The following is a 72,089-nucleotide window of genomic DNA, read 5'->3' as shown; positions in this document are numbered from 1 at the left end:
GACACTTGGGTGTCTCAGTCAATTAAGTGTCTGCTTTTGGCTCTGGTCATGATCTCAAGGTCTTGGGATTGAGCCTGACTCTGGGCTCCTCACTCAGCGGGAAGCCCATTTCTCCCTCTGCCTGCCACTCCCCCTGCTTGTGTGCACTCTTTCTCTCTAACAAATAAATAAATCTTAAAAAAAAAAAAAAAAAAGATAAGGTCTTTGTCTCAAAGTCTGGTAGTCAGAGATAAATGTATTTTCTTCCAGATTCTGTTTTTATTTTTGTTAATTCATACTTATAAAATATAGAAGTATATTTTAATCTTTACTTCCTGAATGTAAAGGTGACAAAATCATTACATATAACATTTGAGACTATAAAATACTAAAAAAACACCAATCATAATTACCACTTTAAAGGCAACTATCATTAAAATTCCAGTATTCTGGGCGCCTGGGTGGCTCAGTGGGTTAAGCCGCTGCCTTCCGCTCAGGTCATGATCTCAGGGTCCTGGGATCGAGGCCCGCATCGGGCTCTCTGCTCAGCAGGGAGCTTGCTTCCTCCTCTCTCTCTCTCTATGCCTGCCTCTCTGCCTACTTGTGATCTCTCTCTGTCAAATAAATAAAATCTTTAAAAAAAAAAAAAAAGATTCCGGTATTCTCTACATCCACACCTAGAACTAGGTCTACATTTATATCCACAACTATTTATAAATAGTGATGTCATATTTTGTATTTAAATTTGTATTCTGCCTCTATCATTTAACATTGTTTTATCAATTAATACAATCATTTTCCCCCATAACAATATTCCGTCTCATTCTATAAATGGAACATAATCTACCTTACCATTTCTTGTAGAAAAATCATGTTTGGAAGTTTTGTCTGGGAAAGATTGAACATAATGTCTATTAACATGAGTCTCATTTCTATAGTACTCCATGAAAGTAAAAAGACCTTTAAGTAGGGGCACCTGGATGGCTCAGTGGGTTAAGCCTCTGCCTTCTGCTCAGGTCATGATCTCAGGGTCCTAGGATCGAGCCCTGCATCAGGCTATCTGCTCATCAAGGAGCCTGCTTCCCCCCTCTCTCTGCCTACCTCTCTCCCTACTTGTGATATCTCTGTCAAATAAAGAAAATCTTTAAAAAAAAAAAAGACCTTTAAGTAAAAAATAGCTATAAAAGCACTGAAGAGAAAACCCATAGCACTATGTAATCCCATTAACTCTGGACTTAATCCACTCACATTTTTATTAATAACTTAGATCACTGTGTCTGTGTGGTATGCTGATCAACTGTACAGATGGCATAAAACTGTGAGAAACAATAAACATGTTGAAGGATGAAATCATAATCCAAAAAGATCAGACAGGTTGAAATGATGGGCTAAATGGAAGAAGAGTGTATTTTTGAAAAGATGGATATAAATTTTCATGTTTGAGTTAGAAACAAAAAAAATCAGTGGTATATGATACAAAATCTGATTATCAGAAAGTGCATACAAAATAAAAACAAAAGAAACAATGTAGCTGACAAAAAAGAGCTAATATAATTTTGAGATATTTTAATAAAAATGACAAAAATCAGGAAACTGATAGTTTTTCTCAAAATTGGACAGGTCAAACATGGAGTTTGTTCAGTTCTATGCTCTATAGCTTAAGGAGGATATTCAAACGGTTGCCATTTAATAGAGAGTACTCATGTGGCAAAAAGTTTCAAAATATTGCATATAAAAGAAAGTAAAAAATATTAAAGGCTCTTTAGCCAGGAGATAATCGTGAATTCTAGGAATTAATTCAATAACTGTATTAAAATATGTAGAAGAATTTAAGAAAAAATAATTTGTCCCAGTAGACTTAGTGTCCCTTAGGTTCTGGTATCAATTCCAACGTGTAGAGGAGTCTCCCACACCAGTAAGCAGTTCTAGAGACATCAGTTGGTTGTTCTACAATTCACCTCAATTTTGACATCATATACCTGGTGAGAGCATCAGATTCCACAGGTTAAGAGCTCAGTTCTATGAGACCACCCACCATTTCAGATGCCAATCACAAGCCCAGATCACCTGTGCTTTTGACCCAACCAGCTACAAACTAAAGGTTCCAAAAAACCTCTCCAATTCAGGATCTGAATCACAACTACAGGTTGTTAACTACACTTCTGACAGACTGGCTATAATTGAGAGGTTCCTACCACCTTGACCTTGGGTTCCATTAATTTACCAGAACAGCTCATAGAACTCACTAGATTACTCATTTATTACAAAAAGTATTAATGGATATGACTCAGCATCCAGATGAAGAGATACATAAGGTGAGGTTCTGAACAAAGGACCTTCTGTCTTTATGGAGCTTGGGGACTGGCATGGTAGTATTGGAAGTGTTCTGGTTCCTCAACCTAGAAGCTCTCCAAACCTCCTCCTTTTGGATTTTATGGAGTCTCCATTACATAGGCATAATTGCTTAACTTACTGGCTCTTGGTAATTGAGTCATCCTCAAGCCCCTCTCCTCTCTCACAGAATCAGGGCCCGGGATTCAAAGTTCCAACATTCTGTTCCCAGCTGGTTCTACAGGCAACCAGCCCTCATTCTCAGGTGCTTTCCAAAAGTCACCTCACTATTGTAAACCCAGTTGTGGTGGAAAGGGCTTGTTATGAATAACAAAACACCCATTTCACCTCATGGTTCTAAAGTGTTTCCCATGAGCAGAGGACAAGAAACCAAATATTATAGCAAAAAATGCCTCATTGCTCTTATGCTGAGGAAAGTCCAAGGGTTTTGGGAACTGTGAGCCAGGAACTGTAGATGAAGACCAAGTATATATGAGAAATCTTATACATCACAGTATCACAATATCACTTATAGTTATAAAAAGATTAATTTTGTCCCAATACAAGGAATTTGGCTCAATAGTTGACAACATATAACAACAATAATAATATAAAACATTTGAAAGTATTTAAAAACAGAATCTACCTCATGAGTTTAGGAATTTTCAGTCTTTGTTCATGGAAAAATGAGGTAAGTATATAATCATCTATGTTCTTCTACACAATCTCATCTATGCACATTACTTAAATCGCTACCATTGATGATTTTACATACTGACTTCAAGTCTCATATATATCTTAAATTCTAGACACACAATTGTACCACCTTCTTTGTATCAGTGGTTCTCAACTGGGGCGATTTGTCCCTCCCTCAGAAAACACTTGGAAGAGTCTGGAGATATTTTTGGTTGACACAACTGAGATGGGTACTATTTGCATCCAGTGGGTAGAGGCCAGAGATATTGCTAGGCATTCTATTATGTACAAGGCATCCCTGCCACAACAAAGAATTATGCAGCCCAAAGTGTCTACAGTACAGTCTATAGCACTGAAGTTAACAATTACGGCTCCACATTTACACCCAATAGGTAACAAACAGCTTGACCAATTCCAAATTCATTATCTCCACTTCACTATTCTGCTTTCCCCTTAAAATCCAAAGTCTCCTCTCAATAACTTAGTTGCTATTCCCTATTATGATTAATCATATAATTAGCTACCCAATCATATGAGCTAGAAATCTTGGACTCATCTTTAACTTCTCACTTCCTTTTGCCTATTAGTCTACTTCTAAAATGCCTTTCTAGGGGCACCTGGGTGGCTCATTTGGTTAAGCATCTGCCTTTGGCTCAGGTCATGATCCCAGGGCCCTGGGATGGAGACCTACATTGGGCTTCTTGCTCCACGAGAAGCTGGCTTCTCCCTCTCCCACTCCCCCTGCTTGTATTCTCTCTCACTGTGTCTCTCTCTGTCAAAAAAAAAAAAAAAAATCTTAAAAAAAAATGCCCTTCTAAATCTCTTTCCCATCCTTCCACCGCTACTGCCTTAGTTCAGTCTCAGCCACATTTTCTTCCCACAAGATTTTATTTATTTATTTATTTATTTTTCCAGCTCATCTTTCACATTGTTACCAGGATTACCACTCTATAACATAAAAACAATTTAGTCTTATTATCCCATGCAAAAACCACACGTAAGCCTCCAGTGTCCAGTGAATAAAAGTTCCAACTTTGAATTGATGTGAAAGATGGTAAACGATCTGTCCCCGAAATCTCTCAACAGTTTCATTCCATTCACTACCACCTCCCCTTGGATGCTGGATTGTAATACTTTCAATGTCCTTTTAAATATTGAGATTCCACATCTTTAATGCTTTTGACATATAAATGAAAGAGATAGCAGTGTTTTTGTTAAATATAGTCCATTATATTGCCATCTTTACATGAACATCTATTAACTTGTTTCTGGTGAGGCTTTAATCTGAGGCAAAATTCCTCGAGAGAATGTAACAAGTACAGGAAATGTAAAATGATCTCTTCTCAATCATAGTAATTATGGCTGTTTTATATTTATTATATTATATTTATATTTTGGTAGCCAAAAGAAAGACATTAGCAGCTATTTATGGTTTGCTTTGTGATTTTTTTAAATATTTGGATTTTACAAATAAATACTTGCAGAGATTGGAAATCCAAAATGCCAGTACGTTACATTCTCCCCCTGGATGAATGAGAGGATCATTAGGTATGTTGCATTTTCTTTTTATGCAGTATTAAAACTTCAGGGAAGGTTAAAAATGTAACAGTTTTCTGAGGTGGCACTAAAAGGAAAACAAATATTTGACTGCATGCAAATTCATGCAGCCAGAGTGAAATGACTGGACATTCGGATGGGTAAATGTTAAATATGAAGCTAAGGCAGAGACCTCATGAAATATATGTGAGTACACACTGCACTGAAATACATTACAAGTACACAAATCTCCCAATCTCTTTATTAACAAGGTAGAAAAAGATGCATGTTTTGGGGCATACCCAAACCCTTTATCTTTGCGTTTGGAATTTGGACTCATTCATACTGTCTACACATGCACTCAAACAGTCTCCTCCTCCGTTGAAGCTGATCCCTTCCTGAGGAGACCATGCTGCTGACAGCCAAGAGCAAAGTTAGGTGTTCCAGGGAAGCAAGTCTGGGGTGACAGCCAAGTCTCCACAAAGCAGAGAGCTCTCTACATAATAAAGAGTTGACTGTGATGGCAAAAGTCTTCTTGCAGGTGCAGATGCATGTATTTTGGAATACAAGCAAACTCTTTCAGCTGCTTCCTCTAACCCACCACCACCGCCTTATTTTACAGTGTTCTCATCTTACTGGAGTTTTTACTTCAGGAATCTCATTACTGCAAGATGTTCCAGGTGTGGGATGGAGCAAGAAAGCAGAGAAGACAGGGGAGGGTGTAGTATAGAAATAAAAACAAAACAAAATAAAACAAAAATAGGGCAGGGAGTTAAAGACCCTTCTATTTTCTGGGCCTTATTCTTGCTCTTAGCAATATAACTTGATATATTCTATTCAAATTTAATACCTGAAAATGAGCCTTCATGCATACATTGCTGACATTTTCAGTTGTAAGTAAATAGACTACTTTATCAAATTAAAACTCCAGACATCAATTAAGATAGTTAACTGTGTCATCACTGCAGTTTTTTGAAAGAAAGCATATTCCCTGGAGTTTTATTGGCTGAAATTCTTTTATTTCTATTAGTCTCCTGCATTGCACGTTTATATTTGTAATAAATTAGTTTTGATATAGTTTGTTATCAGATCATAAAAAACCATTGCACAACAGCAATTATGGAATACTTCACTCCTTACCTGCAATACAGGAAATCTCCTCTACAGCAATACTTTTTATAATAAAATGCAAATTAGTAATTGATTTGTTTAAGTAGAGCTTTAGACAAAATTAACGAGAGTAATTTCTCAAGCTCTGAAGTTTACTTATCAGCAGTAAATGAAAGCTAAAAATATAGCAGAGTAATTTGTAAAGCATCATTTTCTGATGTCTATTCTAATAATTATATAAACCTAGATTTTTCATATTCTTCTCTATGCTATGTAGATTAAAACAGAAAAACAGTATCCTTTTCTTACTGATAAAATTTCTCATGTGTCTCAAACTCAATACATTACATCCTTGGCCACTGTCATTTGTCCAGTCTTGCAATGCTTACAAAGGCTAAGGTGACTCTCCACTTTTATTTTTCAGAAACATTTCAACATGGCATGGTGGAGCCCTCTGGAAATATATCAGCAAAGCTAAAAAAGATGTATTCTAAAAAAATGTAATGGTAGATATGAAAAATATCTCTGAAATTGACTTATGAAATCATAAGCCTATGTCGGGATAATTCATCGCAATGAATTGTACTCAATCTTTTTTTTTTTTTAAGATTTTATTTATTTATTCCTCAGAGAGAGAGAGAGAGAGCACAAACAGTGGGAGTGGCAGGCAGAGGGAGAGGGAGAAGCAGGCTCTCCGCTGAGCAAGGAGCCTGACACAGGACTTGGATCCCAGGACCCCGGGGATCATGGCCAGAGCCAAAGGCAGCTGCTGCTAACCCACTGAGCCACACAGGCATCCCGAATTATACTCAATTTTTTAAAAGATTTATTTATTTGTTTGTTTGTTTGTTTCTTTGACAGAGGGAGACACAGTGAGAGAGGGAACACAAGCAGGGAGAGGGGGAGAGGGAGAAGCTGGCCTCTCGCTAAGCAGGGAGCCTGATGAGGGACTAGATCCCAGGGCCCTGGGATCATGACCTGAGCCAAAGGCAGACGCACAACGACTGAGCCACCCAGATGCCCTTGAATTGTACTCAATTTTAATAAATGGGTTTAAATTTGACAAAGTCAGTCTGTAGCGCATCTAATTTCCTTTATGTGAGGTATCTATATAATAAGCTCCATTTGAGTGGGAGGTAGACAGACATTAGAAGATTATGTGTAAAAAGTGGCAATTAGTGAGATCCTATTAAACTTACCAAATTGAAAAATTCATAAACATACCAGAATAGAGGGTTACAAAATGAGAAGAATGAGGGGAAAAAAAAAAAAAACATGGAAATTTTGGGTGGTACAAAACTATGGTGAAATGACTGAAAATGATATCAAAGCAATGAAGATACCAGGTTAAGTTTCTAAGCCAAAAGACAGAACAGGCCTTTATCTAGACAAAAAGTCCTTACTTGGGAACCAAGTGAAATGATCAGTGTGATTATGAAGGAGAACAGAATATGCCACCCCAAAATAATGTACTTTGTCACATGGATTATTTTGAATTGAAGGTAATCAAGACCCAGCTGACTTAAAAACTCTTACCTATCCCTTAACTACCTAAAATAATCTAGATGGGGGTCTGGCCCAGAAAGAGAACTATTACCAGAGATCATTCTTTCATCTGATTTACCTGCATGCCAGGGCAAACATCTGATTATCAAACACCTGCTCTTCTCACCTCCCTAAGAATTGCCCTCCTCCCCTTTGGAACCCCAGTCCCTATCCCATTTGTTAGCTCAGGATGACATATAAGCCTCAATTGCCTGACTGCCTTCAGGTCTCGTATTTTTTATGGGGTTTCTGTACCTACAAAATTAAATTTGTTTTCTCCAACCAATCTGTTTTTTGTCAATTTAATATTGGACCACCCAAAGAACTTAGAAGAATAGAAGAAAAATTTTTCTGCCCAACAATCATTTAGTCAGACAATCCTGTCTCCCCCAACTCCCCGCACCCCCACCACCACCATCGGGATTGTTATCAGGATTCAATACACAGCAAGTGGGTATTAATGTTATTGTTACCATTACACACGTGCCTCAAGGGCAAGTTTTACTCTTTTGCATTATTTATAAGCCCACTTAATGTTGGCACAAAGCTCTGCATATGAACACTACATGCCTCAAAAGCAGTGATGACAGGCGTCTCTGAAATTTACATACATAATCATGAATCTGTGAAGTCATACTGTAAAGTGCTCTTTTTAGGATTCAGCCACCATTTGTTTCTCAGTGTGGCTAGTCAAGAGCAGAAGATGAGAAGGCAAGTGGAAAAACTCAAGAAATGATAGCTAAGAAATAATTTAGATAAAACCAAAACCAAGGAAAGTGATTCTCTAGCTTTCAAAGCAGCCTGGAAAAGCAGTTCTTGTATCTTTCTGAATGTAAAGCATGCAACATTCTACTCCAGAACCTCTGCAGAAGGAAATCATTAGGCTTACATCTACGTAGGTGACCTTTCGGCAGTATTTGCTGAGGAAGATTTCGATTATATCCTTCTGATATCTAATGACCTGTGTTAAAAGGACAGTGATTAGATGTTCCATCTTCACTAAGATCAAGGGAGAAGATGTGGGCTTATATAGCAGGAGAGATTTTGGAAAGGATTGAACTAAGAATTTCACGATACAGGTAACTCCTTACGGCAACAGATTCGCCAGGGAAGGTATGAAGTGGCTTCTCTGAAAGTGCTTTGAATTTGTAAAGATTCTCATCTCATCCAGAAGAAAATCACTTCTCAAGCTCTGCTTTAGCCCTCTAAGATTTTAAGATTGTAGTTTAGGGCCAAGTAAAATTATAATTATAGAGAACTTATAGGTTATATTTAACCAGAAAAAGCTTATCAATAAACTAGGAATGCCACATTTCCTATCAGTCATGTATCCAGCTTCCTTTAAGTTTATTACTCAGTAACAAATTGATGAAATTAGGTGACACAACTGAACATTTTTCTGTAGCTGAAGATACAGCAAGGGATTTCATAAACTTCAATAATAATTTAAAATACCTTCAATAATAATTTCAAAGAAATTAATTTCAGGCGGCTTACTAAGATCTGACCAAAAAGAAAAAAAAATACACATAGTTTTAGAGAACATTGGTGTGAAATACTAGAAATATTTTCTTTAGAAAATCACATTAAATACCCACAATACAAAAACAACAACGGCAACAAAAACCCACACGTCCTAAAACCTTTGGTACCATTTTAAAGTGCTAGTGGTATATGTTTTTCATAGAGAACTTTTTTAAAGTTACAAAATGTTTCTGTCAAGTAACAAAAATAATGAATACATGAATCGAAAAGTAATTAACTCAGAAAGCACTTCTTAAGAATTCTCTTTGAATGAGGCTCCTACGTTGTAGTCAAAATCAATTTAATCAACTGTTATCCTGTATAAAAGGCTGGAAAATTTCAATAGAAATACAGAGAAGGTACAAACTAATCCTAAGATATCACACTTATAAAAAGTTAAATCAAAACCTCAAATGAGATTTCTTAGTTTAGGTAGTGGACTGGTGATTATGATATACAGGCATCAAGGTTCCAGCGCATTTACTTTCATACTCAACTTACTTCAAAGCACGTTTTAGCTATGTCCGTAAACCTTTACTGTCGGCCACTTCTGTTGCAGTCAACTCAGTATTATTTTTGCTTTTGAATTCGAGGGCCCCTCATGTATTTCATATTTCATGCACCCCCACCAGGGAAAGGAAGGAAGGCTTCATGCCCCAAGGTGTTTTTACATTCTGACAGTTTCCAACCGAGCTCTCTCCCCGGAGAGGCCTCAGTCTATCCTCAGCCAGTATCCACTGACTGACAAATTCCTATGTCTCATCTTAAACCTTTCAACCTCCCTTCAGCCTATTTTTTCTAGTTGCCTATATCTTTGGTTGCCATTTAATATATCATCAAAATCACCAAGGGAACTTGTTAAAAGCCAAGACAGTGACCCTCCTCAGACTCTGAATCTCCTAGGTTTGTGTCTGGGACTTTGGACTAACAAGCCTTCTTTTTTTTTTTTTTTAAAGATTTTATTTGTTTATTTGACAGAGAGAAATCACAAGTAGATGGAGAGGCAGGCAGAGAGAGAGAGGGAAGCAGGCTCCCTGCTGAGCAGAGAGCCCGATGCGGGACTCGATCCCAGGACTCTGAGATCATGACCTGAGCCGAAGGCAGCGGCTTAACCCACTGAGCCACCCAGGCGCCCAAGGACTAACAAGCCTTCTGCCGGTACCGAAACTCCTAAGGGACTCCGAAGCTTTATCAGCTTGAGATTGTACTTTATGACATAGCTATCTAAAATTGAGTCCTAGGATATATTTCTTAGGATCTCAGTCTCTCTATAGTATTTAAATTAATTGTTACAAAAACCCCAAGCAGTGAGAATTACTGTTTCTATTTTACACAAGAGGATACTGAGGCTCAAAGAACTTAAGTATTAGGTAGAGCTATGAGCACTGCCAACATACTGTGTAGACTATATGTTGGGATGAAAAGACAAAGGACCCAGAAGTGAAACTTACATTTGAATCCCAGGAGGGCCCCTAATGCAGCCTGATCTTGCCATTCAACCTCTCTGAGCCCCAATTAATTACAGAAAAATGGTGATTCTAATGCTGACCTTTGTAGGTCATAGCATATCATTGTCACTCAAGAGATATTAATCCATTTCCATCTGCAATTCTATTTTTTCCTATTATTTCCTAAGACTGAATCTATTTTAAAATGCTTCTTTTGGCCTGTTTACTTCTGAGTAGAAACACAGTCCTACCTTTTAACAAACCTTACTATTAGATGTTAATCATTTATCTAAATATGATCATTCAGGAGGTTGATCTGTAATGTAAAGGACCATATCAAACCTGTTTAAAATGGAAATAAGAGAAGAATTCCCAAAATGAGGAGAATATTAAACAAAAGCAATATTATTAAATAAAATTAGGATATAGCCACACAGTATAATATGCAAGCACTAAAAATTATATTTTTTAAAAAACTGCTATTAACATAATAAAATAAAAGACACACAATAGGACATGAAATTATATTTATTACATAATTCCATGATCAAACGTGTATACAGAGGCATATGTATGAACATACATACGTGCAATTATGTCCAAAGAAAGAAAGGAAATATGCCCAAGTATAAATAACAGTCCTACCTGGCTTGCATAATTATGTTACATTTGTTATTTTCTCTGTAGTTAGTTTGGATTTTACCCATTTGCTATAAAATTGTGTGTACTTTTTATAATGAGAAAAGCAAACATCATATAAATGAAATATATAAATAAAACAAAACAAAACAGGCTGTAAAGTGAGCAAAATGAGGCAATGCTATCATCCGCTTCTTTTTGCCTTGAGAGTGTAATGAGAATATGTTTCTTACAAGGGTTTCTTTAATTTCTGTTACACCCAACACTGTAAAATGTTCAAAGAAAAAGATCCTCTCAGATTATACGCATTTTAGATCTCTCTCTGACCATATTTGCCTTCCATGAGAATTCTACAAATACAGTCTCTGCCGCAGAAGGCTCTAAAATCAGGGAACAAACTGTTCTTAACTGTGTGGGGTAGTTTCTCACTTACACAGAAATCAGCCTTTCCCAAAGAAAACTGCAGTGTCCCTATCCCGACATTTAGTACAAGTCTGCTTTCTCCTGGGCACTATTCTAGGTCTTCCATTTTAATTATTCTTCCCTCTGTGGCCTTGGGCAAATAACTTGACCTTTCTGTGCTTCTATTTCCTGTATATATAATAGAATGATAATAGTACTGATTTGATAAAGCATTTTTATTTTTGAAGATTAACTCAGTTGAGCTTTAGAAAACCCCTGAGAAGATATTCATAGTACAATAGTAATAATAATAACAACAGTTATTAATTACTTTTAACCTTAACAACCATGTTTAAGGAACAGACAGTTGGTGAGGACACTGAGACCTCAGAGTTTAAGTTACCTTTCATCTGATGTGTGCCAAGAGTCAAATGCAACTTTCACTGACACCAAAGCCACTACGTATCCTTGAAATCATCACGCAACAGACAATACACATATACAGTCGCAAACCTATTGTAAGCCAGACACAGAAACAGAGCAGTATTGGACAAGACTCAGCTGTTGCCTTCCGTCTAGTGAAGGACCCAGCAGGTCATCTTCAAGCGGTAAGTACAGTGGCAAGGATGAGAATATGAGACTGTAATAGCAGAGAAAAAGGTGCTAAGTGTATCTGGAGGGGTCAAGCAAAGCTACCTGGAGGAAGCAACACTTCGGCAGAGATCTGGAGAATGAGTCAGAGTTAGCCAGTAAGCTGGTGAGGAACAGCAATCAGTTGGCATTCGCTCGCTGGTGTTCTGTGCTGGAACTCTGGACCTGCCAACACTAACTTCATGCCAGGTGACAAATGATCTGAGAGCCCACAGCTGCAGCTGCCGCTTTATACCCTCTCCCTCCTACTCCCATCGTTAATGAGCCCGAGACCAGAGAAGAATACATCTTAGTAACCAAGAGCTCTTCTGTTAGCCTTTGGTCCAGAGATACAAGAAACGTTCTTCACTCCTGTTAACAATACAGCTACACATCCTTTATTTCCTCTAACACATGCTAAAATCGAAGTTTGCTGCTACAAACTCTCATTTTTATTCATTTTGGTAGCAGGTTATTGTGTGCTCATAAATGTACTCATTATAAAAAAAAATGATTTTTTTTTTTCCAGGAACAACTTTAATGCATATCAGTGTCTTAAGGTTCCTTAAAGTTCATTCTTGCTGCTAGGGACACTTCTGATTTGCCCTAACTTTCAGCAGTTCTGACTTTGGAACATTCCACCTGCAGTTACACAACGCCCTAGAGACACAGGTGTGCCAGAAGGTATCTTTTCCAGATGTAAATAGCTTTGTCGAGTGAAGGCGAGGTTTGTGCTTTTATAGATATCTCTGTATTTCAAATATTATTTTTAAAAATCTCATCAAACACTTGATTTAAACAGAAGAAACTTTCCCTTTCTGCTGTGGCATGTCCTTTTCAGTACAAAGAGCTTTTAGAAGGACTTCCATTTCGCCCCTTAGAAGTCAATGCTGTATGTCTGAATCTACTTATTTGAATTTGTGAGAGGGGAAAAAAATAAGAATTTAATCTTTATTCAATTGTCAAAAACCAAACTTCAGTGGTGTTTGTAGCTGGCAGTACGTTTACTTTAATAGGGAGATTTAAAAGAAGCATGGGAAAGGTTTCTTTCGTTTAAGGAGTTTACAGTTTGGTTGGAAAGGCAAAAGAAATCATGTTAAACTGACTCAGTGACACTGACTATAGAAAGTAGTGACATCATGCATCAGAGGAAGAAAACTTTTCTCTATGCTATGAAAAAGGAGTATAATATGGAATCCAGTAGTAGAATATTTTCATTACTGTGTATATTTTGTACTTGTGTATTTTTGAAAGCCTCACCTTGCAAAGAATAAAGAAAAAGCCCCCAATATGTTTTCCAAGGCACTGTATTTGTGTCTTCCAAAATGATCATTTAAAGGAACTTGCTTGCTCTCCTTAAACAAGTTTTTTAAAAACTTATTAAAGAATCTTGCCAAACTAGCTCCTCTATATGAAGGAGAATCTATTTCAATTGTTATTAACAAACACAACAGCTTTAAGTCAACCACTAGGGGGAAAATCCTGCAGTACAGACTGCAGTACATTTCTCTGAAACTGAATACCCAGCTTTATTAGAACAAGATATGCTTCCCCTAATCCATTAGTCTCCAGGCCGAGCCATAGGCTTAGAATAAAGTAAAAATTCTGGTTCACTGTATATTACCATCTCCTCTCACATAGGCTAAAAATAAAGCATTAATAGCATGTCCAACAGGATGGGGCCCAGGACTGGTGTGAAGATTTGCCATAATGACACCGATGATAGAAAACACCTGACTTTGTGCTCGTTAGCTCAAAGTGAATCAAATCCTGCATCCCCAGTTTAACTAACACATATAAACCCCATCAACACATATTTTTAAACTGGGAAATTCTACCCATTTTTAAATGAATCATATAAAAGTAAATTACGATCTATAAGTCATCCTCACAGAAGAAAGGTCTCTCTTGGGATAAAGGGGAGCCTCCAGGTATTGGTTTACTTTTTAATGTTGTTGGTTCAAGGACACTGTTTATTTGGCTTTTTCATTTGTATGAAACTATAGTTGACTTATAATTTGGGTGAGGGAACCGCATTTATAAGTTCTTTTAAAATGTCTACTTATTTTCATTTAGGAACATCTTTTCAAGTGACAAAAAAAAACATTTTTTTCACTGGTTTCTTAACATGTGCTGGTCACTGCCCATAAAAGCTATAGACATTATCCAGGGATAGAGAAAAGGACTACCTCTGTGTATAGGGGCTGGGACCCCAAACATGCTACTTCGGCACCCCCTAAAATTATGGGAGCAAAGAGCTAATAATCTTCTAAGTGATAATTTTGCACCCCGCAAAAACATAAAGAGGCTCTAGAGAGTTTGACCTGTATTAAGTTGCAGACTACCAATACTGGAGGCATTCATATATGAAGGTAAATACATACTACAGGGTGCAAAGACATTCCTCAAACTCATCAATTGTTTCCCTGAATTTATTTGCTTAATATGTGTTGTATACCCACTATATTTCTACTGTAGAGATACAAAAACAAGCTGGTGAATTCTCCCTGAATACTTACACAGTTTATAATTATCCTAGTTATCCCTTTAAAAATGTGAAGAGATGACTATTCATGTAAGAGGTTAAAAACAGAGTAAAATTAAATATCAGTAGTGGTTATTCTAGGGAACTTGCTTTCCGTTACCTGAGCCATAAGGGGAATCGGCAAGAACCCAAGAACTGGTAAATTTTGAGGATGTTAATCATTGATAAGTAGTAGGAAAACTAAGTGTAAATAATATAGAATCCTGGTCTTATCCCCATTTTACCATTCATTCATTCATTCATACAGTAGATAAACACTTTCCAAGAAATTTCTAGGTCCTGTGGATATAAAAATAAAAAAAAAAAGATTTTCATGTCTTAGAACTTATATTTTAATATGGTAGATGTTCAATAAGGAGATCATAAAGTTATTGTAAAGCCTCATACTGGCTCTTGTTATTATGTACCACACTCAATATTTCTAAAAGAGTACTTAATGCCTATATTGTTAGTGGCACTGGGTATGACATAATGGTGAAAAGCCAAAATCTTGAGCCTGATGTTCAAGGCCATCTCTAATACGGCCCCCTCCATGCCACCACACACACACACCTGAATAATATTATTTCCTACTGACTCCCAACACACACTAAATTCCTGACTGAACGTTATCTTCACTCACCAAAATTCATCTTTCCACCCATCCCTTGAGAGGAGTACCTTGTAATATAAAATCCCTAAGTCAGATTTCTCCCTCCACTTAAATGCTAACCTTTGTCTTACACCTCTCTAATATCATTTATTTTGATTTGTATTTTACTATATACTCATGTTAATAAAAATGCCCATCCTAGTCATTTGACTGGCAACTTTTTGAGGGCAGGGACTGTTTCTAACTTTTCTTGGTATCTCAGGATTTATTTGGCATACTATCTTAAACATTAAGGTCTCAGTTCATATTTCTTAAGTCGAATTGTGTTATATTTGCTGTGTGCAATGGCAGAACATAAAATTCAGTACCTGATTCCTGTATAAATCTGCCACAAAGGAATACATACAAGTTTATAAGTAGCTTGACATTAGTTTAGAGTAATAATACTATTAGTAAAGCCCCAACCTCTGTAATTTCCAATGTAGTTCTGAACTTTTGGGTCTCTCAGTCGACTGACTAGTTTCTAATACAAGCTCCCAGTTAGAACTCCCTTGTTTTCAGAGCTCTTGTGCATTCCAGCAATAGTAACCTCAAATCCAGGGGATCTAGATTTATATATCTATGAATTCTATTTCCACATAATCACTATAGCCATAATTTTATGTTCAAATATTAGAATCAAACTTCCCTCAGATTTTAAAAGCACAAACTAAGCCCACAACTGAATGAAACTTGGGGAATTTAAAAGGTAACATTGAAACAATTCAAAGAATTAAACATTCTTTAAATTCAGATTTTTTTTAACAATAGATGATCTTCACACTTAATAATCTAGATAGAACTATTGTGTGTGAAGATGTGAAAGTCCACCCATATGCAACACAGGCATTTCTATAACTGTGCAATAATTCTGCATGTAGGTGACATATATATGTTACTGTCAACACATACATAACACATGTTCACATTGCATATTAGATCATACAAAATGTACACACACAAGATATGTATTTTTCATCATTACGATTTTTGTAGCTACACAATATTTTTTTCTAGTACACAGATATGAAAATCATTTATATTTTACAGGTACGTTTATGTCTATACTTACAGGTAGGTAAAAGTGATTTAATATCTAGTCCACTGTAGTTAAACATATATTGTTTTCTATTGTCTTTTTAAAGTCATATCTGGTAAAACCACATAGTAAAATGGTTTAGGTTTACTTTCTTCTTTTTTTCTCCTCTAACAAAGAAACATAAAAGTATTTTTGGTGCTACTATCATGTGTTTCTTTACACCATTAGTCTGATCATATTTCTGTCAATAGACAAGGTTCTGCAAAGCTTTTATTACATCATGTTGGAAAATGAAAGATTGTGACCTCAAACCCCCATGATCCAAGTGAAAATGAAATGAGTGTATACACATAGGCACAATTCAGGACACAGAACGTTTGGTACACAAAGAATGATGAGACGGGTTCCTACCCAGCACAATTCCAATTCAGTAGTTTCTCTCGCACGTACCAGCTCAGCTGCCCACGATCCGTGCTGCTTTTAAATACTACAAAGCAATTTACACTCCAACTGCCGCCCGCTTAAGTTCTTCCTTTTGCGCTCAGAAATGGAAATACTTGGACAGTGAGTGATGCCCTGTTGCAGCTGCCTCCCCGAGTCCTTCAGCAACCCATCTCTGAGCCTCGCTGGGTTAAGCCCCGCTGCTCCAAGCTCATTCTCCCCACCAGCAGGCAACCGGTCGGCCGCTGGGCGGAGAGAACGGGCGCTAGGGCGCCATCTGGAGGCGCCTCGAGGCAGCTGCAGCAAACTTAGAACAAGTAGGTGGAACAAGAATGTCAGCAAATTCTTTGTTAAATAAGCACACTGTTTTATTTACATTTTCCTATGCATATATATTTTTAAAGAGAAAGATGCAAGAAAGCCTCATTTTATTGCCGAGGAATGCTCTATTTCTTTCATACTTCACAATAAAGTAAAAACTGTGATCTCATTGACAAATGAATAACAAGAGATGGCAAATTATTCTTGTTTTTTGACTCATCTCAGAGGAAAATAATTAACACTGGATACTATCAGGAATTTCTGGGATTTTGATATATAATAAAAAGGCAGCATTCCGAAAGAGAAATCTATGCCTCTGAACTAACACAATGCAAGTGTGTTAAACATGCTCTGCTACTTTAAAGAATTACAAACCGTACCTCTGGAAATGTGTAGTGTGTTCCTTATCAGTGCGTTACACTGACTTGAGTATGATAACAAGAAAAATAGCTTCGGTTATAGTTCATTTGATAAGTTGTTTATAGGACTTAAATATTTCAACAAAAGCTCCTTGAATTAATTTCCTTCTAAATATCTCCCTAAGCTTCTTTCCCTTAAAGAGGATAATTTGTATACCTGAATGAGATATAAGCTTAATTAATTAATTGAAAAGAGCACTTAAAGGCTTATCTACTGTGATATGCATTTAGAAATGTGATTACTGAATGTTTCGTTATTCCCTACAGATCAAAATGAACGTGATTGCTATCTTCCACCATGCAGAAAGATTTGGAATTTCATCTGTCCATTAAAATTAAAATTTGACTTTGACACTATTTAATAAGGGACCCATCCATAGTAATTGTTTATTTTTCCAGGCAACCGTGGACCAGAGCTTGATTATATTCTAAGTAGGGGCCCTTTTGGGAAACAAAAATTCTTAATCACTTTAATTTCAAATCAGTGTTTGAGAATCTGGCAGGATAAACATAGAAAAAAAAATTCCATCAATATTTCATCTCAGTTGTTTATTTTCATGTGTTTGATAAGTAAATATATTAACTTTTCAAACATATACCATTAAATATTTTCTAAAAAAATTAAGATTTTTCTTTAAATAGAAAATTCAAACTATAATTTTTGTGAGCTTGTAAAGTCTCTAAAAATTATGTGGTGAATGGATTAAAAAGAATGTTAATTTTTTATGTCTATGTCTCTATATCTTCAACTCCTAGCACTCCGAAATATGAAAGTATATTAGTTAACTGACTTAAATTATATGACTTATATGCTGCACAGTGGTTATGGTTTATAGAACATTTTAGAAAGGCAACATATTCAAATATACAGTTTGAGATTACAAGCAGAATAAATAGCATTTGAGAATTTACAAATAATAAGGTATTAACCGCTGACTGACCAAACACAGATATGTCCAACTTTTACAAAGTAAAATGTGGCACATGAGCATTTAGATGTAACAAACAGACAAATCAGGGGATAGTTTTTCCCACCATAAATGTTTTGACCTTACAAAATCATTCTTTAAGTAAAAACTCTCCAGAATTTATAGAATGATTTTAATAAAAAATAAAATAACTATTTGCATGCAAAAACAAGAAAAGAAAGTGAGACTTTAAATGAGAGGTATAGAGTAAATTTCACAGCCAAAGAGACTGTGTCTACACTCCATCAGAATAAAAAGCTGAAAATGACAGGGGTTGATGCTACATGCAAAAGAGATGATGTGGCTAGGGCAGGAGGAAAAGCATGATGGCCAGATGTTGTCCTCTGAAAGAAGGTTTAAAGTCAGGCTTAAGACACAGAGACAAGAGAAAAAAAATATTTTTTTAGAGTAAATCCCCCCAAAAAGTATACTTGGAAGTAAATAAGAAAGTAAAGTAAATTCTTTCTATCCCACAATTTAACATATAAAACTCAAAGAAAGCAAAAAAATCCCACATGAGTCTTAAGGAACTAAAATAACATGGAGATTCTAAGTACTTTTCTGTTACTGTAAACTAGGATCAAGGATTTATGTTTGCGTTCTATTGCTAGTTAACAAATTACCACTATCTTAGTGGAGTAAACAAAGCATATTTACTATCTCACACTTCCTATAGGTCAGCAGTTCAGGCATAGCTTAGGTAAGCTCAGTCTCACAAGTCCACAATCTAGGTAACAATTGGGCTGTGATCTTTTTCCTTCCTTTCTTTCTCTCTCTCTCTTTCCTTTTTTATTTATTTTTTTTCTTTTTTAAAAATGTAAACCAGAAATATTTCTTGCAGAAATTTGGTCAAGGTTCCCATTGGGTGGCTCCTGTTGAAGTTGGCCTGGGGCCCCCCATCCAGGTTTGGGCAGGTGAAATAGAAAAGGGTGGAAGTAGTATGGCTGGGCCCCAGGCCTCAGAGCTGCAGCATGATGTTGGGAGCCAGGCTTCAGGTGAGACCTATACCCTCTCCACATTCAGAGACTTCACTATGCCATCCTCTACCACTATGGAGAACCTTTTGAGCTGGCAATTTCCAAAGACACCACCAATGAATCATCTAGTAACAAATCAGTTTCCTTCCCAAAGGTCCCAGTAGAGTCAGCCAAGAGGATAACCTTGCCTCCTGAATTGTGAACTGGTTCCCACAGTTTAGTCACAAAAGCATCATCAATACTCAGACATACTACCACCTGAACCCCCTTGGCCCTCAGAGCCTCAGCCTGCTCCACAAACCCTGACAAGTGGGTCTTGGAACAGCCTGGACTAAAGACCCTGGGCTTTCCAAACAGCACTCTGTGCCTTTGAACAGCTCTGCCAGGTTCACCTTGTTCCCAGGCTCCCCTTCAATAGCCACCAGTGAAGCGATGGCATCCCCAACTTGATTGGGGCCATGTCTGAGAAAGCGCTGCTGAAACTGAGGCCTCACCAAGCATCTATTCCCTGTTTTATTGCTGGCACCCTCCTGCTCTTGTCACCACCCATGCTACAGATTAATGGCAGTGGCCCAGACAAGAGCTAAGCCTGCTTGGCTGCCCAGAAGGTGCAGTCCAGCTAGCAGCATGTGCATCCCAAAACCACTGGTCTGTGTTCTTATCTGGAGACTTGGTTGGGGAAGAATGTGTTTCCAAATTTAACCAGGTTGTAGGAAGAATTCATTTCTTTGGATTCTTAAAGATCGGTAAGAGAATGTGTCTTCATTTTAGGGAGGGTACTATCTCTCTTTTAAGGACATTCACCTGATTAAGTCAAGCTGATCAGAATAATCTCCCTTCCAATTAACTCAAAATCACCGATTTGGGATTCTAATTGCACCGATTTGGGATTCAAAAATCCTTTAACCTTTGCCACTTTCTAGTGGATAAAGAAGTCACAGCTTCCATCCACACTGAACTATGAAAATGAGATTATTCAAGGATGGGACACACTGGGGGTCACCTTAGGGTGTGTCCACAATAGGATCTCTAACAGCCACATGGGATTTCTTGCTTACCATTCAAAAGCTTTAGTTCAAATTCATGGAACAGCCTGGGGTGAATAAGAGTGCCAGGGAATTTTGTTGCCTTTAGGATCAAAAAAGAGATATGGATATATTATAGACGTTTTGTAGATGCATAGTTCTATCTAACAAAGATACGTAACAAACAAACAAACAAAAACAAAGTCATTGCGTCAGGAAGGACACGGAAGCAGAAGTTTGATGCCCTGAACTGAGGAGTAATGTCAGACTCAGACTCATGAGCAGGAGTTGGGACAAAGGACAGCACAGGTGCCCATCTGGAGGCAGTGGCTTTGTGTACCAGACGTGTTTGTGTTGCCTGGCCGCCTGTCCACAGCTCCTCACACCTAATCATCCATGCTGTGAACTGGCTCAGCCTTATTAGACCATGAATATATACCTGACCCAAAAGAATACATCCAGAGACTGGCCAGAAACTTACGGTCTATGTGGCCTTACTGGAAAAAAAAATAAGCCTGTCCATTTATATTTTCAGGAATTTGAATTCAAGTGAAAGAGAGAACTTGCCAGTTGGTGGAGAATACTGCAGCTGAAAGACTATGTAGCAATTATGAGCTGAGAGCTAGCCGGTGCAGAGAAAGCAGCTTAGCACAAGGGGAAAAAATGGTGCAGACTCAAAAAGAAGTAGAGATTAGAAAGAACATTCATTCATTCAATTCCTCTAATACATTTGTATGGAGTTCCTATTATGTACGGGCCACTGTTCTAGGTGCCAGGAATACTGCAATGAATAAAACAAAGTGCTTGTTCTTATGAAACTTATTCCTGTAGTGCGAGATAGATGGTAAAAGTGCCTAAGCATATAAATTATATTTCATTAGGAGAGAAACCCCGGGAATAAAAATAAAGCAGGCCATGAAGTTTAAAAGTAATGGGGGAACTGCTGCTTGGGGTAGCAAGGTCAGGGACGCATACTTGATTATGCAGTGAAGATGCCAGTCAGCCCTGCTCTAACTGTGGAAAGGGTACACTGGACAGAGTGCACAGTAGATGAAAAGGCTCTGAAATAGGTGTGTGCTTGGTGAGTCAAGGAAATAGCAAGAGGGGGGGATATGGTTGCTATAGAGTGGGAGCAAGAAAGCAAGCCATAGGGTGTGAAGGCAGCTATGGAGCAAGCAGCAAGATTACACAGGGTCAGACAGAATACTAGCTTTTACCCAGAAAGATGGGAAGCCACTAGAGGGTTACTAAAAGATAATACCAGCCTTACATTTTTAAGAATCATTCTTGCTGCTGTAGAGAGCAGATGGGAAGTGAGGGAGGTGACAGGGAGACCATGTGGACCCTGAGAGATACAAAATGTGGCCTAATTTCCGATTATGTTCCCCATGAGGTCTGGCTGTACTTGTTTCAGTCCTTGAATTTCCATGAGATAACACTGCAAACTCTTTTCTTTTCCTTTTTTTTTTTTTAAACAACCCACCCCCCTTTCCTTAAACCAGATTGCCAAAGACTCTAATGAATGTTAAATATATTCAAGTCTTGGGAATGTTGGTTTTTTATATATTTTGGCATAAGAGCTAAAAGGTAGTAGAATTTTAAAAACATGTTACCTTTTTTATAAATCGTAGAAAGTGCTTGCACATTGGGGAGTTGATGTCAGGCTGTTAAATTGTTGAACAGAATTATTTTTCCAGGACACTGGCTTAAACCCATACAAAAAGGTCAGTTCCCAAAGATTATCCTTCTGATGCTCTGTGACATAAATGTTTCAAGAGTCTCTAACTTAATGAATATTCTCATCCAATATGAATTAAGTAAATATAATTCAATTTTTGTATCTTATGGATAACTATTTTGTTATTCTATGAGTCTTTGAAACTAAGTATGCTTCCCCTTTTAGAGACAAAACGATTTTATTTATTTATTTATTTAAAAGATTTTATTTATTTATTTGACAGACAGAGATCACAAGTAGGCAGAGAGACAGGCATAGAGAGAGAGGGGAAAGCAGGCTACCCTCTGAACAAAGAGCCTGATGCAGGGCTAAATCTAAGACCTGAGACCATGACCTGAGCCAAAAGCAGAGGCTTAACCCACTGAGCCACCCAGGCACCCTGAGACAAAACAACTTTATTTATTTATTTATTTAAAGATTTTATTTATTTATTTGACAGAGAGAGATCACAAGCAGGCAGAGAGGCAGGCAGAGAGGAGGAAGCAGGCTCCCTGCTGAGCAGAGAGCCCAATGCAGGACTCTATCCCAGGACTCTGAGATGGTAACCTGAGCCGAAGGCAGCGGCTTAACCCACTGAGCCACCCAGGTGCCCCAGACAAAACAATTTTAGACAAAACAATTCAAAAGAGTTTATAAAGAATCCATTAATTTTTAATTTTCTATCTTCCCAACTCGCACACATACAGAGATATGCATGCGTATGTATAATTTTTATATGTGTAAATACTTTTTGGCTACATTTTTATGGCATTTCCAGTGAAATATTACAAAATCAACCATAAAGTCTTCCAAAATGGGCAGGGAAGGGAAATTAGCAAACACTCCCTCACTGTTTTAACAACATGAGACATTTTGCTACTACCCTTTTAATGAATAAATCTAACGAGTACAAGAAATTAAAAACAACAAACAAACTAGTTTTAGGTCAGCCTATCCCTTTAAAATTTTAAGGTCATTAAAATACATTGAAATACAACCCCAAATAGTCAAATATTCTTTGTCTTTAATTTATATTTTTGGTCACATTTCTATAAGATAATTTATATTTTTTTGAATAGATAAATTAATAACATTGTAGGTTCTACAGTATTTTATAATTTTGCCATTGTTAAAAAATGGTGGATGAATGGTGTCTTAATTGTGCCACATAGGTTTATTAAATTATTTTATTCTTTTTATTTAAACTATTTGTTAAAAATAAAATTTGTGATAAACATTTCCCATTCACAAAATTCTGAAAAACACTACTGTTAAAGAAAATAAAATTCAGACCATTCATTTGTTAAAGAAGAATATTTTATTGGCTATGAATGGAAAGAAATTAGCATCCATAGAAACATATATTTGCCTTTAAATGCCTAAATGTAAAAAAAACACACGTGTGCACACACACACACGATTTTAATACGCAAAAGACAAAGTTACAGATAAGGGAACCACTAAACATTAATTAACAACATAGAAATGTGAAAGGAGATTTAGATAGAACATAAATGCTAAAAGGAGCTAAATGCCTAAGTAACTCAGCAGAGTGATACAGGGGAGGCAGCCAAATCCAGAGAAACTTTATTTTTTTGGATTTAAGTCACTTTAAGAATTGTTAACATTCAGATATATATTCAGTGTTTCATAACACTTTTGCTCTATTCTTAAAATTCAAAGTTGTACATAATATTTCCATTATCTGTGGTTTCCAGCACACAATCATATAAAGCCTTTTATCTTGTCCCATAGTTGGTAGAAACAAATTTTTCATCAGGCTTTATACTGAAATCAGCCTCATTTAAAAAGTTATTTCATATTCATGTTCTCAAATAGTTTTGAAAAATTCAAAGACCAGAGGAAATTTGATTTGACTTATACGGCTTGCTGGCCTTTGACTTAATTAGGCTTGCTGGCCTTATTATTTGATGCCGATACTATTCCTCTATAATGCTGTAGTAAATTTTAAATTAGTAGACTAAGAGGACACATACAGAAAATCAAATATGGTTCCAAGAGGATTACCATGAAACCTAGTTAAAATATTTTAAGCATTATCATGCCCTTTAACATTTTGTCACTTTAGCAGTTACCACAAATTCTATAGTTTCAATTACCTTCTAATTAAGTGACTCTTTCTCTAGCCCTTGTTCATCTCTTGAAGATTAGTTCTACATTTCTACCCAACAGGTGAGTTTCTCTGCATGAATATAAACCTAACTCAAATAAGTAGAAAGTTCATTACTTTAGAATTTTAAACATATCCTCAAGGGAGTAACTAAGACTACTTACCGGGAAATAAAACATTTGTTTAAGTTTGCTTAAAATTTGTTCTACCAATTAGATTTGTCCCAAAACAAAATCAGCTGCCCTGAAATGCACCAAGCTCCACATCACAGGCAATATTAAGCCATTGTCTATATAACAATTTGGCAAAGGATAGTAAAACAGGGATTTGGATATATCATAATTGGTTGGACTTGATAACCTTTCATGTTCCTCTTAATTCTGAGATTCTATGATGTTATAAAATCATTCTAATTCTCTTTATCATATATTAAAAAAGAAAAATTTCCTTCACTGCTAAAACTTATGTGATTTACCTCTTTCCACTACATATAATATCTATTCATTTTCTGATGTATTATTCAACAGTTTAATTTATTTCAACAAATAAATTTATTAATTTCCCCTTATCTTGATCTTTGAAGATTTTTTCCTCAGTATTTTTTTTAAGATTTTATTTATTTATTTGATAGAGATTACAAGTCATCAGAGAGGCAGGCAGGGAGAGAAGGGGAATCAGGCTCCCCACTGAGCAGGGAGTCCGATGTGGGGCTCGATCCCAGAACCCTGAGACCGTGACCTGAGCCGAAGGCAGAGGCTTTAACCTACTGAGCCATCCAGGTGCCCCTTTCTCAGTAGTTTTAGTCTTAATATCTACAATCTATTAATTTCAAATAATTTTAGAAAATCTCTTATAAAGGAAACAATAACTTCTAGGCTTAATCCAAACTACAAATTAAAATTTGGAAACTTTGTTCATACTAGATAAATTCTGAGAGTTCTAAAATAGTTCACTTAATCTTTGAGATTAAAATACATGTTTACTTCAAAGATAACCTAAGTCTTCATTAGGTGGAAGCTTACAAAGTGCTTCTAAATATTTTAGTAAAACAAAATGGAAAAGATCAATGTCTAATTGAATAGTTGTAATGCAGGTATCACTTATAAATATGTTGATTCTCTATGTTTTACAAGATGCTTTTGAAAAAACATAGTTACCAATGGCTTTGGAACTTCTACAAACATGTACTTCTACAAACATGAACTTCTACAAATAAAAACCTTTCAAACATGTTTCTTCTATGGAGTTATAGGAAGATATACACAAATAAACACTTATGTAAGTATGTAACCTTCAGTCTGAATTGTTCAATCTTTTGAATTCTTTCAATATATGCTAACACTTAATTTCTGTTTTATCATGTTTTTGTTTAGCTTAATGTTTGGTACACAAAATTTTCATTTACAAAATTATATTGTGTAAGTAACTACATTTTCAATTGTTTCAAAGGTGGTATCAAAAGTTGCCTAAATGAAGATATGATTAGCTTTTTGAAATTATCAAGCATGTAGTTTGTCAGCCTGAAAATTATTTGGAATAGTGTGTGCCAAAAAAAAAAAAAAACCCACAAAAAAACGAGAGAGATAGAGAGAGAGGCTTCATGAATGCCTGTGTAAAAGCAGATGAATGCAATATATAGGTGACTTAGATATGCTGCATGTAATCAAAAATTACTGCAGAGTTTAGAGTTTTCTTGGATGAATGCTCCATTATAAAACAAACTCTCTAGTACTGCCTTATTTAGAATTACATCTTTCAAAGATATATTTATTTTATTTAAATCAGAGTGAGTAAAATATATGCTAGATAAGAAAAATATGTCTACTTTTTTTTCACTTTAATACTACTATCTCTCTCTATCTCTGAAAACAACAGAATAATTAAAAGGAAATTGAAAAATACTGCTGTCCTTGGAACCAAATTTATATACATATAGATAGATAGATATGATATATATCAGCAATATAAACATATTTTACATTGTGTATGTTATTTCTATGTTTTCCTTTTATCCATTATGCATCATCAATAAAAAACACAGTTCTTTAATGACAGCTCTTTCTTTTTGAAATATAAATTATTTGATTAAAATAAAACTATGGGTATGTACATAAATACTTCTGTGGAATGCACTAAAAAGTCATAACAAAGAATAGCTCAAAGGTTCGCCACGCTTACCCCACAGCATTTTTGTCTGACCTGAAATATTTATGTTGGAAGTACTCAGTTTTAACATTAGCAACCCATCCCAGCTGTTCAATCTTCTGTAGCTCCCCAGACCATCAGTCTATAACAAAATCTGCTCAGAGTAAATATATTAACACATTCAGAGTTCTCTTATCAAGAAATAACCTTGAAAATCAAATAAAATGAAAAAACCTCCAAAAGGTTAAAGAGATTCAGCTATTTTAAGAATGACGTTGCCTGATTTCTTCCAGGGTTACTCTAATATCCTCCAGCCTTGAGGCTCAGGGGCATGTGTGTGATTTCACACTTGCCCACGTAGAATATGGTGTACTCAGGAGTGATTCTCCTCGAATTGAGCAACCACCTGAAAAGGCCAGAAACATCTCTATGACTCATCAGCCTACTGATGTAGCTCAGGCTCTCCTAAATCAGACTGATTTGTTATAGGGATGGACCTTTTCCACAAACTTTCTTGAATTTATCTTTTTAAACTCAATTTGGAGAACTTGTAAGTGAAAAACCCAAGACAAACATTCTCTCCTTATCCATATCTCCACTTATGCTTCACATAGAAGCATTTATTATCTGAGAAAATACTGAGGAAGGTTTGAAATGTGTGCCAGATCTGGAAAACAATATTTAAAGTATAGGGGAGTGCCTGGGTGGCTCAGTAGGTTAAGCAACTGATTTTTTATTTTGGCAGGGGTCATGATCTCAGGGTTGTGAGATGGAGCCCTGCTTCTGACTCTGCACAGACTTTGCTTGAGATTCTCTCTCTCCCTCTGCTCCCCCACCACCTCACCAACCTCACACTCCATCTCTCTCTAAAAATAGATAAATAAGATGTTTAAAAAAAAAAAATAAGGGATGCCTAGGTGGCTCAGTCAGCTAAGTATCTCCTACCACTTCAGGTCATGATTCCAGGATCCTGGGATGGAGTTTGCATTGGACTCCTTGCTCAGCAGGGAGCCAGCTGTTCCCTTTGCTTTCTCTCTCTGTCAAATAAATAAATAAAATTAAAAAAGAAAAGAAAAGAAAAATAAATAAAAGCCTATGTTTTGAAATCATATTGGTTTCACCACTTTCTAGATTCCTGTAGATATTCTACTAATCTAAATAATCTTAAAGAAGACTATTGTGAAGAACAAATTGAAATATTATTTTAAAAAGCAATCTAAATTCACTTTATGCACAACCAACAAAGTTGCCATATGGAATTTGGCTAATCTATATACAAAATCCAAAGGAATCCCACAGTTCCCTGTTTTTCACAATGACCAGTTCCATCTTCTCTCTTTTAATGAAGGTAATACAGACACTAGTCTTGTGGTGTAATATGTATATAACGTAGAGTAACAATGGTGTAACAAAGTATACCAAAAAATCCATTAAATATAGGCTAAAATCATAGCTCCAGGCCTGTTTCTCAAAACATTTCATATATAAAAAAAGTATTCTTTGTAAGGGTTGAGTTAGCTCCTTTGAGAGCTTTTGCAAATAGGGTTGAGGTCAGTTTAGGTCTACATTATACTAGCTACACAACTTTGCTTGCCTTGGACAATTTATTCCATTCACTTCAGTTAGGAATGGCAAGAGATACAAAGATGATTCCTGGGACTACTTCTTATTCAGTTTGGAAGTTAGTGGAAGATTGCCCTCTCCACAACGCAGTCGCTAATGAAAGGGATCTATTAAAAAGAACTGCGTTGGTTTACACTGCAGATTGAATGGAGCAGTAAATGACTGCATTAGTATGACTGCAATGGGGGTAATGATCGCCTCCAGTAGGTCTATAATGTTGTAATAATTCTTTCACATAGGTGCAATAATTGCTCAAGTGTCCTCATTTAATTTGTCACGAAATGGTATCCAACATCTCTTCAGCAAATGCCCCTCACACCTCTCCTCACTCTAGTTTTATTTTCCTCCCTCTTGGCAGTGTAAACAGATGAGGAAATCTGTGTACTTCCAAAATGTCACCTATGTATCATGAAGCGGGGTGTGTGTGTGGGGGGGGGGGCACTGTAAATCACTTGAAAACCGCTTCTAGGAGGCGTTTAGGGATACCGCCCATCAATACAGCTCAGATGCTCTTAATTTGATGACCCCGCCCAAACCCCTCGGGCCTGGCCTGTAATTTTCCAAACGGCCACCTCTCATTTGCAAATAAAAGTTAAAGTCAATCCACAGATACCGAACGCTGACTTCCTGCCACTCAATTTTACAGGGCTTCTCTTTGTAGAGCTGCCAGATTGTGACCGATGTTGGGGGGAGGCGGGGATGAGATGAGCGACAGAATGAGATGAGAGAGATTGAGAGGAGAGAGAGAGAATGCGAGAGAAAGAGAGAAAGAAAGAGGGAGGGAGAGAGATCACTTGCTTCCTTGCTTCCTAAGCAGGGATTTGCCTGCGATGCGCGGCGAGAGGACTGCGGCGGCTGATTTACACAGTTGGCGCGGAGGAGGGGCTGGGGGTGCGGGGGGGGGGGGGGGGGGCACAAGCTGGCGGAGGCTCCGGCGATGGGCTGATCTGGGGGCTCCCGAGCGCCGCTGCCTGCGTGCGCGATTTGGGGGCAGCAGCTGATGGATTTGCATTAGGGTTCCAGCCCGGCGTTTCGTATACTGCCTCCTAAAACCCGATCTGGACCTCCCAGTTTGGGTGCAGACGTTGGTAAGTAACGTGTAATCCGATTTCAGTTATTTCCTAGGCCATTAAAGTGGCACTTTTAAAGCAGGTCAGTCTTAAAAGATGCCGCCGCCGCGAGCGTCTCCTTGGCCTGAAACGTTCCGCGGTCCCCCTCCCCGCCCCCCCCCCCATCCTCTCGCGCTGGAGAAGTGAGGGTGCTTGAATGGTGAGCTGTCTGGGGGCTCACTCTCTGCCAACAAGATCTCTTCACCTTCGTGCTTTACCTGAGATCTCCCAAATCCAAGTCGAATTTGGTGTGTACAGCCATACTGTTGTATTTGTATCCTCTTTTTTTCTCTCTACCCCCGCCTCCCCCGCCCCCCCCCCCCCCCCGCTTCACCGTCTGGCCAATGCTGGGATCTGGGATCTAGTCGCCCCCTTCCTGCCTCCTTCCCTCTCCTCCCCACCCCCTTCTCTCATCTACACACCACCCACCCCCACTCCCACCTGCCTAAAGGGTCAAGAGCAAAGAAACCCGGAGATGGTAAGGGCTAGTCCCATCTCCTCTGATCGAAGGAGGCCTTGGGCAGGGATTGCACTGAGTGACAACCTTTCAGGAAGCAAGGAAGAGAGAGAGAGAGAGAGAAGGGGGGGGGGGGAGAAAAAACCCAAAAAACAAAACAAAACAAAACAACAAAAAACAAAAACCCAGAGACGGAGCCAGGACTCTCAGGACAGCGAAGCTCGACAGTGAATCCAGAGCACCGAGATTTTTCAAGAACCCAGTCCTAGGACACCTCTGCCTGCCTACCATCGAAGGTATATAGAACTGTGGTCCGGAGCTCTCTGTCACTGGCGGCGTCAAGCTAGGTGAGCGCCTGGCTTTCCCATTGGTATGCAGCGACCATTTCCCTTCAAATCTCAAAGGTGGAAACACTTAAAAGGATTACAAGCGTGATTTGGTGGCCTTACTGAAAGTTGGTGGCATGAAGAAGAGAAACTGCAAGGCTACGGCATGTTGGATACAATTCAGCCTCCCAGAGAGTTTGCACCTCCCGCTGGGCAGCCCCTCGGAGCAGATCTCGGAGATCTAGAGCGCTCTGCACCGATAGGTACTCGCCGCCATCCTTTCCTACTTTGCCTAATTGAAACCAGATTTCTCGCTGGTAGGATGTGCACTGTAGAGCGTACAGAGTTTGGCGCTTCTGTACGTTCACAGGTGCTAGGCGTTTGTTGCATTATTGAACGGTTCATTTAGTTGTTAAGGACAATGGTAGAAGGAATGGTACTGGAGACTAACATACCCTTGGACCCCTTTTCTAGGGGAGGAAAATGTAAGTAACTCCAACAAACAGGCCAAGTGTCGGAGCGAAGGGCTCCTCCCCCAGTGGGTCGCTCACTCGTTCTGTAAAAGAAGGAAAACGGCTTGAGGTTTTAATCATTTTCCATTTCTAAACATACCCATTGTGCGTTTCGCCTGGAGACAGCAGATTGGGATCTGTGCAAGGCTCAAACCTCTTCAGAAAATGAATGATGCAGCATTTTAATTATTTGTTCTGGGGGGGGGGGTGATCGCTTTGCTTCCATATTGGAATATTTAATCCTAGATATGGAGAGATTAGTGGGCTCGGAGATCGGGCAAAGGGGTGGGGGAGAGAGGAAGGGGGCACTGTGGGGGAGAAAGGGCTTCTTGTCCTCCCCGTGGACAAATGATGCCGGGCGCTCCCAGCAGGAAGCGGGCGAAACCGGGGCTTCAGGGCCCTCCATCCCCTAACTTTTGGAGCTCTTCCTATCACTTAGACACGCTATACTGAGATAAATGAAAAGAAAAGGGGTGAGATAGCCTTTAGGACATGGATCAGATCAAGAACTTGAGGGGATGTAGTTAAGAAGAGAACAGAGGACGATTGCAGTGATGGTCATTTACCGTCACGGGAAGCTCAGAGAAGCATCCCGGTTACCCATCAATTCCATCGCATCATGGGTTCCGATATGATCCGTGAAACAGTCGCCGCCTTTGCACGTTGGGTACCAAAGGTGGTGTGTGTGGCGGGGGAGGGGGTAGCTTGGCAGTTGGTGAAGGAGACGGGATTGTTCAGGTTCTGAGTTCAGGCTATCGGTGATGGTCGGCTCAGTTGCGACCTGAGAAATAGGGTGGGTCTGGAACATTAAGGGTGTAGAGTGTTAGAGAAGCTTGCCTTCCTGCTTACTAAGACTGTGATTGCTGTTTCTAATCTTAGCTACTCGGGAGCGGAGGACACTTGTGCGGTCATTTAAAATGCAAAATGTGATGCAAATCTTCTATGACTGACTCTTACGGAACGTTTATGTTCCATTAAGTGATATATATATTGTATATATAATGTACCATTCTGGTACAAAACTGATAAGTGGGTCCCCCCCCCCTTTAAAATTTGATTTTGTAAAAAGTGTTTTAAGGGAAAGCCATCTCTATCCGCTAACTTTGAGTCCTTGGGCAGTTGAGGTTCGGTCCAGTTCTTAGCGACCAGAAAGTCCCTCCCTTCCCCAGGAGTTGGTTACAGGATTAGTGTGGAGTGGCGTGCAGGGAGGGGGTGGCGAAGGGCAATCTATGCCATACAGTCCCCGCTAACTAGACTCCTTTGCTACACACTTGCCTCTCTCCAGTTTCCCCGCTAAGCTGCCTATCCTCCTAGTAGGTAGCACGGTAGCACCGCCAGTTCTATAGTCGAGCCTTCTTAGAGGGTTCCTGTGAACTGTGATCTGGTGGCCCCTCTTCACTGCAACGTCTTCGCTCAATCACCCCCACCCTCACCACCCCCTATCTTCCCCCAAATATCACGGAGAAATATTTGGACCAAAAAAACGGGGTTGGGGAGGGTCAAGGAAAAATATCCAAACCCTGAAATGCTGCCCCCTATCCCCATGAGGTCTTTCCGGTAGAAGAAAGTGAAATGTGCCATTGTTACCAAGTGGTCTGCGTTGGCCTGTCTCTGTTTTTAAAAAGGTGGAAGCAAACACATGGCTGTTGAATCCAGGGGAAATCGAAGGCTTTGAGCTGCAGCACAACAAAAGGATTCCTGGTGCAAAGAGATCGAAGCAAAATGCAGGAGAAACTCGGTCCAAGTCACTCAGGCTGCCTGAGCTCTTACTCGGGACTCCTAAGCAGAATCAGCTAGATCCAGCTCTTCTCCTTCGGGGATCTGAATTACCCTTTATCCCTGTCTTTGGAGGGGAGTGTCTATGCTATGGAAAGGATAATTCTGAAGGATAATCTTACTTTACAACCAGTCTGCACTAGGGACAGGAGCTTTGGAAACTAGGGAAGCAAAACAGGAGATGATTTCCTTGAGAGTTAAAAATAATTATAATAAAAAGAAAAGAAAAAATGTCCACAGTCCTCCCTCCTCTACCTTCCCCACCAAAGGAATGCTTTCCTTAGGTTGGCCTCTGCTTCATTGTTTCTCATTTTGACAGTTTGTTATCTGGACCCCATCACTTCTTTTCTCATCCCTTAAACACACACACACACACACACATACACACACACACACACACACACAAACTGTACAGTCAGGGCTTCCTAGTGCTCGCTCCCGACCCCAAGCTAAGCGCGTTCCCTTCTTGGAGCTCATTTTCGTGACGTGGAAAGCTGGATCCAGGGTTACAGCACACATTAAAAAAAAAAAAAAAAAAAAAAAAAAAAAAAAAAAAGCCAGCTCAAGAGAAGTCCGAGATTCTGCACTGGGATTGAGCCTGGCTTCCTCTTTGCCTCCCTCCCGCCCTTCCTCCCAGTGCCCAATGATGTGCTTCTGGTACCCAGAGAGAGCAGCCACAGCAGCGGCAGCGGCAGCGGCAGCGGCGGCGAAGCTGGAAGCCTGCTGCAGCCCCTTCTCCTCCCTCCTCTATTGAGTGTGCCAAGCGGCAGTTCTGCATCCTAAAGAAGCCCATTGAAAGGCCCATTGCATTCCCAGCACGTCTCAAGCTTGCTGCTTTTATTTTTTCTCTTCGTCTCCCCCACCCACCCCCTCTATCCCCCTTTGCTTCAGCTTCAGCAAAAGGAAGGGAGGGAGAGGGAGAGAATCCTTAAACTCAAGCTTTTTTTTTTTTTTTTCTTCCAATGTTCAATACTTTAAAAAAAAAAAAAATCTCCTGCAAAATAGGTAAGTCAAAGACATCTGGTGCCTTTCTTACCTAAATCTCAGGGACCTCAGAAACAAGAAAAACATTTAAAAAATGATGAAGAAAGAACTTAAGTAGATTTTAATATTTTATAAGGGAGGCAGGGAAGACTAACTGATACTGCAATGTAGCTTCATCTGCCTTCTGTCTCTCTCTCTCTCTCTTTTTTTTTTCATTTAATTGTTTCTAAAAATTGAGTATTGCATGCCCGAGGCGGATTTCTCTTTGCATTCTCATGGGTCTTCTTATCCTTACAGCTGTGTACATTATATGCAAGTTGAATGTGAAGATTTATTCTTTTCACTTTCCTTATAAATTATATCATATTGTTTTCAGAGGCTTGGCAAAATATTTCCTTAATGTATGTATCTTACGTGAGGAGAGAAAGCATACGCTAAAAATTCTGGTTTATTTTTACTGATTAAAAATAATTATTCAATTTTGATTGATATTTCAGTGACTTAGAAAGGGCAATCTAATAAAACTGCATTAATATAATTTACTTATGTATTCATTTTCATATACTGATGATATAAAGCAAGGAAAGAGAGCCATAGAAGAAGGTTCTGTATTATTACAATAGTGCACAGTATTTGTTTCTTCTGATTAGAAAAGAATGATGTCTTTCTTTGAAATGTAAGTCATGTGACAGATTATTTATCAGCAGGTAAGAATCAAGGTTTCCACCCTTTTCTTGCCTTTAACTACCCAACTCTCTTCTAACCAGCCACCTGCCATTCCAGCTTTTTACAGGGTTCCTCAGTTGATCTTGAAGGCACAGACACACATTCCAAACTAAGCTCTGCAAGTGTTTTGATACAGACACTCCCAGGTTCAGCATCCTTAAGCTATCATTATCTTTAACTCTAACAACTGCATGGGCTCCTTCTTTAGAAAGGCTAATCTTTCCAAAGGGTTTAAATAGCCAAATGATACACCTATGTAAAAATTATTTAATTAAAGGAGATGTTAAAAATCTGTGCTTGGGAAAAAGAGGGTGGAGGTATAGTGTGATACTGAGCATACACTATAATTAAGTATACTGTGATCATCTCTTAAGCAAAATCTTAAGTTTTCCTGAGATACCAAGCATCTCATATATCATCTGATATAGAGCAATGGGTTCAGACTTCATTACACTCTAAACTAATAACTTTTTGGTATGCTATGTCTTTTTATGAGTAGAAACCTATAGTTAAAGAAAATTCCCACCAGAATTCCAATCAGATCTGTAATGGGCTCCTCTGATATCAATGTAAGTTTTAGCAGACAAACAGGTGAAATGGCCAAATTACTGCCATTTTACTGAATATGCCTATATCTAAAAGACATCACTGTATACCAGTCCTTTGATTGCCGTAAGATGCAATGAAGGCTGTTTGTGTCCGTATGATATGCCCTTTACCAAGTATGTCTTGGTTCAGAAAAATGTCATTGCATGGCACAATATTTCAGAGTCACCCAAGTTTAAATGCAAGACATATTAAGCATCTTGACAGATCATTTTGAGTGTCAATTCAACAACTGCTAAACTTTGTTTCACTCATAAAAAAGCTCCAAATGTAGGAGTAAATTAGAATAGTGCATATGAGTAAAGGCTAAAAATCTGCATCTTTATTTCTGTTGCAGTTTTGTAAGCAACTACGAATGATGAAACCTTCCATAGCTGAGATGCTTCACAGAGGGAGGATGTTGTGGATAATTCTTCTAAGCACAATTGCTCTAGGATGGACTACCCCGATTCCCCTGATAGAGGACTCAGAGGAAATAGATGAGCCCTGTTTTGATCCATGCTACTGTGAAGTTAAAGAAAGCCTCTTTCATATACATTGTGACAGTAAAGGATTTACAAATATTAGTCAGATTACTGAGTTCTGGTCAAGACCTTTTAAACTGTATCTGCAAAGGAATTCAATGAGGAAATTGTACACCAACAGTTTTCTTCATTTGAACAACGCTGTGTCCATTAACCTTGGGAACAATGCATTGCAGGACATTCAATCAGGAGCTTTCAATGGTCTTAAGATTTTAAAGAGGTTATATCTACATGAAAACAAACTAGACATCTTCAGAAATGACACCTTCCTTGGCTTGGAAAGTCTGGAATATCTGCAGGCAGATTACAATGTCATTAAACGTATTGAGAGTGGGGCATTTCGGAACCTAAGTAAATTGAGGGTTCTGATTTTAAATGATAATCTCATTCCCATGCTTCCAACCAATTTATTTAAGGCTGTCTCCTTAACCCATTTGGACCTACGTGGAAACAGGTTAAAGGTTCTTTTTTACCGAGGAATGTTAGACCACATTGGCAGAAGCCTGATGGAGCTCCAGCTGGAAGAAAATCCCTGGAACTGTACATGTGAGATAGTGCAATTGAAGAGTTGGCTGGAACGCATTCCTTACACCGCCCTGGTGGGAGACATCACCTGTGAGACCCCTTTCCACTTCCATGGAAAGGACCTGCGAGAAATCAGGAAGACGGAACTCTGTCCCCTGTTGTCCGACTCTGAGGTGGAGGCTAGTTTGGGGATTCCCCACTTGTCATCAAGCAAGGAGAACGCATGGCCAACTAAGCCTTCCTCAATGTTGTCTTCTGTCCATTTTACTGCTTCTTCTGTTGAATATAAGTCCTCAAATAAACAGCCGAAGCCCACAAAACAGCCCCGAACACCAAGGCCACCTTCCACATCCCAAGCTTTGTACCCCGGTCCAAATCAACCTCCTATTGCTCCTTACCAGACCAGACCACCAATTCCCATTATATGTCCTACTGGGTGTACATGTAATTTACACATCAACGACCTTGGCTTGACTGTCAACTGCAAAGAGCGAGGATTTAATAACATTTCTGAACTTCTTCCAAGGCCACTGAATGCCAAGAAACTTTACCTGAGTAGCAATCTGATTCAGAAAATATACCGTTCTGATTTTTGGAATTTCTCCTCCCTGGATCTCTTGCATCTGGGGAACAATCGTATTTCTTATGTCCAGGATGGAGCCTTCATCAACCTGCCCAACCTAAAGAGTCTCTTTCTCAATGGCAACGATATCGAGAAGCTGACACCAGGCATGTTCCGAGGCCTACAGAGTTTGCATTACTTGTACTTTGAGTTCAATGTCATCCGAGAAATTCAGCCTGCAGCCTTCAGCCTCATGCCCAACTTGAAGCTGCTATTCCTCAACAATAACTTGCTGAGGACCCTGCCAACAGATGCGTTTGCAGGCACATCCCTGGCCCGGCTTAACCTGAGGAAGAACTACTTCCTCTACCTTCCTGTGGCTGGTGTCCTAGAACACTTGAATGCCATTGTCCAGATAGACCTCAATGAGAATCCTTGGGACTGTACCTGTGATCTGGTCCCCTTCAAACAGTGGATTGAAACCATCAGTTCAGTCAGTGTAGTGGGTGATGTGCTTTGCAGGAGCCCTGAGAACCTCACCCATCGTGATGTACGCACGATTGAGCTGGAAGTTCTCTGCCCAGAGATGCTGCACATCCCACCAGCTGGAGCATCCCCAGCCCAGTCTGGAGATTCTCACCTTACTGGGGGGCCAACGAATGCATCACCTTATGAGTTCTCGCCCCCTGGGGGCCCTGTGCCACTTTCTGTGTTGATTCTCAGCCTGCTGGTTCTTTTTTTTTCTGCAGTCTTTGTTGCTGCAGGCCTCTTTGCCTATGTGCTCCGACGGCGCCGGAAGAAGCTGCCCTTTAGAAGCAAGAGGCAAGAAGGTGTGGACCTTACTGGCATCCAGATGCAATGCCACCGGCTTTTTGAGGACGGTGGAGGTGGTGGAGGTGGAAGTGGAGGTGGTGGCAGACCCACTCTTTCCTCCCCAGAGAAGGCTCCTCCTGTGGGCCACGTTTATGAGTACATCCCCCACCCAGTTACCCAGATGTGCAACAACCCCATCTATAAGCCTCGAGAGGAGGAGGAGGCGGCTGTTTCATCAGTCCAGGAGGCAGCGAACGCAGAACGAGGGGGTTCTGGGACACAACCACCTGGAATAGGTGAGGTTCTCCTAGGAAGTGAGCAGTTTGCTGAGACACCCAAGGAGAACCACAGCAACTACCGGACCTTGCTGGAAAAAGAAAAGGAGTGGGCCCTGGCAGTGTCCAGCTCCCAGCTCAACACCATAGTGACGGTGAATCACCATCACCCTCACCATCCAGCAGTTGGTGGAGTTTCAGGGGTAGTTGCAGGAACCGGGGGAGACTTGGCTGGGTTCCGCCACCATGAGAAGAATGGCGGGGTGGTGCTGTTTCCTCCTGGGGGAGGCTGTGGTGGTGGCAGTATGCTACTAGACCGAGAGAGGCCACAACCAGCCCCCTGCACAGTGGGATTCGTGGATTGTCTCTATGGCACTGTGCCCAAATTAAAGGAACTGCACGTCCACCCTCCTGGCATGCAGTACCCAGACTTACAGCAGGACGCCAGGCTCAAAGAAACCCTTCTCTTCTCGGCTGGAAAGGGCTTCACAGACCACCAAACCCAAAAAAGTGATTACCTCGAGTTAAGGGCCAAACTTCAAACCAAGCCGGATTACCTCGAAGTCCTGGAGAAGACAACATATAGGTTCTAACAGTAAAAGAAAAATAAATTAGTGCTTTTTTTTTTTTCCAAAAGAAAAGGAAAATAAAAGAAATATATTCCTTGCTCCCTTTACACTTGTCCCAATAACTCCATTCTCACAAACTTCCCTGCCCTGAACAGCACTGAAACCGCATGATAACTAGAAAATACAGATGTATGCTCTCCCCTCTCAGATGTGATTTGGAGGAAGGGCCATACTCAGATCATTAATCAATGAAGTGCCTTCGCAGACTTTTGCCAGCAAATGTTATCATTATTTTTTTATACTGAAACTTGAGACTTTGACTGTGCCATGTATAAGGTATATTGAGGATCGTTGTATTGATCCTAATTAAGTAAAACTCAATGTGTCTTTTTATTTTCAGTATATATATTTTTTAATTTGTAGTTTTGTTTGACAGGGAGGGGGGAAAACAAATTGATATTTGTGGCTTTCTTTCCTCTTCCCATCATGGCACAGATTCTGTACATGTATTAACAATGCAGTTTGCTGCATGCCTGGAAACTGCAAGATGGGGAGGGAGGGGGCGGGTCTTGCTCGAATGTTCTCACCCACTCTTTTTTCTGTCACACACATACCTACACGCTAATCACAAATCCCTGCACACAGTTAGGTCCCTAAACCTGCAGCCTTTTCCTTCTGGTGTAGGAACACACACACACAAATGTACACGTGTGCGCGTGCATGCGCACACAAACACAGGTTCCCTATTCCTTTTCAACCCAATCTAATTATTTTGGGTTTGATCCATTCCTCTACTCTTCATAGCTTCATCTTCCCTTCACCCCTAGTGTACAGCTCTCTCCTACCACCGTGGGAAAAGTCATATTCTAGGTTGGATCCTACTGAAGTGGAAGCCTGGTGGTTTAACAGCTGGAGGCACACCTAGGGATGAGCATCCTCTTTGTGACACTTCATCCTGATGCCAAGATTTTTTGGAGAACATCTGCACTTTCTTATATATATATATATATATATAAAATATTAAAAAATAAAAAAGCAACTGGGTATATATCACTAACAGCTTTGTAGGAAGCACTTTTAATGTTTTCTCTCTCACACACAAAGATTCAAAAGAAATGTGCATATATTTATTCTGTAATTTCAGTGATTATAAATTGTAAAGGTAATGTTTAATCATTGTATAGTGATTATGCGTCTGGTATAGCTTTCCTAATAAAAAGTTTTTGAAAAACATAATACATTATATAGAGGATACCAAGCTTGAACCTTAAACTCCAGCTATGCCATGCCTTTCGTGCTCCCATTTAAAAAAAAAAAAAAAATCTTTCTTTTACTTGTTATACAGAGAGCTAGTTTATTAACAAGTTTGATGCACTGTGATGTTGATAAATCTTATAACCCACCACCCCATCACATACCAGGATACAACTGGGACTTAAAAAAAATCTGATTTATGTAGTTGAGTTTTTTTCTCTTGGATTATGACTTTCAAATTAAGAAACCCAGCGATGCACCAGTTTTCCTAGGCAGGTTGTGATTGGGAGAAAATAAAGAAGTAGGTTTCTAAGAAGTAGAAGATTATATAGAGGAGATAATAAAGGAATCAAGGACCCATGCACCTTAAGACAGTAAATGACATAAAGAAAAAGGAAAGTGAAATTGCTATTCTTTTTTAAAAACGTAGTAAAATTACACACGCGCACACACACACCAATCAAACTCCAAGGCCTTGGAGCCGATTTGACTGTCCGAGTCCTGCTATCTGTACAAGTTGTCATTGTTATATTTAAGTACTGTTGTTTTTTTTTTCCAACCATCTAACTATAACTGGCCCCAGTCAGCTTGAACTAAGACAGAAGATGCTGAATGAGTTTTTCTTTCTGTATGATATTAAAATAATGTTTAAAGTTAATCTGACAATAATCCAAGTTATAATCCATTTACATGTGAGCGAAACCAAAGAAAATTGGATTTTTAAGGTGCCAGTATCTTGTTTGTGGAGGAAACTAAACTGATACAAAGAAACCGGAGCTTTAAGGCAGGCACTTATCTCATTTCGCCAGTAGAGGGTAGCAGAGCTCCAGAGATTGACAGACCCTGTAGCTGCAGAATTGTGCAGTGAGGCCAGTGTTCTATTAGTTTTCTCAAGCTGCCCGTAGTAGAAATTATATGTTGAATGTAATTCACCACAAGTCACCAATGCCTTACATCACTTTTTTTTTCATAAAAAAACTTGCAGCTTCTAAAGCTGTTACTGATATAAAAATAAAGGCATTGTACTTAAAAAAAACCATGAATGTCTAGAACATATTTATATATCTCTTAATTATAAATGGGTATCACCGTGAGTATGCATAAAATAAAAAACACACATGTATCAATAAAAAATGTAACTATTCAGGGCCGTCTTACATTTGGCACATTGTACCTAAATTTTCTGTCTTTTGTTGTTTGAAGTACATTGGAATTACTTCAGATGAAGAAAAACCTAATTCACTATTTCCCTACATACAATATTGAAATGTAGCTTTTCTTACACAAGAGGATCAGATTTACAATTAAATAGGTGTCATTCTCCTTTTCCGGTTTATTCTCTTTCTACTTTCCCATAAGTTAGCTTTTCCCTAGTTATCTCACTTTGCTTATTCCTTCTAATCATCCATCCCTTCTTCACAAGTGAAGTCTTTTTTTTTTTTTTTTTTTTTTTTTTAAGCACAGGAAGTCAGTGTTTTAAACACCTTTAAGTGTTTTAAAATCTGATCTACAGAGTCCCTCTAAACTAGGGATTTATTGTGTCCCCATTCCTCCTCAATAAAATACTCTGGTGAATGGTAAAAAGCATGTTCATAATAAAAATCCAAAATGCAAAGCTAGATACTTCTGACAGTTATCATCATCTCCTTAATAACCACACACACATTCATAACATGGCATATTATACAAATCAAGTTAAAGTACAATCCCTAATGATCCTGGTGCTTTTGACATTTGAAAAATGTGTGTCCATAAATCGTATCAAATTATAATATAACCTGATAATTATGTTTATATTTTATTTATTAAAAACAGAAAGTAAGACTGTCTTGTCTTAAATATAGGTAGTAATTTTACTCTTGAATAAGGAATAAATTTTATTTAGTGAAAATAAATTTATACGAGAATGGAATTTTGTATGCAAGGAGATAAATTTTTGCTTCCATGGAGTTTTCTACCCCTTTGGCTAGGATCCTTATTTTAGCTGTGCATTGGAATTACTCAAGTTAGCTTTAATTTATAATACCAGATAGGTTTTCAGAAAGTACCAAGGGTATTACTATAATTTCTATGATTAGGATTTGTTCCATGTTTTTGTTGTGATAAAAATTATTTTTGAGAAAAAGATCGCTAATTCACCTCATAGTGATGGCCAAGTTGACTGAAGCAGACCCAGATCTGACAGAAATTTGTTATTATTCATTGCTACTTACTACAAATTATAGTAATAATATTTGAAAATAATAAAATGCAATGTCTCTTTAACTATAAAGATGGTGAGTGGAAAATAGTTATAAGTGAAATATTAGTTTGACACAGTAACAGTTTTAACGTATTATTGATCATATACAGTATTATTTATGTGGATGCATTTATGTTTTTATTTAAAAAGCTACATTATTCTTCCAATTACAAAATACTAAATACATATACATATATATATGTATATGTATGCATGTATATATGTATACATATATACATATATATGTATATGTATGCATGTATATATGTATACATATATACATATATATATGTATGTATATATATATATGTATATGTATGGATGAAAATGTTCAGAGAGAGATTATAAGGAAAGTTTAATGACTGAGCTTAAAATTATTTTTTCCCCTCAACTAGGAATGTTAGTTTTAAAGCCTTGATATCTGAGAGAAATCTGTGTCTAGCACTATGAAATTTGGTAGTGCAATTGTAGAACATAAAAAACGTAAGGAATTTCTTTAACTATTGCAACTTATTATTTTGATTCATTTAGTGTAAATCCATTGTTCATACTGTCCTATCCTTGTGCAATTATATTGTCTGAGCCAATTAATGTTGTAAAATGGCTATGACAAAAGAAACATTAATGAAATGCTTTACAAAATATGAGACATAGGACTGTAACAAGTCAAGATAATATGAAAAGAAATGATAATAAAAAAACACACTCCATTTTGAATTAAGTGAGTTGAGCTAGTTTAATCTGAACATAGATAATTATAATTTATACTTAGCTCAAAATCCTCAACTGAAAATTCAGATGAACAGATTATAAATAACTATCACTAATTTTACCCTATAAAAGTCTGGTTTAATATCTATATGCCTTTTAAAAGTAATAGGAGCAATAACACATGTGTAATTGGGCAATCATGTGTATATGTGTGTGTGTAGAACTATTATATATGTATATACACTGTATATACATGTATATAGTTTATATATGCTGAATTATATTTACATGTAAATTATGCACTTTTTCTCACATGTATAACAATTTAAGTTTTATGCATTTATTTTCCTTGCTTCTGTCTAGCCATGGCCAAGTGAAGATGGATGAAATTATATGAGTCTTCACTTTGGAAATATTCACATGTAAAAAGTAACACTGTAATTAATATTTCTGAATTTAAAATTCTTTTATCTTTCAATTTGTTTCCTTTTATTATTTAAGTCATATTTAAGTCTTCAACCATAAAAAAAAAAAACTGATTTCTTATAAATATGCAACACAAGTCACATGACAAGTGTTCCTTTTTCATTTTTCTATCTCTAGAATCAATTTTATAGATGAAAATAATTTCGGTAAAATAAAATAAAAAAAAAAGAAAAGAAAATAATTTCGGTAGCTTTATTAATTTGACAGGATCTTTGTAATTCATCTAGGTATATAGAAAAGTGAAGTCTTAAAAGTAAATGTAAGAGAAGTAAAGGTCCTGTTTAAGACATTCATCATCCTATTTATTTCTTTTAAATATCTTCCTTTATTGAAAATGTATAAAAGTAATAATAATAAAAATAGATAACCATTTCTAATATACTTTTATGACACCTAAATTGAAGGCAATGACTTCTTGCATCAGGAAAGCAGGTATATACCAGAAGTTATCAGTTGTGAAGAGGGAATAGTTTGGGTAGAATCTTCAATTCTGATAATATTTGCTCTAAGAAGGCATTATAATAAATTTATGGTTGGCCCAACCTCTACGATATGTTTAAACATTAAAACAGAGATGAACATTAGTAAAAAGGAGACTTTCCTCATTACCACCTAGGGACAAAAAGGACCAGCATACATAATGTTTCATTAGTATATTCAGTCCATCTACTTGTTTATTAGTACAGTGAATTGATAGTTTGCAGTGTATTTAATTGTATCAAAACCAAATAATATTCATGAAAAAATAGGATCACCAGTAAAAATAAACCTAAATAATTTATTTAAATTCAATTTTAATAATTAGCAGATTGTTCTCTTGATGATGACAGGTATCACATTACCAATACTGTATTCTATATGAATATAGGGCTTGTGTACTATTGACACATTTTTTAGTCTTATAGGATGATAGAAGACCATATAATCGTTTTTGGTAGCATTTAAAAGAAGAGCATAACTTTCCTAAGTTTGGGGAGGAAAAGTTAGCCCTGAAAGATGCTGAAACAAAGATCTCATCTGATCGTGTGGAGGAACAGAAAGAAGTTCTCTTCTCCCTGGTCCTATTCCTTTCAGTGTTCCTGACAGCTCTGCTTCTCCTTCTGTTTCTGACTCAGTACCAAGTTACTCTTGTGACTAACGGCACATTTATTGAGCTCAAATTAGGTGCCAACGCAAGATCAGGAATGGATGAGAGTCCTTGCACCCAATGACAAAATGTCCAATTCACTTATCTTTGTACCTAGGCTGAGAAAATAATTCAACATATCTCTTCATTGTGAAATCATTTATAAGCCTGGTGAAAAAGTCAGAACCTAACAGTAAAACTAGAACCACTTCTAGAAATCAGGAGAGAATCAGCAAATGCTTTAATAATATGGAACCTATCTATAAAATCTCAAAACCTTAATTTTCCTTCTTTTCAAAGTACTCTCTTTGCCATGGCTTCCAAAATACCAGTTTAACTGAAATTAAGATACAAATGTAAAATATTTGTATTAAGACCACTTCCTATCACTGGAACCTACACATTTTCAGTGTTTTTTTCTTATTTATAGTATAGACTTTCTGACTATTCAGAAATTCTAGGGCTTTTTTTTCCCCCCAAAGAATTCTGGTAAAATTATTTATATTAAAATGTCTTTTTGTTGTTGTTGTTCTGTGGTAACTAACTTTATAACCAAAAAAATCTGTCAATGTGTAAACTATTTACCATATACTGTAATTGGACAAAAAAAGAAACCCTTAAATTCTATCTAAATTGGACATTTTATATGCATTAAATTGAATTGGGATTTTTTTTTCCCTACTTGTGCTCTTCTTCACCTAATTTGGGTTCAAAAGTGGAATCTGTTCCTCTGTTTTTAATGAACAGTTCATCAGATGCTTTACTTGTCTAGCTGGCAATAGAAGGGAGGTGGGCACAGAAAAGACTAACAGGTGTAAGTCATCTGTGGAATAATTAGACCCCTGAGTCACTCATATTGCCCTCAGAAAACCTTCCTCAACAAAGATAATGAAAAAGAAAGGGAAAAAATTAAAATATTCTTTTCTGAAGACCATCTGATAAAGGCTTGATGGAGGATATTTAAACAAGACTTTCACATTAACTTTCACGTTAACTTTCACTAACACTATCTTTGGAAGTGTTTATATTCCATAGTAGGGATATGTATCTTTCATATTTCCACTGTATCTTTCAACATGATTCTAAGCCACTTCAATTGTCATCTGTTAACATAACCATTGAACATGGAATCAAACCTTAATGTTAAAGTAACTAAACCAGCTGTAATGGAAACTAATTCTTTCTTTTTTTTTTTTAAGATTTTATTTATTTATTTGACAGAGAGAGATCACAAGTAGGCAGAGAGGCAGGCAGAGAGAGAGGAGGAAGCAGGCTCCCTGCCAAGCAGAGAGCCTGATGTGGAACTCGATTCTAGGACCCTGGGATCATGACCTGAGCCAAAGGCAAAGGCTTAACCCACTGAGCCACCCAGGCACCCATGAAAAAAAAATCTAATGCAACAGAAATCACAAGGATAAACTGAGGTGACAATGCATATGAAAACATTCAGCTTAATTCATAGGGTAGCTGTGTAAGGTGTAAGGGGAATTACTAAGTCTTCTTTATCATTTTTAAAAATCAGTAGTTCTTCCTATATAAATAAGAAGTCTTTGCTATCCCTTAGATATTTTGGGGCCATTTTAACATAACTTTCTTTTACTAGTATAAATGATACTGAAATTGCTCTTTAATTTGGATCATATACCCTTCTCTCTTTACAAATGTGGATAACTGATAGCTGAAACAATGCTAAAGTGATTCTGGAGATAATGTAGGGTATAGCTAGGATACACACACACACGAATATATTTAGGGACTATTTACTAACATGTTTATCAAATAAGTGACAGTTTGCATAATATGTTACTGCATAACTGCATAATATATAATATGTTAAAGATTTACTTATTTATGTTAGAGAGAGAAAGAGAGAAAGATAGCATGTGTGTGTGAGCTAATGGGGGAAGCAGAGGGAGAGTGAGAGAGAATTTCCAGCAGACTCTCTGCCCAGTTCAGTGAGAGCCCAAGGGACCGGATTCTGCAACTCTGAAATCACGACCTGAGCAGAAATCAAGAATTGGACACTCAACTGACTGAGCCACCTAGGTTCCTCTTACAGATTAAATTTTTAAAAATATTTAAATTTAAGGTTCAAAATGCTGTAGGAGATAGTATGGAATGCTGAACAATATATAAAATCTGGCTGCTAACGTTTTATTTGTTAAATGAACCAGGCTTGAATTGGACAATAAATCACTTCTCATCTCATGTTCTAAGATAAACATATTCACTACTCCCACTCCGTTTCAAAAAAATAAGTTAGCATTTCTATAAATCATTGTGTCTTAAAAAGGGGAGGGTAGAGATACTGATTCTGGAAGAATTTTCTGAAAACCTATTCTCTGCCTATGTTAAACTGCAAGAAGCACAGCTCTGCTTTCACTCCTACTGCAAGGGGCATCACAAAATAATGGAAAGAGATGTTGCAAACACAAAATGAAGAGAGAAGGAAGACAATGTGTAGACAAAAAAAAAAAACAAAAAAAAAAAACTCCTGATGTAATTTTGACATGCCCATTCAACAACCATCACTTTGCAAATTACTGTTCTCAGCAAATATCTTTAGTTAATCAAGTAAATATGTTGCACCTTGTAGTATATGCAGTTTCTAATTCCTATGTTTGTACAATTACTGGGGTTACTGTTTTTTTTTTTTTTTTTTTTTTTTTTTTTTTGTTTGTTTGTTTGTTTATTTTGTTTTTTTTTTTTTTTTTTTTTAATTTTTTATTTTTTATAAACATATATTTTTATCCCCAGGGGTACAGGTCTGTGAATCACCAGGTTTACACACTTCACAGCACTCACCAAATCACATACCCTCCCCAATGTCCATAATCCCACCCCCTTCTCCCAAACCCCCTCCCCCCGGCAACCCTCAGTTTGTTGTGAGATTAAGAGTCACTTATGGTTTGTCTCCCTCCCAATCCCATCTTGTTTCATTTATTCTTCTACCCACTTAAGCCTCCATGTTGCATCACCACTTCCTCATATCAGGGAGATCATATGATAGTTGTCTTTCTCTGCTTGACTTATTTCGCTAAGCATGATACGCTCTAGTTCCATCCATGTTGTTGCAAATGGCAAGATTTCATTTCTTTTGATGGCTGCATAGTATTCCATTGTGTATATATACCACATCTTCTTGATCCATTCATCTGTTGATGGACATCTAGGTTCTTTCCATAGTTTGGCTATTGTGGGGTTACTGTTTTATTTGCTAAAAATATGTATCTCTCATTGCATCAAAATTAAGTTTCAAATCTCCTTCATGCAGTAAGACTTTAGTTGATACAGTAACTATATTCTGAATATTTTCTCAAATACTTATGCACACTGTTTATGCTGATTTGGATGTGCTGGGATATTTTACCCTAAGTGTCCTTCAGTCACTTTGCCCATCAGTGCCAAGAACCTGGCTTTTCAATTATATTGTAGGCACTTGAGAACACAGACTGTCTTCAAGGTCTTTTATTGTCTAAGACCATATTTTTGCACAGCTATGGAGAATATGCTCCAATCAAAATTCCGAGTTTCATGGATCCTATCTTGTTTCTAGAATAGTCATATTACTACTACCTTTATTCCTATTAGAAATAGGAATAGTATTAGTAATACTAGATAGTAGGTAAATACTTGTTGACGTAATGAATGGAGTTTTAAAATATGTATAGCCTATGACTTCTTGCAAAAGCTGAGAGAAATGATGAAAAGAGATGGAGGAGTTCGGAGTGGCAAGAAATGTGACAGGATGAGAAAGGTAACTTTTTTACTTTCCTTGGATTTCTGTATTGATAATATACATACTGCCCTTAAGGAACTTAAATTGAGGAAAATGTTTACTATGACTATGTCTCTGAGGAAAAATAACAAGAAAGAAAGAAAAGAATGAAGGAAGCAAGGAAGAAAACAGAAAAGGAGGAGATACAAAATTTTGTTTTATCTTGCTCATGAGTGGCCAAAGCAGAAAAAGGAGCATACCCAGTAGTATGTGCAGACACAGTATTAATGAAGCTTATGCTCAGCTGCTTAAATGTTTACAAATAAGAGCAATAATTTAGTAGGCTTGGTTGATTTTCTCTATGTTGTAATTGCTTAAGTGAGTGAGAATTCTACCACTTTAATGAAAATTCTATTTGAATGTTAATCCAGCCAAGAGTATTAAATAAAACAAGACATACATACAGGTATTAGATGTACCATCTTCCCTCAGAGAGATGAGCAATTTAAAATATTTTTATCTCTTCTATGCTAGCCAAATGTATAAGATTTCACACTTTAAGTGACAGGACATGACTAATTCTAATCCCATATTTTAGACTCCGATCTTATGGACAAACATGAGGTAAAATTAGATGATCAGTAAAGAGTTGCATGGATGATCATATGAATACACAAGATATTATTTCTCTCTTGAAAGATCAAAATTTTAATGCATAGTTAACCACATTTCACTTAGGTGATGAGAGACTTTAACAAGAGAAGAAAAATCATCCATGTTTTTATTAAAGCTTGAATTTTGAAATGCTACTATAATCATATTCTCCTCTATCTTACTGAAGGATACAATAAAGTCACCGATAAGAGTTTAACTGATGGCATATTTAGCCCAGTAAGAAACATTTAAGGCAATACAGACATAAGTTTTTTATAAACTATAAGCATATACTTAATGTATTTTCATTAAAGCTATGGATATTGATATGAAAATTCAGTCCTTTTTAGGTATCTAAACCTTGCCACTGTGGTGCTACATCTTAGCTCTCCTGGATGTTTAACTTTTTGTTAAAATTGTATATTGTTGTTGACATTTTATGTTGTCCTTGAAACATACTTGCATTTGAACTCTAATTCCATTACAGAAAAAAATGATTCTAAACTGTATTTACATCTTTTAATGCATTTAAACTATAATTCAAGTATTTTAGAAGTTGTGCAAAAGGATTGAAGAATTTCAAACTGCTGTCAAAGCAAATAAATGGCATGGAGTCTAGTATGTCTTGGAAGATGTAACATAAGAATTTCTTGCTAGTCAATAGAGTCAGGGACGTAGAGATAATAAATTGTTCAAACACAAAGTAGACTTACATAAAATTAAGATATAAAAATATTAATTTCAGGACTATTTAATGTATTGGGATTGTAAAGTTAAATATTCATATATGTATAGATATGTGTACCAATATCACATTACTATTATCCATTAGTAAAAATGCTATAATGATATTTAAAAAGTTAATACACAACTTATAAAAGCTATTAACATGAGACATGGATGGAGTTTCATATCTTGACTCACTGTAAAAGTTAGTAAACATTTAAACTTGAATTTTTCTGAATAACCAACTGTGTAGAAACATGATCTTGGACTGAGGGCAGATATCATTATTAATAACCCCCAGGAAAAGCTTTCCCATGCCTTAAAAATGCTCACAAACTATAAGTTTTATTGAAGCTTTATAAAATGCTGATATCTAGGAAACATAAAAATTTTTGCACTGCTACTGAAATGTACCTTTCTGACTGTTTATAGTTTCGATATTGTGATATGATCAGATTTGTTTTAAATAGTTAAGGATCTATCACTGTGGTATGTATATTCTGCTCTGAGTCAATATTACTTCAATATGGTTATGTTCTCATCTTAAAAGACATAAGTGTCTAAAACAAATGAAAAACATAAAAATCTAAATCCAAGAAATACAAATCTTTGTTAAATAAGTGCTATAGGGATTTAGACTTCCTCTGCCTCCTGCTGTTATCAGATGAAGTAATGGCTGGGTAAGAAAAGACTACTAGAGCTTGTAATCTCACCCTTTGTCCAACTTTGTCCACTAAAGCTACTATGGTTTAATAGAAAGCTAAGTCAAAAGAGATAGATAACCAGAGATAACAGGTCTCACTGCTGAATGTCTTTCCCCTGTGAAAACAGGACTTGAGATACTGGAGCTTCTTTTGGGTAGTAATACTAAGAAAATAGGCTGTGATAATATAGCTTGAAAGTTGTTGAAGGTTTTAAATAGTTTCTGTTCTCCACTATACTGTAGAATATGGGATGACGCTAACTGTTAGAAGGACGTCTTCATGATCTACCTATTGCATTATAAGAAAGGGAAGAATGAGGCTCCATATTCAGAATTTAGAAGCTATGTCAGTGACTGTTCTACTGGTGCGTCCTTTTGAATGTCCATCCCTGTAAGCCATTACAGTGAAGGCAGTTGTGACTACTGCAAAAAAAACTCAAAGAAAGATCTTTTCTCATACCTTAAAATCTTGGACTCTGCCTTATCTCAAATCTTTGAAAATGGACTGAAGTTGAAAACATAAAGGACTTTTTCTCACTCTTCTGGCCTCTCAGTTTAGTTGGTATTGGCAGAGATTTCTCAGGATTTGAATCAGACCAATCTTAAACCATGGATGGGATATGTACAAAGCTGGAAGACACCAACTTCTTTTTGTTAAGTGCTGAATTCATCACATAGAAAACCCAGTAATACAGTGCTTAAGACACACCGAACCCATCAGAGCTGGGTGAGAATTCCTGTTTAGCCATTAATACCTATATAATCTTTGACAGGGTGTTTCAATCTCTCTGAGATGCCTAAATTCTTTTAATGGTCACATTTATCTTACTAAAAGATCACTCCAGCAGCTGAGAAGAATGGACTGAAGGAGACCAGGATGGCAGCTAGGAAAACATTTTTTTTTTTTAATTTTGTTTGTGACAGTTTAGATGTTCAGAAGAGTTGCACAGATAAATAGTAAAGAGACTTTCTGTACGTCCTTCACTCAGGCTCCCTTAATGTTTACATTTCACATAGTGATGATGTATGTCAAAACTAAGAAACCGATATTGGTATAATATTATTAGCTAAACTACAGACTTTATTTAGGTTCCAGCAGTTTTTGTTTTTGTTTTTTCACTAATGTCCCTTTTCTGTTCCAGGATCTAACCCAGGATATCACGTTGCATGTAGTAGTGCCACTTTTATTATTATTATTATTTTCCAAATTCCATCCTAAAGATACTGATGACCTGAATTAGCTGGTAGCAGTGAAGACACAGGGGAGTAGATGTGAAACATATGCTGAAGCTAGGAACAACAGGCTAAGGATTACAGAATAGGTGTGAGTCATGAAGAAAAGGAAAAGAATTAAGAATGATCTGTGGTTTCTGGTTTGAAGAACTGAGTGGATGGTGGTGACTTGTATTGAGACAGGATGACTAGAAGAGGGGAGAGAACATGTTTAGAAGGAAAATCATGAGTTTCATTTTAGACTTTTTCAGATGCAAGTATTATTAATAATGCATGTAAAACATTTAGATCAATGGCCACCACACAGGAAGTATTCAATAGATCATGTCCACTACATGATGTTCATCATCATCATCACCATCATCATCATTATCACTGCAATCATTATCATCAGGAAGGAATTTCAATATTGTTTCAGGTTGCGAAGAAACTTTTATGAAGATGTCAGTGAGAGAAGCATTCATGTTTGGATCCACACTTTCACTATGGAGTTTTTTCAGAGACCTATCAAACCAGAGTGTAAGTTGGAAATGTCAAGCCTTGTTTGGGGCTTCAGAAGGATGTGTGGATAACATTCACATTCTTCTTTACCCTGATTAGGTACTAAATAGAGACTCTATAGTGCAAAGGTCTCCACTGTAAGGTACCAAGTTGATAGGGTAATATAAAATTTGGGCAAAGCCACACAGGTATAAGAGGGTATGGAATGTTAAAATGTAAGATGTTAGTGGAGGGGATGGCTGAAGATACTAAGAAGGCAAACTGGGGCCACAGTAAGAAAGGCTTAAATGCATACCAAGCAGTTTGAAATGTATCCCAATAGAGGGGAGAATAGGTAATTTTGAATATCAAGATACTTATCAGTGGAAAAACTACATCTGTGTAATAATGAACTCTTTTTTTAAAAATTTATTTTCAGCATAACAGTATTCATTATTTTTGCACCAAACCCAGTGTTCCATGCAATCCGTGCCCTCTATAATACCCACCACCTGGTACCCTGACCTCCCATGCCCTGCCCCTTCAAAACCCTCAGATTGTTTTTCAGAGTCCATAGTCTCTCATGGTTCACCTCCCCTTCCAATTTCCCCCAACTCCCTTCTCCTCTCTAACTCCCCATGTCCTCCATGCTATTTGTTATGCTCCACAAATAAGTGAAACCATATGATAATTGACTCTCTTTGCTTGACTTATTTCACTCAGCATAATCTCTTCCAGTCCCGTCCATGTTGCTACAAAAGTTGGGTATTCTTCCTTTCTGATGGAGGCATAATACTCCATAGTGTATATGGACCACATCTTTCTTATCCATTTGTCCATTGAAGGGCATCTTGGTTCTTTCCACAGTTTGGCGACCGTGGCCATTGCTACTATAAACATTGGGGTACAGATGGCCCTTCTTTTCACGACATCTGTATCTTTGGGGTAAATATCCAGGAGTGCAATTGCAGGGTCATAGGGGAGTTCTATTTGTAATTTCTTGAGGAATTTCCACACTGTTCTCCAAAGAGACTGCACCAACTTGCATTCCCACCAACAGTGTAAGAGGGTTCCCCTTTCTCCACATCCCCTGCAACACATGTTGTTTCCTGTCTTGCTAATTTTGGCTATTCTAACTGGTGTAAGGTGATATCTCAATGTTGTTTTAATGTTGTTGTTTTAATCTCCCTGATGGCTAGGGATGATAAACATTTTTTTCATGTATCTGATAGCCATTTGTATGTCTTCATTGGAGAAGTGTTTGTACATATCTTCTGCCCATTTTTTGATATGATTCTCTGTTTTGTGTGTGTTGAGTTTGAGGAGTTCTTTATAGATCCTGAATATCAACCTTTTGTCTGTACTGTCATTTGCAAATATCTTCTCCCATTCCTTGGGTTGTCTCTTTGTTTTTTTTGTTTTGTTTTTGTTTCTGTTTTTGTTTTTTTTGACTGTTTCCTTTGCTGTGCAGAAGCTTTTGATTTTGATGAAGTCCCAAAAGTTCATTTTCGCTTTTGTTTCCTTTGCCTTTGGAAACATATCTTGAAAGAAGTTGCTGTGCCTGATATCGAAGAGATTACTGCCTATGTTCTCCTCTAGGATTCTGATCGATTCCTGTCTCACATTGAGGTCTTTTATCCATTTTGAGTTTATCTTTGTGTACGGTGTAAGAGAATGGTAGAGTTTCATTCTTCTACATATAGCTGCCCAGTTTTCCCAGCACCATTTATTGAAGAGATTGTCTTTTTTCCACTATATATTTTTTCCTGTTTTGTCGAAGATTATTTGACCATAGAGTTGAGGGTCCATATCTGGGCTCTCTACTCTGTTCCACTGGTCTATGTGTCTGTTTTTATGCCAGTACCATGCTGTCTTGGTGATCACAGCTTTGTAGTAAAGCTTGAAATCAGGTAACATGATGCCCCCCCCGTTTTATTTTTGTTTTTCAACATTTCCTTAGTGATTCGGGGTCTCTACTGATTACATACAAATTTTAGGATTATTTGCTCCAGCTCTTTGAAGAATACCAGTGGAATTTTGATAGGAATAGCATTATAAATATAGATTGCTCTAGGCAGTATAGACATTTTAACAATGTTTATTCTTCTAATCCAAGAGCATGGAATGGTCTTCCATCTTTTTGTGTCTTCTTCAATTTCTTTCATGAGTGTTCTGTAGTTCCTCGAGTACAGATCCTTTACCTCTTTGGTTAGGTTTATTCCCAGGTATCTTATGGTTCTTGGTGCTATAGTAAATGGAATCGATTCTCTAATTTCCCTTTCTTTATTTTTATTATTAGTGTATAAGAAAGCCACTGATTTCTGTACATTGACTTTGTATCCTGTTACGTTGCTGAATTGTTGTATGAGTTCTAGTAGTTTGGGGGAGGAGTCTTTTGGGTTTTCCATATAAAGAATCATGTCATCTGCAAAGAGATCGAGTTTGACTTCTTCTTTACCAATTTGGATACCTTTTATTTCTCTTTGTTGTCTGATTGCTGTTGCTAAGACTTCTAATACTATGTTGAACAAGAGTGGTGCGAGAGGGCATCCTTGTTGTGTTCCTGATCTCAATGGGAAGGCTGCGAGCTTTTTCAATGATATCATCATTGAGGATGATATTTGCTGTGGGTCTTTCATTGATAGATTTGATGAAGTTCAGGAATGTTCCATCTATCCCTATACTTTGAAGCGTTTTAATCAGGAACGGATGCTGGATTTTGTCAAATGCTTTTTCTGTGTCAATTGAGAGGACCATGTGGTTCTTCTCTTATTAATTTGTTCTATCACATTGATTGATTTGTGAATGTTGAACCATCCTTGTAGCCCAGGAATGAATCCCACCTGGTCATGGTGGATAATCTTTTTAATGTGCTGTTGGATCCTGTTTGCTAGGATCTTGTTAAGAATCTTAGCATCCATATTCATCAGTGATATTGGTCTGAAATTCTCCTTTTTTGTAGGGTCTTTGCCTGGTTTGGGGATCAGAGTAATGCTGGCTTCACAGAGAGTCTGGAAGATTTCCTTCTGCTTCAATTTTTTGAAATAGCTTCAGGAGAATAGGTGTTATTTCTTCTTTGAAAGTTTGGTAGAATTCCCCAGGGAATCTGTCGGGTCCTGGGCTCTTGTTTTTTGGGAGATTTTTGATCACTGCTTCAATCTCGTTACTAGATATCTCAGATTGTCAATTTCTTTCTGGTTCAATTTTGGGTGTAATATTGAAATCTGATGCCAAAAATCCTATAAGCAACATCATTTCCTGTGTTCAATCCATTCCTAACTAGTTCTCTTCAGAGTAGTAAGAATGGATATCTTGAGGAAGAGACTGGAAAATTTAGCAAAAGGAGTCACGTTTGTTTGATAGAAGTATTTAGTAGATTACAATGCTGAAAAAGGTCCAAGGAGGTTGTAAAAGTTCAATTACAATGTACCTTACCTCTATTCATCTTAAACCATTCCTTTCAAGTTAGAGAGTGAGACTAACATGCCAAACATGAGAGACTGCCCTTAACTTCCTATGCAGGATGGTAAAATATTTTAGATCCTATCATAAGTTTCATCCAGAGTGACATAACAGAAGTTAATTCTGGTTGAGCAAAAAAAGTCAGGCATCTGCAAGTGAGAAAGGACAGTATCTATTCATAGTGCTAAACGATAATTTCTTTGTGTTGTGCAATAGCCAGATGACCCACACTTTGCCAATTACCTAATTTTACAAGAGTCAACATGTATCTAGCCTATCTGTCAATTATGAGGCCCTCTGATTTTTAAGCCACTCTGATGAATTTTATACTTTATATTTAATCTTGTGGTGGGTTCATTCTACATGTGCTTTGAACATCAGTGAGGAACAAATAGGCAGACTGAATGTGCTGATGTATGCGTAAACAGGAAATTAGCTGTATATACATTAAAATATTAAAAATTTAGAGCGATTCTACCATTCATTAGATGGGAAGTGGGTACATGTAAATTAGTAGAAGGAAGTAAAATAAATGAGCACACTTCTTCATATCTATGAATAATCTTTTATAACTGGTTATATTTTTCCAGTACTTGCATCACTGGGCATTATACACATTACCTAGAATTATTTTATTGTATTGACGTAGGTTCTGAGACTCAGATTTTTCAGTGTTAATAGTACAGAAAATACTGAAACTGACTTCACTTGCTTGTTTATGGTCCTATATTTTACTCTCTTCTATGGGGTCTCATGTATATCTTTTGTTTATTATATATGCTTGTATTTTATTTCTGGATGTATGTGCATTTTAAGTATTAGAAAATCATATATAGGCCTTAAAGCATTCACAAACAAGGGAAAGCTATTAAGAAAATTATGATGTTTTCACTCAGAACTAACATGGTAGAATGCAGGCCATGTTTCTCATTAGTAGATTTTGTCCTTTAACTATAGCCCTTGGGGATAGATGAAAGGCCAATAGAGATTGATCTCGCATAGGTATATGAAGGATGAGAAAGTACATGTTTAAAAACATTCTCACTTCCTTTTTATCCACAGAGTTATTAATTGTTCTGGTATTCTTTGAAGTAACAGTCTCAATTTTTTGCTTTGCTTTTGAAATGTAGACATAGACACCACAGTGCTGAGTGGAGAATAAACTGTTTTCATAATTTAAATATTGTTAGAATTGAGATAGGAGAAGAGCCTTCAATAATGTATGTGCCATTTAAAAATATCTTCAAAAGTTCTCTGTGTAAGTTTCTACAGGCTTCCTCCTTAAAGTAAAAGAAAAAATTTTAAGGCTTATTTTTGAATGACTTTAACACTGTTGTTTATTATACTACTGCTTAATTCTTCTCAGTTATATAGTCCTGTTTCTGTTCCAGTAACCCTCCCCACCCACATTTTTGTGAAGAATTGAATTCTATCACTTTAAATTTTAAACCCGATGTAACACAGGCAACAGAGGGGCAGGAATTTTATGAATGAACAATGTAACATGATATCTCTTAAATGATTTTTAAATTGTGACTTTTAGGTATGTCCTAGGAATGATGCAAAGTTACTTGTTGAAAAGCTGGTGAAATATTGACAAGAACTTTTGGTACTGTATTTTGCATAGAGTTGTTGTGCATCCACTGCTTGAAGGCAAGCTATCATAAATACAAAACTGTATGATCTCAAGGAAATGACAGACTACTTTTGGGAGATGTGACTTATACATGTGAGGTTATTTTAAGGTATTAAAAACTATTGATATAGACAGAACAGACAACAGCAATGAAGAAGAAGTTAAGATTACTGTTAGTCAGTCATGTGGTATCTAATCTGATGTCCTTTCCAAGTCAGCCTCAAACAAAACCTTCTTGGAAAGCCAAAGAGCATAGTTTTAGCTCCCTGTTCACAGCTCATTTCAGTTTCTGTCTCTATTAAGCTTAAATCAACTATTAAGTTTGTAGAACAGCAAAGTCTGTAAATTATTTGAAGGAAAAGATTAACCACAATTCTACACTTAAAAGTCCTTAGCTGCTGAATCCCTTAATGGCATAGTTATAATTATTCAAACTATTGCAATTTTTAAAAAAGCATTCTTGATTTGGAAAAACCCTGACTTGTTCAAACAACTGCATCTGAAATCATTACGCACTTCTTTTGCAAGAAAAAAGAATCTCATATCATCATGGTTTAAAATATTCATCTAACCACATTTTATGAAAATAGACTCCAGCTCCTTGAATTTGGTGGTACTTCCATCTTTATCTCTGCACTGATTAATAATCACTGTTTCCATGTAGCCTTTTATGAGCAGTAGGAAAAGACCTACTACTTATGCTGCTATGAGACACTGGTTGAGATTACGGTGATTGTACAGTTGGCAGTTTTTTCCAGTCTTCCAGGTTGCTATCACAGCTCTCCCAACTCTGCACATACTCTAATAATTTCAATAAAAAAATACTGACTTCTTCAATAAATCTGCAAAGTCAGCAATATTCTGCTCTTAAGAACTTAGAGGCCTTTAAAATAAAAATAGTAAGCATAATACTTCATGAAGTTCATAACGGAAAATATTAGCCATCTGCAGAATATCTTATACAGTTATCTCTGTTGAGGAGTTTCTTATATAATCAGATTTGGTCAGAATGATTTAAGTATAGTATCAGGAATCCATGACAGGAATAAGAGAGCTTATTGATTGTATATCCCAAATATTTCTGGAATTACTTCTCTCCATCTCTAAGAAACTATTTGTTAAGCCATTATAATTTATTCCTGAACTATACCAATAGTTATTCTAACCATATTCACTTTTGATACTAAACCCATTAAACGCCTTTATGACAGCAGCAAAACTAATAATTTTAAAAGCAATTCTAATCAGTTTCTTTCCTGCTTAAAAACCCTTAAGAAGATGACGGAGAAGTAGCAGGCTGAGACTACTTCAGCTAGCTGGAGATCAGCTAGATAGCTTATCTAAAGATTGCAAACACCTGAAAATCCATCAGCAGATCGAAAAGAAGAACAGCAATTCTGGAAACAGAAAAACAACCACTTTCTGAAAGGTAGGACCGGCGGAGATGTGAATCCAAAGTGACAGGAAGATAGACCCCGGGGGGAGGGGCTGGCTCCCGGCAAGCGGCAGAGCAACGGAGCACAAAATCAGGACTTTTAAAAGTCTGTTCCGCTGAGGGATATCGCTCCAGAGGCTAAACCGGGGCGAAGCCCATGCGGCGTCAGCGTGGCCTCAGGTCCCGCAGGGTCACAGATCGGGGGTGTCAGAGTGTAGCAGAGCTTGCGGGTATTGGAACGGGAAAGCCGGCTACAGAAACAGAGCCGACAGTAAGATCACAGCTCGGTGTTACCTTGAACGGGTCACAGGCTCGGTGAGCTCGGAGCGCAGCCAGAGGTCAGGCAGACGGGAGTAAATGGGCGCTGTTCTCTGAGGGCACACTGAGGAGTGGGGCCCTGGGCTCTCGGCTCCTCCGGGCCAGAGACCAGGAGGCCGCCATTTGTATTCCCATCCTCTGGAACTCTCCGGAAAGCGCTCAGGGAACAAAAGCTCCTGAAAGCAAACCCAAGTGGATTACTCACCCCAGCCCCTGGTAAGGGCGGTGCAATTCCGCCTGGGGCAAAGACACTTGAGAATCACTACAACAGGCCCCTCCCCCAGAAGATCAACAAGAAATCCAGCCGAGACCAAGTTCACCTACCAAGGAGTGCGGTTTCAATACCAAGGAGAGCAGCAAAATTCCAGAGGAGGAGAAACCAAAGCACGGAACTCAGGGCTTTTTCCCTGTGATTTTTTTTAGTCTTGCAGTTAATTTAATTTTTTTCTTTTTCATTTTTTGTTTTTTTTTCTCTCCTTCTGGTAAAAATTTTTTTTTAACTTTTACCTTTTTCTTTTTTAAAGTTTTTTAACTAGTTTATCTAATATATATATTTTTTATTTTTTATATTTTTCTTATTTGTTTTCTTTTTTTTTTTTAAATTTTTTTCTTTTCTTTTTTTTTCTTCTTTCTTTTTTTATCTTTCTTCCTTTTTGAACCTCTTTTTATCCCCTTTCTCCCCCCTCACGATTTGGGATCTCTTCTAATTTGGTTAAAGCATATTTTCCTGGGGTTGTTGCCACCCTTTTAGTATTTTACTTGTTCCTTCATATACTCTTATCTGGACAAAATGACAAGATGAAAAATTCAACACAAAAAAAGGGAACAAGAGGCAGTACCGAAGGCTAGGGACCTAATCAATACAGACATTGGTAATATGTCAGATCTAGAGTTCAGAATGACAATTCTCAAGGTTCTAGCCGGGCTCGAAAAAGGCATGGAAGATATTAGAGAAACCCTCTCGAGAGATATAAAAGCTCTTTCTGGAGAAATAAAAGAACTAAAATCTAACCAAGTTGAAATCAAAAAAGCTATTAATGAGGTGCAATAAAAAATGGAGGCTCTCACTGCTAGGATAAATGAGGCAGAAGAAAGTATTAGTGATATAGAAGACCAAATGACAGAGAATAAAGAAGCTGAGGAAAAGAGGGACAAACAGCTACTGGACCACGAGGGGAGAATTCGAGAGATAAGTGACACCATAAGACAAAACAACATTAGAATAATTGGGATTCCAGAAGAAAAAGAAAGAGAGAGGGGAGCAGAAGGTATACTGGAGAGAATTATTGGGGAGAAATTCCCCAACATGGCAAAGGGAACGAGCATCAAAATTCAGGAGCTTCAGAGAACGCCCCTCAAAATCAATAAGAATAGGCCCACACCCTGTCACCTAATAGTAAAATTTACAAGTCTTAGTGACAAAGAGAAAATCCTGAAAGCAGCCCGGGAAAAGAAGTCTGTAACATACAATGGTAAAAATATTAGATTGGCAGCTGACTTATCCACAGAGACCTGGCAGGCCAGAAAGAGCTGGCATGATATTTTCAGAGCACTAAACGAGAAAATCATGCAGCCAAGAATACTATATCCAGCTAGGCTATCATTGAAAATAGAAGGAGAGATTAAAAGCTTCCAGGACAAACAAAAACTGAAAGAATTTGCAAACACCAAACCAGCTCTACAGGAAATATTGAAAGGGTTCCTCTAAGCAAAGAGAGAGCCTACAAGTGGTAGATCAGAAAGGAACAGAAACCATATACAGTAACAGTCACCTTACAGGCAATGCAATGGCACTAAATTCACATCTCTCAATAGTTACCCTGAATGTGAATGGGCTAAATGCCCCTGTCAAAAGACACAGGGTATCAGAATGGATAAAAAAGCAAAACCCATCTATATGTTGCCTCAAAGAAACTCACTTTAATCCCGAAGACACCTCCATATTTAAAGTGAGGGGGTGGAAAAGAATTTACCATGCTAATGGACATCAGAAGAAAGCAGGAGTGGCAATCCTTATATCAGATCAATTGGATTTTAAGCCAAAGACAATAATAAGAGATGAGGAAGGACACTATATCATACTCAAAGGGTCTGTCCAACAAGAAGATTTAACAATTTTAAATATCTATGCCCCCAACGTGGGAGCAGCCAACTATATAAACCAATTAATAACAAAATCAAAGAAACACATCAACAACAATACAATAATAGTAGGGGACTTTAACACTCCCCTCACTGAAATGGACAGATCATCCAAGCAAAAGATCAGCAAGGAAACAAAGGCCATAAACGACACACTGGACCAGATGGACATCACAGATATATTCAGAACATTTCATTCCAAAGCAACAGAATACACATTCTTCTCTAGTGCACATGGAACATTCTCCAGAATAGATCACATCCTCGGTCCTCAATCAGGACTCAACCAGTATCAAAAGATTGGGATCATTCCCTGTATATTTTCAGACCACAATGCTCTAAGGCTAGAACTCAACCACAAGAGGAAGTTTGTAAAGAACCCAAATACATGGAGACTAAACAGCATCCTTCTAAAGAATGAATGGGTCAACCGGGAAATTAAAGAAGAATTGAAAAACATCATGGAAACAAATGATAAAGAAAATACAACGGTTCAAAATCTGTGGGACACAACAAAGGCAGTCCTGAGAGGAAAATATATAGCGGTACAAGCCTTTCTCAAGAAACAAGAAAGGTCTCAGGTACACAACCTAACCCTACACCTAAAGGAGCTGGAGAAAGAACATGAAATAAACCCTAAGCCCAGAAGGAGAAGAGAAATCATAAAGATCAGAGCAGAAATCAATGAAATAGAAACCAAAAAACAATAGAATAAATCAACGAAACCAGGAGCTGGTTCTTTGAAAGAATTAATGAAATTGATAAACCCCTGGCCCGACTTGTCAAAAAGAAAAGAGAAAGGACCCAAATAAATAAAATCATGAATGAAAGAGGAGAGATCACAACCAACACCAAAAAAATACAAACAATTATAAGAACATAGTATGAGCAACTCTATGCCAATAAATTTGACAATCTGGAAGAAATGGATGCATTCCTATAAACATATAAACTACCACGATTGAACCAGGAAGAAATAGAAAGCCTGAACAGACCCATAAACAGTAAGCAGATTGAAACCATCATTAAAAATCTCCAAACAAACAAAAGCCCAGGGCCAGATGGCTTCCCAGGGGAATTCTACCAAACATTTTTTTTTTAAAGATTTTATTTATTTATTTTACAGAGAGATTTCACAGGTAGGTAGAGAGGCTGGCAGAGAGAGAGAGAGAGAGAGAGAGAGAGAGAGAAGCAGGCTCCCTGCTGAGCTGAGAGCCCGATGCGGGACTCAATCCCAGGACCCTGAGATCATGACCTGAGCCGAAGGCAGCGGCTTAACCCACTGAGCCACCCAGGCGCCCGTACCAAACATTTAAAGAAGAACTAATTCCTATTCTCCTGAAACTGTTCCAAAAAATAGAAATGGAAGGAAAACTTCCAAACTCATTTTATGAGGCCAGCATCACCTTGATCCCAAAACCAGACAAGGATCCCATCAAAGAAGAGAGCTATAGACCAACTTCCTTGATGAACACAGATGCAAAAATACTCAACAAAATACTAGCCAATAGGATTCAACAGTACATTAAAAGGATTATTCACCATGACCAAGTGGGATTTATTCCAGGGCTGCAAGGTTGGTTCAACATCCACAAATCAGTCAATGTGATACAACACATCAATAAAAGAAAGAACAAGAACCATATGATACTCTCAATAGATGCTGAAAAAGCATTTGACAAAGTATGACATGCCTTCCTGATCAAAACTCTTCAAAGTGTAGGGATAGAGGGCACATACCTCAATATCATCAAAGCCATCTATGAAAAACCCACCGCAAATATCAATCTCAATGGAGAAAAACTGAAAGCTTTTCTGCTAAGGTCAGGAACACAGCAGGGATGTCCATTATCACCACTGCTATTCAACATAGTACTAGAGGTCCTAGTCTCAGCAATCAGACAACAAAAAGAAATTAAAGGCATCCAAATTGGCAAAGAAGAAGTCAAATTATCACTCTTCGCAGATGATATGATACTATATGTGGAAAACCCAAAAGACTCCACTCCAAAACTGCTAGAACTTATACAGGAATTCAGTAAAGTGTCAGGATATAAAATCAATGCACATAAATCAGTTGCATTTCTTTACACCAACAGCAAGACAGAAGAAAGAGAAATTAAGGAGTCCATCCCATTATCAATTGCACCCCAAACCATAAGATACCTATGAATAAACCTAACCAAAGAGGCACAGAATCTATACTCAGAAAACTATAAAGTACTCATGAAAGAAATTGAGGAAGACACAAAGAAATGGAAAAATGTTCCATGCTCCTGGATTGGAAGAATAAATATTGTGAAAATGTCTATGCCACCTAAAGCAATCTACACATTTAATGCAATTCCTATCAAAGTACCATCCATCTTTTTCAAATAAATGGAACAAATAATTCTAAAATTTATATGGAACCAGAAAAGACCTCGAAGAGCCAAAGGGATATTGAAAAAGAAAGCCAACGTTGGTGGCATCACAATTCCAGACTTCAAGCTCTATTACAAAGCTGTCATCATCAAGACAGCATGGTACTGGCACAAAAACAGACACATAGATCAATGGAACAGAATAGAGAGCCCAGAAATAGACCCTCAACTCTACAGTCAACTAATCTTCGACAAAGCAGGAAAGAATGTCCAATGGAAAAAAGACAGCCTCTTCAATAAATGGTGCTGGGAAAATTGGACAGCCACATGCAGAAAAATGAAATTGGACCATTTCCTTACACCACACACAAAAATAGACTCAAAATGGATGAAGGACTTCAATGTGCGAAAGGAATCCATCAAAATCCTTGAGGAGAACACAGGCAGCAACCTCTTCAACCTCAGCTGCAGCAACATCTTCCTAGGAACAATGCCAAAGGCAAGGGAAGCAAGAGCAAAAATGAAGTATTGGGATTTCATCAAGATCAAAAGCTTTTGCACAGCAAAGGAAACAGTTAACAAAATCAAAAGACAACTGACAGAATGGGAGAAAATATTTGCAAACGACCTATCAGTCAAAGGACTAGTGTCCAGAATCTATAAAGAACTTAGCAAACTCAACACCCAAAGAAAAAATAATCCAATCAAGAAATGGGCAGAGGACATGAACAGACATTTCTGCAAAGAAGACATCCAGATGGCCAACAGACACATGAAAAAGTGCTCCATATCACTCGGCATCAGGGAAATACAAATCAAAACCACAATGAGATATCACCTCACTCCAGTCAGAATGGCTAAAATCAACAAGTCAGGAAATGACAGATGCTGGCGAGGATGCAGAGAAAGGGGAACCCTCCTACACTGTTGGTGGGAATGCAAGCTGGTGCAGCCACTCTGGAAAACAGCATGGAGGTTCCTCAAAATGTTGAAAATAGAACTGCCCTATGACCCAGCAATTGCACTATTGGGTATTTACCCTAAAGATACAAACGTAGTGATCCAAAGGGGCACGTGCACCCAAATGTTTATAGCAGCAATGTCCACAATAGCCAAACTATGGAAAGAACCTAGTTGTCCATCAACAGATGAATGGATCAAGAAGATGTGGTATATATACACAATGGAATACTATGCCGCCATCAAAAGAAATGAAATCTTGCCATTTGCGACAACATGGATGGAACTAGAGCATATCATGCTTAGCGAAATAAGTCAAGCAGAGAAAGACAACTGTCATATAATCTCCCTGATATGAGGAAGTGGTGATGCAACATGGGGGCTTAAGTGGGTAGGAGAAGAATCAATGAAACAAGATGGGATTGGGAGGGAGACAAACCATAAGTGACTCTTAATATCACAAAAGAAACTGAGGGTTGCTGGGGGGAGGGGGTTTGGGAGAAGGGGGTGGGATTATGGACATTGGGGAGGTTATGTGCTTTGGTGAGTGCTGTGAAGTGTGTAAACCTGGTGATTCACAGACCTGTACCCCTGGGGATAAAAATATATGTTTATAAAAAATAAAAAATTATAAATAAAAAATAAATTCTGTTTCCTTGTAAGTATATTTTGAGGATGTAGACATAAGAAAAGCTATAAAGAAGTTTTGAAGAAATGTTAGTGCTGTAATGAGCCTGAACTAAAAGTACTATAAAAGGATATACTCGTGACCAACGCTGTGATCATATGTAAATACCTGGCTGGTGTCCCTAACTTTCATGAGTATCATTTTCATGAGTCTAGCGACGCCTTTTGAGAAATTAATACTCAAGAGGTAGTTTAACGTCTCTAACAGGTTTTGTTAAGTTTACTCAAGCCATTCCTGGCCCCTGATGGATAGATAAGAATTCTATAGCAGAAACCTGAAGGTCTTTACCTGTTGCTTCTGTTGATAGTGATATTGTTAAGTGGACCTTGTTCCAATAGTTGCCTGTCTCTCAATTTTAGGACCTATCTATCTGACAAGTAAATCATTCTGAGAAGAGTCTGAATAACTGAAAAAGACTTAAGAAATGATGCTGGGCAAAGAAGATGGGCAAATGTTGAGGAAATGGACAGTGGAATAGATTCTGAAACTAGCTAGGGATATTGGTTTGTTTCAGCCAATTCCACCAATTTGGAGAGACTAGACTAAGGTTTGGAGGTTTCTGGGATAGAACTAGACAGGAAGAGCTTTCCTTAGTCAATACAAAAGAGATTCTACTATTGAGATTAGACTAAAGTGAATTGGAAAAGTGTTTAAAATTTGGCCTAAAGGGGATGACATAAACTGATAATTTCAAAAGAGATATACTGAAATGACAGGAGTTTAGAATTGGGTAGTGTTTTTGTGAATAAGAGAAGGACTAGAGCTGACTTATACCATACTTTCTGTCTCAATTTGTAAATTTTTCTTATCTGCACTCATGATAGATTAATTCTGTTAAACTTACATCATATCTTAATCTATTTTGGGATGCCACTGTGTACCTTACTCAAAAATATGTTATCTGAACTTAATGCTCTTGTTTCCATTTCAGGGAGTAGAAATTGACATAATTTTAAGAGTAGAGTAGTCATAAAGTATCGATTCATTAAAAAATTAGCACTAAAACTAATTAAAAGCCACTTAAACTCACTAACAAGACTATAGTTGCTCTCTTGTCATTTCAATATTATCTACTGAGATTAAAAATAATAGGCAAATTAACTTAGATGTTTGTGTTATTTGATACCAAAAACATAAGTACAAGTATATTAAGTAAGAAAGAGGCATCGCTAATATAATAACAATAGGTACCTGGTCATAAGAAAATAAGTTATTTTAGTTAGTGCCCGAGGTCAATAAAAGTACAAGGCACACCGTCACTAACTATGGGCTATGGATATTTTGGAAGTCATAAAACAGAAAGGAAGGACACATTCTAAAGGCTTTCTTTGGCAACTGGATTAAGAATAGTAAAAATAGGTTGATTATAAAATTAGAATTATTGATTAGCCTGCTTCCACACCTCATCTTACTAGTAAGGAAGCAGTCAGATGAATCAGTAAAAGAATGTCCTTATGCAAGTTTCAGAAGTCCTAGATAGGGCTGGGTTTTATCTCCTTTGACTTCAGATTAAAAGAAAAAAAATCTCAAGCTAAAAATATTAACTTTTCCACTTGATTATAAGCTCTCTGTCATTAGAGATTATGAACATTTTAATATTTAGCAGACTTTCTGGCATGCAAGACATTCAAAATTACAGTCTTTTCTTGTTATTCCAAGTAGTTATGTTCTATAAAGATTGAAAGAACACTGAGTTAGTAAATATTGAACTTTGCTCCTAGGGGAAATACACAGAAATGTATATGCATTGTACATACATGCATACTTCACACACACATATCTCATATAAACAATAATAAATTCTAAAAACAGCTCATTCTGGTTGATTCTAATTTCTTAATTTTACAAAAGAGAAAACGAGGTTCAGAAATCTTCAAGGATTGCTTGAGACTGCCTCATTAACAGGTGAGAGTTGGGATCTAAATCCAATCCAACTGGCACCAGAGCTGGAGCTTCCTGCATTATACTGTACTGCTACCTACTATTCCATCCTCTGGTCATCTCTCAATGGGAACTGAACCCAGGCAGTGTTGCAGTATTTGACCTCAACTGGAAATACGTACATTTTTAGCTGTGTTGCACATGTCCAGCAATTACCTCCAGAAGATGCCTCAAAAATTATTTTTGGATTTACAAGTAAATTTTAGTGAACAGGTGAACTCATATATAGAATCTGTGAATAACAAAGATCCATTATATATGAACTGAATTCCATCTTCAAAAGAAGTATAATGTAGTTAGCTTTTCCCTACTAAAGGAGGTAGCATGAATTCACTGGAAAGAGCACTTTGATGGCCATCTTTGTATTTAGAGAATAAAGCAATGATAGAGTTTGCAAGACCACTGGGATATTTTTGTTCCTACTGGCAAATAGTAATTCTGTTTTCTACCAACCAGCAAAAGTTTCAAAATGATTTTTCAGGTGCATTCTATTCTTTGTCCTAGATATATAGCAGATTCAGAGTGCTCTCTCTCTCTCTCACCCATACACACACACACACACACACACACACACACACACACACACAATGTATGATTACCATTATTTTTCAGAAATAGTCGAGAAACAGCATTCCAGAGTTGTTAAGCACACAGACTGAGATCAGATGCCCGAGTTCAAAAGACAGATCAACAGCTTCTGTGAGACTCTAGGCAGAGGATCATAACAGAATCATAATAAAGTCTGCCTCATAAGAACCCTGTAAATATTGAATGAATCATTTTATTATAATACAAAATATATGTATAATGCTTAGAACCATATGTGAAGCACTATAATCATTCTGTCTTAGCTAGCTTGGGTTGCTAACTAACAAAATAGCTAACAGTATAACAAAATACCATATACTGAATGACTCAAACAGCATTTATTTCTCAGAGTTCTGAAGGCTGAAAAGTCTATGATCAAGGTACTAAGCAGTTTTACTTCCTAGTGAAGGTCCTCTTCCTAGCCCTCAGATGGCTGGCTGCCCTCTCAGCATGTCCTCACAGGATGAAGAGATAAAGACTTCATCTCTCTCTTCCCCTGCTTATAAAGACAATAATACCATTATAAAAACTATACTCATGACCTCGTCTAAACCCAACTACTTCCCAAAGCCTCCATTTCTAAATACCAACACACTAGGGATTAGGGCTTCAACATATAAATTTGGAGAAGAGACACAAAGTCTATAATGCACTCTAAGTTCTTATTTAGATTTCAATTATTGTTATTAATATTTTTACTAATTATAGAAAGTAAAATTTGCTTATATTTGTAAAGTGGGATGTAATTTTTTAATGGAATTTTGGGAAGAAGTTCACAGAAATAAAGTCCTATGTTCACAGAAGATTTGCCCTTGACCATTTATTAATGTATTCAACATTTATTTATATCAGTATAGAATCAAGGATATATATTTTATACTTTTTTTCATAATCCAGTACTATACTTTGTTGCTCAAATCTTTACTTGGCTCCTGTACCCTTTGATTTGCCTCCATTAATGGTATTTATTTTTTATTTTTTATTTAATTTTTTATTTTTTATCAACATATATTTTTATCCCCAGGGGTACAGGTCTGTGAATCACCAGGTTTACACACTTCACAGCACTCACCAAAGCACATACCCTCCCCAATGTCCATAATCTCACCCCATGCTTCTTTAATTAGCACTGTAAGATACTCCTACTAAATGCTCATCTTAGTGACTGAGCCATCCAGGCACGCCACCCACCTACCCCCTTTCTAAAAAAACGTTTATTTATTTGACAAGGAGAGAGACAGCGAGAGCAGGAACACAATGCTAGAGTCTCATCTTATATATTTCCTGCCACAGTCTGCGTCTGAGAATCAATCTTTTCTGTAAGGAGTCCTGGTTCCTTTTAGTAGTAAATGGTATTAGAAACCAGTGTCTGAATTCTAATTATGCTCAGTGCTACTGGGATGCCATTTCTTCTAGGCCCTCCCAAACTGAAAGAGTAAATAAATATACCTTTGCATACTACCCCTTGTATATACACATATATTTGAATATTTCTATATGTAACCATCTATTAACTTAGTTAAACTCAAGTTCTCACTATTGACATCAATCTAATCATTACCCCATGAATAGCCCTCGTCCCACTCCAACAGTGATAAACCTGGTTCCCATCATCCACTATGTACTTACTAATTGAATTCTAGTATACATGTATAGCAATATCAGATAGCTAACCTGTACCTCTGTGGCAAATAAACAAACAAACAAACAAACAAAAAAAACCCAAAAACCACAAACCAAAAAAAAAAAAAAAAAAAAAAAAAAAAAAACAAAAAAATGAAAAAAACTTGATCAACTAGTACATACTAGTGCTTATGTGCAGTTCCTTTTGTCTTTAGCCTTACAACTCCATTCATTTCCAAAATTACTTGGGTTAGTACATTTTGCCGCCTCTTAGGGCCTCCTGATCTCCTAATTTTTTTTTTAAATTTGCATACTTAAGTGCTATCTTTGTGCTGCATAGTTCCATGGGTTCTAGCATATGAATAATATACCCATATACTTATGGTTTCTATTGTGTCCCACACCCCAAATATATGCTTGAATCCTAACCTTCGTGAACCTCAGAATCTGACCTTATTTGAGATATAGTCTTTACAGAGATAATAAGTAAAATAAGGTCATTAGCGTGGCCCCTAATCCAATATGACTACTGTCACAGAAAATTTGAATACAAAGGCACACACAAGAAGACACCATGTGAAGATGAGGCAAAGATCAAGGTGATGCATCTATAAGCCAGATTGCAAAGATCCATAGCAAACCACCAGAAGCTAGGACAGGACATGGAATAAATTCTCCCTCATAGTTCTCAAAAGGAACTCTCCCTGACAGAGTTCTAGCCTCCAGAACTGTGAGACAATACATTGTCCTAAAGCTACTCAGTTTTGGGTAACTTATATGGCAGCTCTAGGAAACTTACACATGCACCATTATAGCGCTATACAAAATGGTTTCACTGCCTAAAACTGCCCTGTGCTTCACGTATTCATCCTTCATTTCCCCCACCCTCAGTCCTTGGCAGTCACTGGTATTTTTAAACAACTAAGCCACCCAGACACCTGATCATTGGTATTTTTAATGTTTCAGTTGTTTTGCCCATGAAATGTAATTTTCAAGTAGCTATTTAGAATTATGGGCAACTACAGAAGGAAAGAGGCAAAGACAGAAGAAAGGCACTTGGCTCTTAACTGTGGCAAGTATTTGTTGAAAGTTTTAGGAACAATTAAATGTGGAAAACTTAATAGTAAAAAGAACTGTCAGAGCAAAGAATCCTTCCATTTGTTGAGGTTGTATATGGAGTAAGGTAAAATAATAGGTATAGCCGAAAAATAGTGAAAACTCAAGTACAAAACATGTCAATTATAAAACTTTGTAACTATTGAAGTCAAATAAAGCAGGTTTATCATCCTAGCAGAGTAACAAATTAATGGATTAATGGAATTAATAGTAACTGAAAACATCTATTATTGTCTTTCATAGCATTAACAGAAAATATACTTAAATGTAAGCTTACTAAAAAGGATATAATGTACAAAACATAAAGGGTATAATGTTCATATATCAATATAAATTTTTGCTCAGCAAAAGATACCAGAATTTATTGATACCTTAAGACATGCACACAAATGAAAGTGAATGAAGATTATATCCTTTCAATGCCTAGTGATAACTTTACAGTGATTATTAACTAGATATTCAACCTGTTAGTTCCTCTTTTTTCATCAGTCATTCATTGCTGCATGGAAAAGCACACATAAAAGTCTAAGCATCAACTGATCACTTTCTAGAGGTGAATACTGCTTCTAGTAAAGAATGACTTAGAAGAAAAGAGAGTAAAATATACTTTGGGTCTAGCAATTCCACACAATTCATTTTATTTTCACACTAGTTATTTCACACTATTTCATTAAGGACTAAATATTTATCACGTAGACAGTTTTTCTTCCCTATACCACAGAATCTACTATATTACACATCTAATTGTGTGTGTGTAATATATCTCCTCTAATAAACAGTGGGATTTGAAGAAAGCTGGATCTACTTTTTAAATTTATCTTTAATTCCCAATTATTTTACACTTGGAGCACAGGATTAAAGAAAATGTTGGAGATATAGGAAAATATAAAATGAAATATTTAAATAACAACTAAGATCACAAATCAAAATTAAATGCTTATATTTTGATATATTTCCTTCTGGCTTTCTTTAATACACACATATGTATATATCTTTACATGAATGTATATTATATAATTTGGATCATATAATAAATTCCATTTAGAACTTCCTTTTTTTGCTGATAATATACTGCTTCTTTTGCAATATCTTTAAAATCACTTAAATATACCTTTATTTATTTTTTTTAAAGATTTTATTTATTTATTTGACAGACAGAGATCACAAGCAGGCAGAGAGGCAGGCAGAGAGAGAGGAGGAAGCAGGCTCCCTACTGAGCAGAGAGCCCGATGCGGGGCTCGATCCCAGGACTCTGAGATCATGACCTGAGCCGAAGGCAGCGGCTTAACCCACTGAGCCACCCAGACGCCCCTTAAATATACCTTTAATGGCTATAAATTATGTCATACAATATATACTCTGAATTGTTTAATCATTCTCACCTCGGCTAATTAATATTTTAAATTGAATTATACTACATACAGCTTGATGATGAAATAATACAATCTTACAGTCTATGAGCATATAACATTCTTCTGCCTTAGCTGTTGTTTCTAATTTCTATACTGTAATACATTTTGTAAGATTTTTAAAGCATATTATTAAATTTACCAAATGGCAGGGCCAAGACTGGGGTGAGGCAAGCAAAGTGCATATGACACAAAACCTAAGGAAGCATCCAGCCTCCAAACTGAATGCTGACCCTGCACTTGCATGAACCTAAAAATGCTTTATTAAATTTTGCATTAGGTCTATTTTATTTACCTACCCCTAGTCCCGCCCCTGACAAAATGTTAATCCTAACATTTTGAAGCATCCTAAAAGTACATTGTGTCAAATTCAGGATATTCTGTTCCTAAAACCTAACCCCTGATTTCACATTTAGAAAGTGCTCTGGGGTGCCTGGGTGGCTCAGTAGGTTAACGCTGGACTTTTGGTTTTGGCTCAGGTCCTGATTTCAGAGTCCTGAAATCAAACCAGATGTCAGGTTCTGCCTTCAGTGGGGAGTCTGCTTAATACTCTCTCTTGCCCTCTGCCCCTCTCACTGCCCCAACTCACTCTCTCTCTTAAAACAAACAAACAAACAAACAAATAAATAAATGTTTTAAAAAAGTGTTCTTTATAAATAATTATTTTCCATTTGTAGTTTACCTGTGTATATCATAACTTTCAAGTCAGGAGTTTTAAAACTTTTTGTTATGTTATTATGGGACAATGTACAGTACCTCCAACGTGAAGCTGTTTATAATGGAAGACAAAAGCAACTCAGTGTTATTTTCTGTTTTACTACTTAGGAAACTTTAGGCAAGGTTTTGTTCCAATAAATAATAAAGCCTACCACATAGGATTTTTGTAAAACTTATTAATTGACAAAGTATAAGTAAAGCACTGGGCCTGGCACAAAGCAAGCACTAAAAATGGAAGCTATTAGTAATTTTTATTTATTAACTCTTTTAAATTTTATTTTATTTTTCATTTTTAATTTTTTTTTATTTATTAACTCTTATTGATATAAATGTTTACCTCCTTTTTGCCTATCTTGGTAGATGTTTTCTCCTACTGTTTGGAACTGAATTTATCAGGTGTGGTCTTAATTCCATGTCCAGCTCTCTCATCCTTATGATCATGATCCAAAAGCCACAAATAGAATAGTCAACACTCATTGCTTTTACTTGTTAATCTGCCACCCATCTCTAAATGTGACTAATAGCCTCATTCTCAAAACCAGTACAAATACACTGTCTTTAACTTATTTTTCCTCTCCACAGCACTGGACAATTTATTAATATCTCCTTTAACCCTATTCTTCTTACCTAACTTCTCTAACACAATTAATCATGACTATCTTCATATTTCTAAGGATAACTTACCTTAATTTTTAGTTCATTTTCCTTTTTGTTTGCTTGTATGTGTGTGTGTGTGTTTTGCTTTGTTTTGTTGTTTTTGTCCCCCCCCCCC

The 72,089-nt window shown here is 37.2% G+C and overlaps 1 protein-coding gene and 1 pseudogene across 2 annotated transcripts; one reads left to right on the top strand and one right to left on the bottom strand.

Moving 5' to 3' along the window:
* Positions 1-19,162: 19,162 nt before the first annotated feature.
* LOC101678953 lies at positions 19,163-30,330 on the bottom strand (annotated as a pseudogene).
* SLITRK3 (SLIT and NTRK like family member 3) lies at positions 28,742-41,190 on the top strand. 2 transcript variants are annotated; one of them, XM_004774417.3, is made up of 2 exons: positions 28,742-28,910; positions 34,656-41,190. In XM_004774417.3, exon 2 carries the CDS (start codon positions 34,674-34,676, stop codon positions 37,608-37,610), a length of 2,937 nt encoding a protein of 978 aa, XP_004774474.1. In that variant the 5' UTR covers positions 28,742-28,910; positions 34,656-34,673; the 3' UTR covers positions 37,611-41,190. The 2 variants fall into 2 exon arrangements, with proteins under 2 accessions (XP_004774474.1, XP_004774473.1); XM_004774416.2 differs by lacking the exon at positions 28,742-28,910 and adding an exon at positions 29,326-29,977.
* Positions 41,191-72,089: the final 30,899 nt, after the last annotated feature.

This window comes from Mustela putorius, unplaced genomic scaffold, assembly GCF_011764305.1.
Source record: "Mustela putorius furo isolate JIRA1106 unplaced genomic scaffold, ASM1176430v1.1 tig00003834_pilon_pilon_pilon, whole genome shotgun sequence".
NCBI lineage: Eukaryota > Metazoa > Chordata > Mammalia > Carnivora > Mustelidae > Mustela > Mustela putorius.
This window is presented reverse-complemented; position numbering and strand designations above follow the sequence as displayed.

What these genes read in the sequence shown, in the direction of transcription:
- SLITRK3 (XM_004774417.3), top strand. Translation starts at nt 34,674, where the DNA reads ATGATGAAACCTTCCATAGCTGAGATGCTTCACAGAGGGAGGATGTTG.